The sequence below is a fragment of the Leucoraja erinacea genome, chromosome 30 (assembly GCF_028641065.1).
Source record: "Leucoraja erinacea ecotype New England chromosome 30, Leri_hhj_1, whole genome shotgun sequence".
NCBI classification, from domain to species: domain Eukaryota; kingdom Metazoa; phylum Chordata; class Chondrichthyes; order Rajiformes; family Rajidae; genus Leucoraja; species Leucoraja erinaceus.
This window is the reverse complement of record NC_073406.1, coordinates 11,744,088-11,802,488: the sequence shown is the minus strand read 5'-3', so window position 1 is coordinate 11,802,488 and position 58,401 is coordinate 11,744,088. Positions and strand designations below refer to the sequence as shown.

At 44.6% G+C, this 58,401-nt stretch overlaps 1 protein-coding gene across 3 annotated transcripts; it reads right to left on the bottom strand.

Annotated features, from left to right (window-relative positions):
• Window positions 1-2,239: 2,239 nt before the first annotated feature.
• LOC129711641 (guanylin-like) lies at window positions 2,240-49,178 on the bottom strand. Of its 3 annotated transcripts, XR_008725883.1 has the most exons (4): window positions 48,482-49,178; window positions 36,535-36,693; window positions 7,753-7,939; window positions 2,240-4,531 (listed from the first exon to the last, which is right to left on the bottom strand). XR_008725883.1 is itself a non-coding variant. In XM_055659439.1 (3 exons), the coding sequence occupies exons 1-3, from the start codon at window positions 34,587-34,589 to the stop codon at window positions 4,446-4,448; spliced, it is 327 nt and encodes a 108-aa protein (XP_055515414.1). In that variant the 5' UTR covers window positions 34,590-34,703; the 3' UTR covers window positions 2,241-4,445. The 3 variants fall into 3 exon arrangements, 1 of the variants encoding a protein (XP_055515414.1); XM_055659439.1 differs by lacking the exons at window positions 36,535-36,693; window positions 48,482-49,178 and adding an exon at window positions 34,536-34,703 and having other exon boundaries at window positions 2,241-4,531; XR_008725882.1 differs by lacking the exon at window positions 36,535-36,693 and having other exon boundaries at window positions 2,242-4,531; window positions 48,482-49,164.
• Window positions 49,179-58,401: the final 9,223 nt, after the last annotated feature.

Genomic DNA, 58,401 nt, shown 5'->3' with positions numbered 1-58,401 from the left:
TTGGTCAGCGGACCAGCTATTTGGAAGTATAACCAGGAATACAAATAAACAAAAGCTCTCTCTCATTCGCATTGACTAGTTCTTTTTCTTCCTTTATTGGAATCTCTATCTATATTGATGTGGGTTTGTATTAATTATTTGCCTCCAATTTTCTAGCAGAGTCATAGAGAGAGAGATACAGCAAGTCCTTGGTGACATAGAAACATAGAAATTAGGTGCAGGAGTAGGCCATTCGGCCCTTCGAGCCTGCACCGCCATTCAATATGATCATGGCTGATCATCCAACTCAGTATCCCGTACCTGCCAGTATCCCGTACCTATCCCGTACATGTTTATATCCCTGTTCATATTCTGCTTGGGCAGCTTACAGCCCAACGGTATGAATATTTAATTCTCCAATCTTAAGTTAGAAAAGCTATAGCAAGTAAGTTAAGGTCAATCATGAGAGGAATAGATCGGGTAGATGTACTGAGTCTCTTGCCCAGAGCAAGGGAATTGAGTCCCAGAGGATTTAGGTTTAAGGTGAAGGCGGAAAGATTTAGGAGGAATCTGAGGGGAAGCTTTTACACACAAAGGGTGATGGGTAATGCAATGAACTGCCAGAAGAGGTAGCTGTGGCAGGGAATATTGCAACATTTAAGAAACAGTTTGGTACATGGATAGGACTGGTTTGGAGGGATATGGACCAAACACAGGCAGATGGGATGTATAGATGGGACATGTTGGTTGGTGTGGCCAAGTTGAGCCGTAGGGCCTATTTACATGCTGTTTGACTCTGTGACTATAACCTCCCTTCACCCTCTCTCTTTGCTTGCTCCCTCACTCTCGCCACCTCACTGTGCACCCAACTCTTTGGGCATATCGCTGGGTGAGGCCTGTATGGTCGTGAGTAGTCGCCCAAAGAGTTGTACAGGTGCACAACCTTTTATCCGGAGTTCCGGAAACCGAAAAACTCCGAAAACCGGCCATTTTTCCCAGGATGTCGTCTGCACACCAAAGCTCGCGTTTGGCGCCAAACTTGACCCGAAACGACCCACGGTCAACCCAGGTCTGTACTACTGTAGCGGCTGCCTCCTCCCCGGAGACCGGGGAGACACTTAAACTTCTATAAATTATTGCTTAAATGTTAGTCAGTTAGTTTGGAGAGCTTTTATGTGAAGGGGTAAACTTTAATTCTTAGTCCCCTACCTGGTTGGAGAGGCGGGGAGCGGTCAATGCCTTACCGGGTCGCCGTGCAGTAAGCTCCGCATCGCTGTGGCCGCCAACTCCCAGCTGGGGCTGCGGGTGTCCGGCCGCGGGCGGCGCCAGTTGTAGCTCCGACCCCGGCAACTCTATCCCTGGCTGCGAGGCGCTCCAAATCCACCGCCACCCGCGGCTGGACGCCCGCAGCCCCAGCTCCGCGAATGTTGGGAGTCGGCGGCGTCGCAGCGCTGGGATACCAGCGGGGAGCGGGCAATGCCTTACTGGGTTGCCGTGCGGTAAGCTCCGGAGCGCTATGGCCGCCGACTCACAACATTTGCGGAGCTGGGGCTGCGGGCGTCCGGCCGCGGGCGGCGCTGGATTTGGAGCGCCTCGCAGCCAGGGGTAGAGTTGCCGGGGTCGGAGCTCCAACCGGCGCTGCGCGCGGCCGGACGGAGCCCCCAGCTCCGTGATGTTGGGAGTCGCCGACCAGGTAGGGGACTAAGAATTAAAGTTTCCCCCTTCACCCACCCATCCCACCACCACCACCACCACCACATAAAATCCCTCCAAACTAACTGACTAACATTTATGCAATGATTTACAATGATTCCCCGGTCTCCGGGGAGGAGGCAGCCGCTCCAGACTTTTCAAGCCGCCCGCGCTACCTACCTAATCTACGCTAAAAATCTTCCATTCGGAAATCCCAAAATTTCCGAAATCCGACAAGTGTCTGGTCCCAAAGCTTTCGGATAAAAGGTTGTGCACCTGTACCTTGTTCTGGTCGCCGCTGGATTTTCAACATGTTCAACATTTCCGGCGACCAGCTGCGATTATGACGGGTGCCGGCAAGTCGCCGAAAAAAAAATCGCACCATTTTCTGCCTGTTCCAAAATGTTAGTCTTTCCTTTAATTATTGTCAATGATGTTTTGTAATTATTACATCAAACCGAGATATTCTCATGGAATTTCCTTGATAAGGCAGACTAAGATTCAAGTCAAAATTCAGTTTAATTTTTATACTCATTTTATCAATAGTAACGTGCACTGGAACTGTAGCCCAATAGGAAACCTAGTATAAAATCACGTAGTTGCAATTTGAGCATGAGAAAGGCACAGACCAAAGACATTTCATCATTCTTAAACATTCTTTATTTTGTCGCCCATATAAAAACATCATTCCCACAGTCTCCAAGTACTTGTACAGGTATACACCTTAAGGGCCACTTGGGTGTTATCACAACATCATTTACACGACATCATTTACGCATCACGACGCGCACGTCATGACGCACACGTGGTGCGCGCATGGTGCGTATTACGCGCGCATGGTGCGTGGTGACCTAGGCAGTCACGCGCTGTCACGCGAGGCGCCCCAGGATTTTGGGATGTACAAAATCTTTGCACGCCATCTGCGTGATGCGCAAAAGACGCCCAAGTGGGACAGGTCCTTAACACAGTACATTCCAGACTATGCCATAGGGCAGCTTTTCTCTTTTATTGTATTAATCAGCTATACATCCACTAGATAAAGAAAACCTACAGGATTTTCTGGTGTCGTTTAATATTGTCATTGATCGGGCGAGGTGAGATCTAGAGTCAACAGTCAAGAGCGTTTTATTGAAATTCTTAATTTGCAGCAGTTCTTGTCAATTAAGAGACAAAAGGTGTGAGGAGCTTTCCCTCATAAACTGAGTCATCGGAAACACTGCATGCCACAGTCTGTCTACTAATCCACTACATCATACGAAAGGTGGATGATATTTCAATTAATTTTTAGTTGTACTGAGCTCTTCCACTGAGGCATTGTAATGACATAAAAGAGAGAGTGCACACAATGTTTTGACAATAGAGAAGATAATCTCATTGATTAACAAGATTGAGACGGAGGGAAATATGAGGGTTACCCCATTCTATACTTTGAAAATAATTTATTATTAATAATTGCTTAGATTTATTGGTAGCAAATAAATGCCTCCTTCATATTCAGAGGATATCAATGATTATTTTGTTGTATTGTGAATTGACTTCAGTAAAATCAGAGATTCACAAAACCCAGGAACAGGCCCTTCAGCCCAAATCGTCCATACCAGAGAAGATCTATCCAAGCTAGTCCCATTCACCTGGGCTTGGTCCATATCCCTCTAAACCTTGTCCATCCATGTACCTATCCAAACATCTTTTAGACATTGTAATTGTACCCACCTCTGCAGCTTCCCCTAGCAGTTCATCCCACATATTCACCATACCCTGTGTGAAAAGCTTGCTCCTCGTGTCCCTTTTATCTATGCACGTACACATGGGATTCTTGCCACCCTAGCCAGAGTGCCGACTGTAAGAGCGGGTGGGTTATGGTCAACTTATGAAAGATTGGTTTGGGCACAGCTGGTGTACGGTGAACAGTTCCTGGGAGTTTTATAGGAAAGGATGCAGCGAAGATTCAGCAGGATATTGTCAGGGATGGGACATCTCAGTTATGGGGAAAGACTGGATAGAATGGGATTGTTTTCCTTGGAGCAGAGAGGCTGAGGGGTTCCTGATTGGGAACAATTCACAATGCGATAATGTAGATAGTAAGAAATGCGTTCCCATAGCAATGCAATCTAAAGGCAATGATTTAGAGTAAGGGTAAGAGGTTTGGAAGGGATGCGAGAAAGAACTTCTTCCAGAAGTTGGGTGGACGGTGACATTCACTGCTGAAGTGTGTGGAGGAGGTAGGTACTCTCATAAGATCTAAAAACTATCTAGATGAGCACTTGAATTCCCAAGGCATAGGAGGTATTGGATAATGTGCTAGTAAATGGCACTTTGAGAATAAGCTAGTAAATGTAGATTGGTACTCGATGGACAAAGTGGAAGATGTGCTTCTGTGCTGTGCATTTAAATGTTTTATGTTCTAACCTGCTTCAGCACTGTATGACTCCATGACTCTACAATTACAAACTGTGGTTAGCAATTAGACCCCCATTACATTTTTGAAAATATACAGGGACAAGATTATATTCCTCCAACAATAACTTCCATAAGTTCGTGGAGGTTAAAAATAGAATGGTGCTCTATTGTTACTGGGTCCTTAAAGGGATGCTTTTGCTTGTGCAATGTTGATCTGGTCTTAGTCAATGTGGACCAGGTATCATTCACACACTGCTGATGACAATTCATAGCTCTAAGTACATCTAGTGACAAAACTGGCTCATTAAAGAATTTAAGACAAGATGCTTTTCCGGTTAATGTCCTGTTGGTTACGTGCCGATATTGAAGCTGCATTACACCTTCGGGCCCGAAGAAGTGCAGCCAACGCAGGAAGAAAATGCGCAGATTTCACAAGAGTACGGGTTCGCAGCAATCTGTTCTGGAAAGCAAAAATTATAATAACGTTAGTTAATTATTAATTAATTTTAATTATTAATTAGTTAGTTATAAATTATAATTTTAGTTTAGTTCAGAGATACAGCGCGGAAACAAGCCCTTCGGCCCACCGAGTCCGCGCCGACCAGCAATCCCCGTACACCAGCACTGTCCGTCGCACACTAGGGACAATTTACAATCTTTTCCAAAGCCAATTAAACCTTACAGACCTGTACATCATTGGAGTGTGGGAGGAAACTGTAGCACCCGGGGAAAATCCACGTGGTCACGGGGAGAGCGTACAGACAGCATCCGTATTCAGGATCGAACCCGGGTGTCTGGCGCTGTAAGGCAGCAACTCTACCACTGCGCCACTGTGCTGCCCCATAAGTAGTCAAAATTGCTTTACAAACCACACCTACTGAGTTCCATTCAAAACGACTTATTAACATTTCCTGAGATATCTCAAAGAAAATGGTGGAATTGTTTGTTACGCAGCATCTGTGGAGAGAGAAACTGAATCAATGTTTCACATTAAAGACTTTAGAGGAGAATTTTTCGCTCCTCCTCTGTTCTAGTGAAACATTTTCTATCTGATGTGGGGTTAGCTCTGCGTAACTGCCATTTAGCCTTCTGTTCCCAGAGTTTTTTTTCACATTTTCAGCATCTGAGGTTGTTCATTTATGTTCATCTCATTCCTTGGAATGAGTGGCAGAAATCACAGGAAACTAGCACGGTCAAAAAGATCCAAGAATTGATTAATGTTAGACACATCCTAATCCAATTTAAAATCTTACATAGACTATACTAATCAAAAACCAAACTGAATAAAATGTTTCCAAATGCCTCCCCCATCTGTGATAAATGTCTATCTCAAGAAGCAACCATAGCACACTCCTTCGTATCTTGTATAAAACTCCATAAATCTTGGAAAGAAATCTTTGAAATCTTCTCAAAACTATTTAAAATAAAATTGGACCCTAACACAGAATTGATTATTTTCGGAACAATGGAAGGCTGCTCTGAGCTAACTTCATTTCAAAATTGTTTCCTTAACTATGGTTTGATAACGGCAAAAAAAGCCTATACTCAAATTTTGGAAAAATGCACCGACCCCAACACTCAAAATGTGGATCACAAACATGTCTGAAATGTTACATCTCGAAGATATGAGATTCGTTCTAGCAGGAAAATCAGAATAATTCTTAAAGATATGGTCTCCTTTCATCGATTTATTATGTGTAATATGGTGCAACATAACTCTGGTAATTAACCGTTTCAGAACTAGGTGTGGGGTGTGGAAAGATATGAAGTAGGTATATCCCTTTTCTTTTCTGTTCTGTTTTCTCTCTTCTTTTTTTTTCTTCTTTTCTCTCCTTTTTTTTATTTTTATATATTTCTTTTGTTTACTCTTTTTTTTGCTCTTGCTTTTCTGGGCTTCTCTTTTTTTCTACCTCGCTGTGGGCTCTTTCTCTCTATCTATCCACAAGTTACCAATTGTTAACTTTTGGGGCCTACACATCACTACTTTCCTTAATCCTTTCCTTTCTTCTTTCTTGCGTCTATTATTTTTATATTGTTAAATTTAAAACAAGAAGTTGTACACGGAATGTATTATGTTACATGCCATGGTTTATACGACTGTACATTGCTTCTAATAAAAATAAAATTAAAAAACGTTTAACATTTTTTTTTAAATCCGAGAAGAGCAATGGAAACAAAATCTACAAACAATAAACGTGATAAAATAGAAACCTTTCACCCTGTGGTGCAGTTGGGGAAAAAAGAGTGCACCAGCTGGATATTAATGATGTACACTTTCCATAACCTTGAGCATTCGATCAATCGATTGATTGATTGACACTTAACTATCACATGTGACATATCACAGCGAAATTCGTTGATTTGCATACCATACACAAGGTATGCAAAGAGTCTCCATGTATAGGGCGCTGACAAGGTTACAAAGTGTTCATTACGGTCCTCGATGGTCCCTTAAAGTAGATATGAGGGATGATAAATAGATTTGTGATTAGTACAGGTGTCAGAGGTTATGGGGAGAAGGCAGGAGAATGGGGTTAGAAGGGAGAGATGGATCAACCATGATTGCATGGCAGAGTAGACTTGATGGGCCAAAAGGCCTAATTCCACTACTATTCCTTATGACATTATGACCTTGAGCAGGACAAGGTTACGCAAAGAGTGGTGGGTGTCGAAAGCATGCTGCCAGGGATAGGGATGGAGGCAGATACGATAATGGTGTCTTAGAGGCTTGTAGATAGGCACATGAATGTTCAAGGAATGGAGGGATGTAGTTCATGTGCAAGCAGGTGAAATTAGTTCAGCATGGACATTATATCCCTATGCTGTACTTTTCTATGTTCTATATTCTACCTCCTCCCCTCTTAAACTATTAAGACAATTGGAGGGGCAGTAGGAGAAGCAGGAGGTACTTAATAAGAAGTGCTAATGGAGTATCAATATGTTGTCAGGCGATGGTATCCAAGATTATGGAACTATTTGGGTATATGGAGCTAAGATACTGTACAAACCAATTGTCATACAATTGTCTGTACCTTCTCCCCATGACCTGCATGGGTTTTCTCCGAGATCTTTGGTTTCCTCCCACACTCCAAAAACACACAGGGTTGGAAGTTAATGACTTGGTATAGAATATAAAATTGTCCCCAGTGTGTGTAGGGTGGTGTTAATGTGCAGGGATCACAGGTCGGAGCGGACTCGGTGGGCTGAAGGGCCAGTTTCTGAACTGTATCTCTGAACTAAACTAAAACTAGAAACTAATTGAAAACAAACATGAACTCTTTCAATGGGAGGTCAAACCCATTTCCCATCTTGTTTTCTTCCTGAGATACTAAACTTAGCTCTTGCTCCACCCTGGGAAGCTCTGGCTAAAATATAAACAAGAAAATCCCTGGAGATCTTTCCCCAGAAAGAGGGCTACTGAGTGCGCACTCAGACTGTGCCCTCACTGCCTGAGAAGGTAGGTGCTTGCACAAGGTGCTAACATGCATGCAAGACTATGGACCAAGTGCTAGTAGTAGATGGCATGAGGTTAAATGCCTACTTGTTGGTCAACGTAGACATGGCTGGCCAAGATGCCTCCTTATGCGTCTCATATCCCTACAGCGCTCCCCATAAATAACCCGTATATAATTGTTAAAATCACAAAATATCCGGTTGTCTACTTATCCTGGGATTACTTACTCAGCAAGAGAAAGACATAAGGAGCATCGGTCTTGGAACAAACGGATCTGAAGGAGTCGAGGAGGGATGGATTGTTGCACAAATCAGTGATGGCGGAGAAGGAGAAGCGAGAGTTTTTATACATGTCATCGTCCATCAGCCCCTTCAGTTGAGTAACATCGCTCAGTTGGAACTGGTAATCTCCCAACTTCGTAGGGGAAAAAAAACAACAGCGTTTAGCTACAGATCTGCAAGTTCATTTACAATCCACATTTTAATTTAGTTTGGTTTAGAGATACAGCGTGGAAACAGGCCCTTCGGCCCATCGAAACTGTGCCGACCAGTGATCCCCGCACAGTGACACTATCCTACACACACTAGCGACAATTTACAATTTTACCAAAGCCAATTAACTTACAAACTTGTACGTCTTTTGAATGTGGGGGAAACCGGAGCAGATGGAGAAAACCCACATTGTCACAGGGAGAACGTACAAACTCCGTACAGACAGCACTCGTAGTTGAGATCAAACCCCGGTCCCTGGCGCTGTAATGCAGCAACTCTACCGTGCAGCCCTATGTTCATCTGGACTTTTCAACATCTTCCTCCATTTAATTCCATTTCTCCTTTTCCTTCATTGTGGTTCAGCAGGTGATGCCGCTGCCTCCCGCTCCTGTGACCCAGGTTCAATCCAGACTTGGGCTGCTGGCTGTGCTGAGTTTGCACATTCTCCCTGTGACTGCAAGGGTTCCCTTCACATACTCCAGTTTCCTCCCACATCCCTAGGGTGTGCTGGAAGAGGAATTGGCCACTGTAAATTGTCTCAGTGATAGTTTTAGTTAAGTTTGGTTTAGAGATACAGCTTGTAAACAGGCCTTTCGGCCCACTGAGACCAGACCGACCAGCGATCCCTGCATACTAACACTATCCTTACACACTAGGGACAATGTACAATTACACCTAGCCAATTAGCCTACAAACCTGTATGTCTTTTTAGTGTGGGAGGAAACCAGAGATCCCGGAGAAAACCCGAGCAGGTCTCGGGGAGAACGTACAAATACTGTACTGACAACACCCGAGGTCAGGATCGAACCCAGATCTCTGGCGCTGTAAGGCAGCAACCCTAGCACTGAACCACCGTGCCGGAAGGTGGGAGGAAGAGAGTAACTTTCAAGGAAACACATTGGGATTAGGATTAATCGTATTGCACTAAAATGTGCTCAATGGTCTGCTAACTCATAATGGTTTCAATTGCTTGCATATACAGCATATCTTGCCATTTGATATACGTTGAATGGCTTGCAATAGAACATAGTGGTTGAGAGATCAAAGCAGCAGAGTCAGAGGTGCTGCCTTTCAGATGAGACATGTATCTAAAGCTCTATCTATCATCTGCCGTAGATATAACAATATTTATGACATACGTTCTTCAATAGTTAATCTTCTGCAGCTATCCCTAGAACAAATACAACATTTTACGGATGTTGGAATCCCTGAAAGGCAGGTGATCTAATCGTTCCTTGATCTCCCGATTGCCAAACACTTTAACTCCCCTTCCCCTTTCTGTCCTGGACCTCCTCCACTGTCAGAGTGAGGCCAAACAAAAATTGGAGAAAGAGCACCTCACATTTCACTAGGCAGCTTCCAGTAGTATGAATATTGACTTTGCTAACTTCAAGTAACCCTACAACTCTCTCTCCATCCCTCCTCCACCTTAGCAATCATGCTAGTTTCACTGTCGTTCACTGTTTGTATTACTCGTTATCACCTTCTCCACAGCCAACAATGGACCATTGTGGGCTCCACCTTTCCTTGATCATTATTTCTGGCTTTGATTTATCCTTTTGCATGTCTTTCATTCATTTGGTCTCTGTACCTTTTCATACTTCTCTTTTCCCTCTCCCCTGACTCTCAGTCTGAAGAAGGGTCTCGACCCAAAACGTCACCTATTCCTTTTCTCCAGAGCTTTTTTGTGTCTATCTTTGATCTAGTCCTTGCTGAGTGGCATTGTGTTGAGCCTTGATGTCCTTGTACATCAGTTGCTGAAATTAAGCATGCAGGTACAGCAGGCAGTGAAGAAAGCTAATGGCATGTTGGCCTTCATAACGAGAGGAGTTGAGTATAGGAGCAAAGAGGTATTTCTGCAGTTGTACAGTGCCTTGGTGAGACTTGCGTAGGTTCACGAGGTTAATTCCCGGGTTGGCGGGACTGTCATATAATGAAAGAATGGAACGACTGGGCTTGTATTCACTGGGAATTTAGAAGAATGAGCGGAAATCTTATAGAAACATAAAAAATTATCAAGGAATTGGACACGCCGGAGTCAGGAAACTTGTTCCTGATGTTGGGAGAGTCCAGAACCAGGGGCCACAGTTTAAGAATAAGGGGTAAGCCATTTCGAACTGAGATGAGGAAAAACTTTTTCACCCAGAGTTGTAAATTTGTGGAATTCACTGCCTCAGAAGGCACTGGATGCATTCAAAAGAAGTTTAGATAGAGCTCTTAGGGCTAGCGGAATCAAGGGGTATGAGGAGAAGGCAGCAACGGAGCACTGATTGTGGATGATCAGCTATGATCACATTGAATGGCGGTGCTGGCTCGAACTGCCGAATGGTCTACTCCTGCACCTATTGTTCAGCTATCCATGCATCTATGATGCAGGTTGCTGCATCTCCTGCAATAGTGACTACATTACCGCATAACACACAAGTGACTGTAAAACACATTGTGTAGTCACCATCAGTGTAATGCTTAGGAAGGAACTGCAGATGCCGGTGAAATGTTATTTTTCACCATCCCTTCTCTTCAGAGATGCTGCCTGTCCCGCTGAGTTACTCCAGCTTTTTGTGTCTATCTGATGTTTTTTTTATTGCCTCACACTGCGTATACAAACCTACAACACAGCGATAATATAAAGCACGATAAAGCACATTGCAAATGTTAAGAGAGAATTGTGCTCACCCGAATCGAAACAGCAGCGGAGACACCACACAGAGAGGCAAAGAACAGTGCCAAAGCTACAAACATCCTCATGGTCGCTGACCTCTGGAGTTCAATGCTAACTGGCAGTAGGTGAGTTGCAGTGGCTTCTGTACTGCCAGAAGCTCCGAAGGTCTTTTAAAGTCTTGGTTAATGTTTATCAGTCTGAGGCAGTTCCAACAGTGTCACAGAACGAATTAAATCCAAAAAGAGTCTATAATTATCAGCCGCTCTCTCATGGGCAGTAGAGCTTCTCCAATAGCCTTCAACCAAGGAGCTGGGTTTTACAGGATAAAGATGGCAAATGTACGGCAAAATGTGCATCGTACATATGTATTATGTACGCATGTAAAACATGCATGCGTGCAGAAACCATTCACAATACATGCACATATACATGTGTACACTGCAGCAATAAATTGCCATTGACTCACACACTTGGATCTTGGCTGTTGCTGGACTGGCAAATTGCTATTAATACCTTGTCTTTCAAGGTAGATGCACAGAGTCTCTTGCCCTGTGTAGGTGAATCGAGGACCAGAAGACATGGGTTTACGGTGAAGGGGAAAAGATTTAATAGGAATCTGAGGGGTAACTTTTTCCACACAAAGGGTGGTGGGTGTTATGGTACAAGCTGCCAGATGAAGTGGTTGAGGCAGGGACTTTTAACATTTAAAGAACAGTTAGACAGGTACATGAAGAAGGATTTTGGTCCGAAACGTTGCCTATTTCCTTTGCTCCATAGATGCTGCTGCACCCGCTGAGTTTCTCCAGCTTTTCTGTGTACCTTCGATTTTCTAGCATCTGCAGTTCCTTCTTATACACATGGATAGGACAGGTTTGCAGGGATGTGGGCCAAACGTGGGTAGGTGGGACTAGTGTAGCTCGAACATGTTGGCCCATGTGGGCAAGTTGGGTCGAGGGGCCTGTTTCCATGCTGTGTCAGTATATGGCTCAATGACGCTATAACTTTCAGGTGAATTGAGAGAGCAGGAACCAGAGCTAAGATGAATGGAAGGGAAGTGAAGCAAACATTGTCTGTGGATCCACATACCAAACCAGTGAGATTTCTGAATATGTAAAAAGGAACTGCAGATGCTGGTTTAAATCAAGATAGACACAAAAAGTTGGAGTTACTCAGCAGATCAGGCAACATCTCTGGAGGAAATGAATATTTTGGGTCGAGACCCTATCTTAGAAGCAGTTTTCGACACGAAAGGTCGCCTATTCCTTTTTTCCAGAGATGCTGTTTGACCCGCCGAGTTGCTCCAGTTTTTTGTGTCTATCTCAATAGTCGGACAGTAGAGTATTGGAGGTTTCACTGTGTACGTTAAATGAATGCACTAAGTGTGTAAATTGGTTTTAAGTAGCAGAGGGAACGATCGGACAAAATATTTAACTCTGATATAATGAGGTCTGCGTAGGCAGAGAGGGAGCAGGTGATGCAGTAATTTGGTTGATAGGTTACGAGGGAAATTAGGAAGAAACAACACAAACAAAGACATTTAAATCTGTGATGGAGGATGATTAAAAGGAAAGCATAAAATATTGAGAACAGTGCCGTTTTCACGAATCCCCTCTGTCACCCGGACAGTTTAAAACTGGCTTGTCATCTCTGTCTGAGTTCACTTTAAACTGAAACCTTGACTCCTATAAAATAATTTTCCCTGAAGCTTGAGAGGTGATCTTATAAAAGTATATAAAACCACAAGGGACATAGGGCAGTAGTGTGGTGCAGGGCAGCATTGTATTGTAGCGGTAGAGCGCCAGAGACACAGGTTCGATTCTGACTACGGGTGTTTGTCTGTACAGAGTTTGTACTGTGATCTGTGTGGGTTTTCTCCAGGAAGCTCCTGGAGTTTCCTCCCACACTCCAACGACGTACAGGTTTGTAAGCTAGTTGGCTTGGTATAAATGTAAATTGACCTGATGTATGTAGTGCGTAGCATTAGTGTGTGGGGATCGCTGGCTGGTGCGGACTCGGTGGGCTGAAGGGCCTGTTTCCGAGCTGTATCTCTCATACTAAAAATACATAAAAACTGAACATAGATGAGGTGAGTAGCCACAGTCTTTTTCCCCCAAGGTCGAGAGGCATAAAACTAGAGGGCATAGGTTTAAGATGAGAGGGCAAAGATTTACAGGGACATGAGGGGCAAGTTTTCACACAGAGGGTGGTGGGTATATAGAACAAGCTGCCAGAGGAAGTGGGGGAGGCGAGGTACAATTACAAGATTTAAAATCAATGTTGCTCAGGTTCATGGATAGTAAAGGTTTAGAGGAAGACACAAACTGCTGGAGTCAAAACCATTCTTCAGACTGGTCTGGGGAAGGGTTTCGGCCCGAGACGTCGCCAATTTCCTTCGCTCCATAGATGCTGCTGCACCCGCTGAGTTTCTCGAGCAATTTTGTGACCCTTCTTCAGACTGATGTTTAGAGGGATATGGGATAAATTCAGGCAAATGGAACGCTCAGGAAGACCACTTGGTCAGCATGGTCAAGTAGGGCCGAAGGGCCTGATTATGTGCCCTATAAGTTTATGACTCATCACCAGTCATCTGGCACAAATTCCTTTACACATGTGATCTTACATCATAGTTCTCCTTCACTTCACCTCCTTTTGGTAAATGTGGACATATATCCAGGAGATTCATCCTTATTCAATTGGGATAGATTGGCAATTCCTTTCTGAGATGCTCTTCTGTCCTCTTTATTCTTCGGATATCTCCCCACTAACCCCGTGTCTCTCTGGTGGAGAGATCACTCCAGTGGATCGTGTGTGTCTGACCCCACCTGGTGGATCAAGAAGGAAAGAGAGTTACGGGAAAACGCATTGGCTCCCTCTGTCCAAGTCCACTGCTGCCCCCTCCTGGAGTCGGTGAGAGCTGCACTGTCCAACACACCGGTGTGGAAGAAGCTGGCTAGCGGAAAGAAACATTTTCAAAAGCTGAAGTGATGGGAAGCGAGGGCAATGTGGAATTGGGGGAGTTACTTGGTACTGGGTTTTCTCCGGGTGCTCCGGATTCATCCCACATTCCAAAGATGCACAGGTTTGTAAGTTGATTGGCTTCAGTAAAAAAAAATTGTAAATTGCCTTTGTAGGATGGTGCTAGTGTACGTGGATCACTAGTCGGCGCGGACTTGGGGATCACTAGTCGGCTGGCCCTTTGAGCCAGCATCGCCATTCACTGTGATCATGGCTGATCAACCACTATCAGTACCCCGTTCATGCCTTCTCCCCATATCCCTTGACTCAGCTATCTTTAAGAGCTCTATCTAACTCTCTCTTGAAAGCCTCCAAAGAATTGGCCTCCACCGCCTTCTGAGGCAGAGAATTCCACAGATTCACAACTCTCTGAATGAAAAAAAAATTCCGCTTCTCTGTTCTAAATGGCTTACCCTTTATTCTTAAACTGTGGCCCCTGGTTCTGGACTCTCCCAACATCAGGAACATGTTTCCTGCCTCGAGCGTGCCCAAACCCTTAATAATCTTAAGGGTTACGCCGCATCTGTTCCCAGGATGAGACATTCCATACCAGGGCATCGGAAATGTCCTTGTTCTTCAGGGAACGGGGATTCCCCTCCACCACCATAGATGAGGCTCGCACCAGGGTCTCATCCATACCACACAACACTGCTCTCTCTCCCCATCCCCGCACTCGCAAAAAGGGCAGAGTCCCCCTAGTCCTCACCTTTCACCCCACCAGCCGGCAAATACAACACATAATCCTCCGCCATTTCTGCCACCTCCAACGTGACCCCACCACTCGCCACATCTTCCCATCTCCCCCCATGTCTGCCTTCCGCAAAGACCGCTCCCTCCGCAACTCCCTTGTCAATTCTTCCCTTCCCTCCCGTACCACCCCCTCCCCGGGCACTTTCCGTTGCAACCGCAAGAAATGCAACACCTGTCCCTTCACCTCCCCCCTCGACTACATTCAAGGACCCAAGCAGTCGTTCCAGGTGCGACAAAGGTGCACCTGTATCTCCTCCAACCTCATCTACTGCATCCGCTGCTCAAGATGTCAGCTGATTTACATCGGGGAGACTAAGCGGAGGTTGGGCAATCGTTTCGCCGAACACCTCCCCTCAGTCCGCAATAACCTACCTGAACTCCCGGTGGCTCAGCACTTCAACTCCCCCTCCCATTCCCAATTCGACCTCTCTGTCCTGGGTCTCCTCCATTGCCAGAGTGAGCAACACCAGAAATTGGAGGAACAGCACCTCATATTCCGCCTGGGTAGCTTGCGTCCGGCTGGCATGAACATTGAATTCTCCCAATTTTGCTAGCCCTTGCCTCTGTTATTCTTAACCCAAAGCTGTCTCCTCCCATCCCCCCCGCCCCCGGGCTCCTTCTGGACTCCTCCCAACATCAGTCTGAAGAAGGGTTTTGGCCTTTGCCTATTTCCTTCGCTCCCTAGATGCTGCTGTGCACCCCTGAGTTCTCCAGCAATTTTGTGTACCTTAATAATCTTATATGTTTCAACAAGATATCCTCTCATCCTTCTAAATTCCAAAGTTTACAAGTCCAGCCGCTCCATTCTCTCAGCGTATGACAGTCCCGCCACCCCGGGAATTAACCTTGTAAGAACCTAGCAAGAATGACCTTCCTCAAATTAGGGGACCAAAACTGCACACAATACTCCGTGTGGTCTCACTAGGGCCCTGTACAACTGCAGAAGGACCTCTTTGCTCCTCTACTCAATTCCTCTTGTTATGAAGGCCAACATGCCAATCGCTTTCTTCACTGCCTGCTGTACCTGCATGCTTAAAGATTCATCTTTATTAAATTGGGCTAGATTAGCAATTCTCTGTTTTTTTGTCTGAGATGTTGCCCTTTTTAATCACCCCTGATTTGTTGGCGGGTGGAAATATCAAAGACTAGAGATCACAGCTTTAAGGTGACGGGGACAATATTTAAAGGAGATGTTGTAGTAAATGTGAGACTGATGTTTTGATTTTGTGATTTATTTGATCTTTGTAATTTCAGTTGCACAAAAAAAAAATCTTAAATTCCTTTTGCTGTCTTCCCGAGACGATCGACAATAATCCAGCAGATGGCAGTCTAACCCACTCTTGGGGACCGAGGTTAACGCTCTCGCTCTATCAAGAGATCCAGCAGATGGCAGCATAACCCACACATGAGGTGTCTGTCAAAAGCTGAGCTCAATGCTTTCTTCACTCAGGACCACAGAGCCTGGAGAGCAAAAATGTTTTAACTTTTTCCCTTGTAAAAAATTACTTATACAATTATTTAAACAATGAACAATGACAATGAAGGACATTCCTTCAGGAATCTAGATGAGGAGGAATTTCTTTGGTCAGAGGGTGGTTATAAGATCATAAGATCTTATAAGAAAAGATTCCAAAGGCGCTGGTCAGGCCGCGTTTGGAATATTGTGAACAGTTTTGGGCACCATATCTGAGGAAGGATGTGCTGGCTCTGGAGAGGGTGCAGAGTAGGTTTACAAGAATGATGCCAGGAATGAGTAGGTTAACATGGTGAGCGTTTGACAGCACATGGCCTGTACTTGCTGGAGTTTAGAAGAATGAGGGGAGGACCTCATTAAAATGTACAGAATAGTGAAAGGCTTGGATAGAATGGATGTGGAGAGGATGTTTCCACTAATGGGAGAGTCTAGGACTAGAGGTCAGAGCATCAGAATTAAAGGACGTTCTTTTAGGAAGGAGATGAGGAGGAATTTCTTTAGTCAGAGGGTGGTGAATCTGTGGAATTCTTTGCCACAGAAGACTGTGGAGGCCAATTCAGTGGATATATTTAAGGCAGAGATAGATAGATTCTTGATTAGTACAGGTGTCAGCGGTAATGGGGAATGGGGATAGGAGGGAGAATGTACGTGTATGGAAGGAGATTTTGAGGAGGATTTAAATGAATTCGAGAGATACACAAGGGAGTAATGCTGAGGGTTTGTGCAGATATAAAACAGGAAAAGATTGATAGACTATTGGAAAACCATTGGTGGTGAGGGTCAGGCAGTGGGCAGAGGGCATTGTCCAGGTTTGGATTCCCAAGTGTGGAGAACTAGGAGCAGTAGATCGAGGGCAGCTGGAGGACATAATTGAGATAAGGAGTGAGAGCTCAGTGATTAAATCAGTTAAAGCTCCCATTTGTTACCAGAAATCAAAACATGACCTGGGTCAGTTCCTGAACTCTGGCAAGGAACAGTTCCAACATCAGCTGGGTTCCACGACAATGCTTCTCCTTAATTCCATCTGTAGTTTTGGAGAGTTTCGCTAGACTGGCTGACTCTGTGGGCGTCTGGTATTAAACCACACCACCCAAACCCGGATTGTATTGCCCGGCTGCGGAAGGCAATCGGCACCGAGGTTGCCCTTCTAAAGGCTCAGCTCAGATTCTACGTACATGACATAGGTATCCATTCATTATTCAACTGTTTGTTTGCTACCTCGGGAGAATGTAGTGGGTTTGTATTGTGAGCAACTGCAGGGTCGCTGGCAGACGTGGGTCAGGGAGCCTGTGTGGGGAGGAACTGCAGATGTTGGTTTAAACCGAACATAGTCCCAAAAAACTGGAGTAACTCAGTGGGACAGGCAGCATCTCTGGAGAGAAGGAATTGGTGACATTTCAGGTCGACCTAGTCTGAAGAAGAAGCCACACACACCTTCTTTACCAACCTTTCCCACTACTTATCCCATTTTCTGGGATCTATGGAATTACACCTCAAGATCCGCATATTTCGCTTGGGTAGCTTACACCCCAGCGGTATGAACATTGACTTGTCTAACTTCAAGTAGCCCTTGCTTTCCTTCTCTCCCTATCCCCTCCCCCTTCCCAGTTCTCCGACCAGTCTTACTGTCTCCGACTACATTTTAGCTCTGCACCGCCCACTTCCCTGACATCAGTCTGAAGAAGGGTCCCGACCTGAAAAGTCACCCATTCCTTCTCTCCTGAGATGCTGCCTGTCCAGCCGAGTTACTGCCCAGCTTTTTGTGTCTATCTTCGGACCAGGGGGCCTGGCTGTTTCTCCATCTCAAAATCAATAGCAGAGATGGACAATGACTGACTTTGTCTGATCGCTGTGGGAGAATAGGGAGGCAGTTGGTAAAGTGTATCATCCAAAAGCATCAGGGAAAATGGTATCAAGTATAAAACTCATGATCGGACTTCTCACATGCTAGTGGTGAACTACCCGATCTTCCAACCTACCCCGTTGTGGCCCAGTGGACAAGGTTCTTTTCTCTCTCTGTATCCCATCGTATTCCTCCCCGCATGAGTATCCTATCTAGTTAGTAGCCAACCTCTCCATGCCAGATGGTTGAGGTTGAATATTTTTTAGAGTCATGTGTTTGGATCATTTTCTTTTTCCGTTGTCCCATTAAAGTTTAGAAGAGCACAGCTCAGGAACAAACCCTAAGACCCACAACATGAGCACTGAACAGCGTGTCCAATTAAACATATCTCCTCCGTCTGCACATGATACATATCCCTCTATTCCACCCATATTGATGTGCTATCCAAAAGCCTCTTGAATGCCATGATCATATCTTCCTCTACCACCACCTCTGGCAGTGTGTTCCTGGCACCCACCACCCTCTGTGTAAAAAACCTGTCCCCCACTCCATCCATCCATCCATCCTTCCATCCATCCACCCATCCATCTTTCCTTCCTTCCTTCCTTCCTTCCTTGTTTGTTTGTTTGTTCCCAAAACTCCAGAAAATCATTACATGATAGCACGACAATTTTAGGGCCACCTTTACTCACATTGTCCTATGATGTGCAATAGCATGTTTCGTTCAAATTGATGTTATATTTTAAAAGTTATTGCCTTTTTAAACTTTAATAAACCTGGCAGTCGCACTCCCACTTACCAGCCGTGCCTGCGCAGTTGGGGGAGGGTTGCCATGCCCCGTATCCACGTGTGCGCAGTTGGGGTAGGGTTTCCGGGCCTGCCGCCATTTTGACATCGCCATTTTGACGCCTCACAACGGGAACCCGTCAACCATGCCTGCGCAGTGGGGGGGATATGGGTGAGTGGTGGAATATTGTGTTGGGAGGGGGACCCAGCAGGTCCGTGCTTGGTCTAGACTCCTTTAAACTTTGCCCCTCACACCTTAAAGCTATTCCCTCTGGCCTTTGACATTTCCATCCTGAGGAAAAGGTTTTGACTATCTACCCTATCCCCACCTCTCATCATTTTATAAATGTATATCAAGTCTCCCCGCAGCTACCGATGCTCCAGAGAAAACAATCCAGCTTCTCCCAATAGCTCTCTTTGCTTTATACTTCCATAAACTAGTTACAGAAAACAAGTGTAAATATGCAGAAAGGACAAAAATTTAGCACGAACCTGGCTCAATATGTGATGAAGAAATCCACGGACAGGAAGCAGACCCCACAAAATGGCTGCTGACTGAGCTCCATCGGTCTGTGAGATGGGCTTTACTCATTTAGTTTAGTTTAGTTTAGAGATACAGCGCGGAAACAGGCCCTTCGGCCCACCGAGCCCGCACCAACGATCCACGCACATTAACACTATCACACACGCATTAGGGACAATTTTACATCTATACCAAGCCAATTAACCTACAAACCTGTACATCTTTGAAGTGTGGGAGAAAACCGAAGATCTCAGAGAAAGCCCACGCATGTCATGGGGAGAACGTACAAACTCCGTACAGACAGCACCCGTGGCCGGGATCGAACCCGGGTCTCCGGAGCTGTAAGCGCTGTAAGGCAGCAACTCTACCACTGCGCCACCATACCTCCCCATTTGAACGAGGAATGTCTAAGATAAGACTGAAGAGATTCTCAGAACCACAAATTCGGGATCCACAAATGTGTGAGCCAGTGCTTTCCCGGATCAGCCTGGTGCCAGTCCAGAGCACTCTCCCTGCATCTCCTCCCTGTTTAAAAACAAGCTTGGCGTTATTTTTAACAGTAATTATTGTTTATATGGCAGGTCTTGATTGGCATTGGATTTCTTCTGCTGTCAGACTCGGGAGAAGCGTATTTGAAACTTTCTGCTGTCGGGTAATAATTGATACTCCTGGACGCCAGGAAATACTGAGCAGAAATGGATCATCACCACATTCTCAGGGCAGACCCAGTTGGCTTCAGTTTAATCAATGTTGCATGGCTTTCGATACCATCCTTGGACTGGGCTCTCTCCCACTGACCAAGTCCAAGCCAACACAGTGGAGACGCCCTGTACAAATATGTTTGTAAACAGAGTGATCGGGGCATTTCATATGTTTGATGAAACTTCAAAGCGTTTTCCATTTCGACAACGTAAAAGGAGGCTTTTTGTACACTTGAGTTTATTCCAACTCACAGTGCAATCCCATTCCCCACTAATTTTCCTTGCGATCTATTCTCCCCACCCCCCCCCCCCCCCCCCCCCCCCCCCCCCCCCCACCCCAAGTTCCAGCATTGCCTGTACCCCAAAGGAAACCCAGAGAGAATGTGCAGTCCAACATAATTGCAGTAAAACATCTTTTGTACTCAAATCCTTTTGTCAATACACGACCTGTCTGAAGAAGTTGTCTCAACCCAAAGCGTCATCTATCCGTGCTCTCCAGAGATGCTGCTTGATCTGCTCCAGCACCTTCTGTCCTCATGTCAATACACTGTCTTCCTTCCTAACAGTCTGCTGTACATATAACATAGAACTGTACAATGCAGGAACAGGGCCATTCGGCCCATCAAGTCTACTCCTCCATTCAATCATGGCTGATCTATCTTTCCCACTCAACCCCAATCTCTTGCTTTATCCGCTTACATAATTCCTGACACCCATACTAATCAAGAATCCATCAATCTCCACTAAAAATATCCACTGACGGCCTCCACTGCCTTCTGCGGCAATGAATTCCACAGATTCACCACCCTCTGACTAAAGTAATCCCTCCTCATCTCCTTTCTTTCTGTATGTCTTTTTATTCTGAGGCTATGACTTATTGGCCGAGACTCGCCCACTACTGCGAGCATCCTCTCCACATCCCCTCTATCTGGGCCTTTCACTATTCGGTAAGTTTCAATGAGGTTCCCCCTCTCATCCATCTAAACTCCAGCGAGTTCAGGCCCAGTGCCATCAAACACTTATCATATGTTAACCCAATCATTCCTGGGATCATTCTCGTAAACCTTCATCTGGCCCCTCTCCAATGCCAGCACATCCATCCTCAGATATGGGGCCCAAAACCGCTCACAATACTCCAAATGATGTCTGACCAGTGCTTTATAAAGCCTCAACATTACATTCCAGTTTTATATTCTAGGCCCCTTGAAATAAGCTTTGAGTTGCTGCTGTCAATAGAAAGACTTGTGCCTCACATGAACGCAAAGGAGAAGTGTGAAGCATTTCTCACAGACGTGGCCCGTAGACCACGTATCAAGGCAAGGCTCGGGACATTTAATTAGTTTGTTTTCACAGTTGCCTGGGTGTGCCTCACTTCTGTGCAGGAACTTTCAAAAGAGGCAACGGCTGGCCGATGGGGTGGCAAAACCAACAACAGAGAGATCACAGAAGCACAGCAAACATCTGATTACAATCTTGGGGACGGGTGTCATTTATAGCTCGTGAGCTGAAAGCACAGACAAAAGCTCTTGTGGTTCATTTCCAAACCATGTGGCCGACTCTTCCACTAGGGTGACCTGAAGTTGCAACTGAAATGAGGCAGCGTCTGAGCCACATGAAGAGTCACGACAATCATTGATTAAGGCTGTGAACCCACGCCAACAAGCTTGACTGCTTTGGTAGAGATTGGGCCACAAACTACAAGGAAGAGGGCTTGGACTGCACTTGTTCTTGCTGCTGGCATTTGCCTCAAGGGAGAGTTAGTGGCTACTTAGACAGAGAAATTCTTCAGGCGGCTGCCTGACCCGGGGTCTTGGACCTCATGTCGGAGAGCATGATCTTCCAGCATATTAACACACCGGTTGTCTGTCTGGGTCAAAAGCACTCACAAGCTTATGTGCTCATCCACTGGATTACCAGGAGAGGCAAGCTGCAAATTATTTGAAGGGTCCCAGAGAAGATGACAGTTCCTGGACTCGCAAAATTGGTCTGGGCCATTGTCATCGATAGGCATCTCCCCATCATGACCCCAATCAAGTTAATTGGTGATAGGAGCAGGATTCGGTCATTCGGCCCATCATGTCTACTCTGCCATTCATTCATGGTTGATCTATCTCTCCCTCTCAACCCCATTCTCCTGCCTTCTCCCCACAACCCCCAACACCCATTACCACAACCCCTCTCACCTTGCAATCGTGACCCCTCACTCTATAATGGAGATTTTGGCAACCCTGCATTGAAACATTACCCTGCCCCCTCAGTGATCGGGAAACTCTGTCAGCTCCTGCAAATGTGACCACCCACCAGCAGCCCATCCCCAATACCCAACGCCGGTGAACTCCACCATCACCACGACCCACTGGTCTGAAGAAGGTTCCCGGCCCAAATCCGAAACGCCGCCTGGCCTCATCCTCCACAGATGCTGCCTGAGCTGTCGGTTTCTTCCTAGCACTTTGTGTTTTGCTCAAAATTCCAGCATCTGCAGCCTCTTGTGTCACTCTAACTATACTCTTGTGTCTTCATAGCTTCAGAAGGTTGTCTTCTCCCAAGTCCAACTATCAGTATCAGGGGACGTGAGGACAAGGTTGGTGGAGGCCAGTGGGGTAGTGGAGGGGGGGGAGGAAATGTTACAATCACAGATCGTTGTGAGATGATGTAGTGGGTTGGAAGTATCAGACCCACAGAGTTAGAGTCATAGGGTTGGTGGTCGCTCTAATGGAGGAGTGAGGTCTCAAACCATGGTGACCACCAGGTAAGATGGGACCTGGCATGGGAATGGGGCAGAAGGGGGCAGCGGAGGGCTAAAGGGTGGTGTGAGGAGGGGCAGTGAAGGTGCAGTGGAGGGATACACGCTCAGCTTCTAGAAGAAGTGATGACCCACAAATCTAAAGTTGACCTCTGAGCAGAAAACTGCCCAAATACATTTCCTCCCAGAGAGCAAACATGTGCAGTGTGTACAGTAACCTGATCACCTGGCCAGACTAAATAGCTCATTCCCAAAGAAAATTGTTTCGAAAATAACTGAGCGTGATTGATGTTCAGACTGTGTGTGTGTGTGTGTGTGTGTGTGTAGCCTGAAGATAACTTCAGCAATGAATGACTCCTCTTTCTTTGGATTATGAGTACGTGCGTTGAAAAAAAAAGGGGTTCTAAGTACCAAATACGTGTTTGAATTGAATTCTGTCTTTAATTTGTGTACTAGTCATGTCTCTAATATTTATTTCATTCCATTTATTACATGTTTTTCCTCTACTTGCTACATTTTTGCAAGGTGTCCTTGAGACTCTTGAAAGGCGCCCATAAATAAAAGTTATTATTATTATTATTATTAAATACGTACATAACTGGGAATTAGTGGTTTTAAGGGAAGACAGACAGTTGAATGGCCGTTGTGAGCAAACCATCACTATCGGGCAGAGTGAGTCTGTGACCTACCTCTCTTCAGCCCCAGTCTGGCTCTGGTCAATGGAGCTTACTCTTGGGGAAAGGCACCTCTACTCCACCAAGGCTGCATGCTCTCCTCATGACATTACAGTAGGCAATTAATCTACCCACTCACCTGCCTTTGGGGTAAGGGAGGAAACGAGAGCACCCTGAAGAAATCCACCTAATCACATACTCAGGGAGAAAGTGCAAACTCCACACAGTCAGCACCAGGGGTCAGGATTGAACCCAAGTCACTGGAACTGTGGGACAGCAGAACCACTACGCCTACTTTAACTTTGAAATTTTTTTGCAAAAGGGTCAGTGACTGGAAAGTTTAACTCTGTTAATCTCCCTCCACTGATGATATCTGGCCTGCTGAATATTTCTTGTATTTTCTGCTCTTATCCCTTAAAGTTGACAAACCCTGGGTCTAGATATCCATGGAAAACGGCTCTCGGTTCCTTGGATGTGGAGGTGTTATGGGGTGAGGTCTTCCCATCTCAGCTCCCTCAATGCAGCTCTGTAATCTTCCATAGTCCAAGTTTCAGCGGTCCGATGGTTCAATGGTTTCTTTAGTACCACTGAAGTACTACTACCACCATGGGGTGGTCACGGTGGCACAGCAGTAGAGTTGCTGCCTTACAGCGAATGCATCGCCGGAGACCCGTGTTTGATCCCAACTACGGGTGCTGTCTGTACGTTGTACGTGCTCCCCGTGACCAGCGTGGGTTTTCTCCAAGATCTTCGGTTTCCTCCCACAATTCAATGACACTCCAGGTTTGTAGGTTAATTGGCTTGGCAAATGTAATAATTAGCCCTGGTGGGTGTAGGATAATGCTAATGTGCGGGGATCGTTGGACGGTGCGGACCCGGTGGGCCGAAGGGCCTGCTTCCGCACTGTATATCTAACCTAAACCAAACTCTTGTCCGTGGCTAGAGTGCATTTGGCCCCATGAAAGAGATGCCATCCGATAGCCTGAACCTGAGCAGTCTGAGATCTAGATGTCCAGGTCAGCCTCAATGTGCGTCCACTTCGAACTCAAGGTCTTCTGCAGACATGAATTAGTTTGTCCACAAAATGTGGTGATAGCCAAGTACTGTTGCCCAAAAGTGACAAGGATCTGCTTTCACGCCCACATTCAGCTGTTAGATAGTCTTCGATGCCTTATGCCAATATTGGTGTCATATTCGCACCCATGATGAAGTTGACCATGGGAGAGGCTCGGACATTTTATCATTCAAGTTCAAGGCCAAATTGAGAACTAGGTAAGATATAAAAGTCTACTCATGAGGATAAACCATGTTAGTCAAACCATTCCCCAGGTAGACATCGAAAATAAGCGTACGCCACAACTACTCATGCTGTAAGTATAGATAGAGCAATAAGCAGAGAAGCTGAAATAATAACATCATCACTGTGTATTTATGCACCGTGAATCTGACAGTGTCCTTGCTAGACTTGTCTTCATAACCTGCCATGTGGAGCATTTTTGGCATCGTTCAGGCTGTGATGAAAAGGCAATTGACAAGGCATGAGCACTCTCTTTTCAATATTTATTGGGACTTTTCACACTAATGTTCAGAATCAGCAAGTTCTCTCTCACAGATAGACACAACGTGCTGGAGTAACTCAACGGGCCGGGCAGCATCTCTGGAGAAAATAGATCGGTGACGTCTCGAGTCAGAACTCTTCTCCAGATTTCCTCCGGGATCTGAAGAAGGGTCGCAACCCAACATCACCAATCCATTTTCTCCAGAGGTTCTGCCAGATCCATTGAGTTGCTCCAGCATTTTGGGTCTATCTTTGGAAAGGGTAAGGAGGTTTACCAGAGTGATGCCTGTATTAGGGGTTATTAACTATAGGATGAGGTTGGACTGATTTGGATTATTTTCTCTGGAACTCCGGAGACGGAGCGGTGACCTGATAGAAGTATATAAGATTGTGACTGGCATAGATAGGGCAGACAGTCAGAACATTGTTCCCAGGATGGGAATATCACTAGAGGGCATAGCTTTAAGATGAGTGGGGCAATGTTCAAAAGGGATGTTTTTTACACAGGGGAACATGCTGCTGGGGGTGGTGGTAGAGGTAGTAGAACCATTTCAAAGGAGATTTGGAGATCCCCCTCATTCATCATCACTCATAGTTTTTCAGACAGATGAATGCCAGTGAGATCTTGTGTCTTATACATTCTATCAGTGACTACATCCATTCATCTTTGCTTTGAGTCAGTTTAGGGTTTTCAAAGGTTCTAGAGAAGATGAATCTGTGGTGTGGGCTTGGACAACCAACCACACATGTAGGAAATTGTAAAAGGAAGCAGATAATGCTGGACACAGTCAGTAGGTCAGGCAGCATCTGCGGAGAGAGGTGATCTCATGCCTCAACGACTGCCATCCAGTGGCCTTGACATCCACCATCATAAAATGTTTTGAGAGGCTAGTTATGGAACACGTTAAATCCAGTCTACCCAGCGGCCTTGACCCACTGCAGTTCACCTACCGCCACAACAGGTCCACGGATGATGCCATCACCCTGGCCCTACACTCGTGTGCAGGATAGTGCTAGTGAATGGGGATCGCTGGTCGGCAGGCATGGAAATCGCTATCACAAAATGGGGGGCGGGGGGGCCACAATTTCTTGGTGGCTGCCCGCGCACATGCACACACGCGAGGCTTTGGCCGTGGGCCCTGTGGTTGATAACATCGGGAGCTGACCTGGTTGGTGACCGACTCCGAACTCCAGCATCAGCAGCTTCATCCGCCCCGAATCGTGGGGTTTGAATCGGCCCTTCACGGGGGCTTTCATTGGCTGGCGGGAGCCTCGATGCCTCGATGCAGCAGTTTGATTTTAAGGCCCTGTGAATGGGCCGATTCAGCCCTTAGAAACCGTCTGATAAAGCCCGGATTACAAAACATGGGGGGGGGGGGGAACTGTTCCCCACTATCAAAGCAGGGAGGGGACGTACCACCCACCCCCCCCCCAGGATTTCCGCCTCTGCTGGTCGGCGTGGACTCGGTGAGCCGAAGGGCCTGTTTCCACACTACCTCTAAACTAAACTAGTCTGAAGAAGAGTCTCGGCCCGAAACGTCACCCATTCCTTCTCTTCAGAGATGCTGCCTGTCCCACTGAGCTACTCCATCATTTTGTGTCTACCTTCTAAATTAAACTAAACATGCTCACTCCTTGGACCCATAGTTACATACTGGCTTTTGAGTCAACATGTTGTGGCTTTAAGAGTCATTCCTGGGATCTGTGTTGATAATTTAAAACCGAATGTCTGTCCTAAAAGAAAAATTCCCATGGCACAGTATTAAAGAACCTTACAGTTCCATACATATCCTGACCAACATTTAATCATCGACCAACATTAATGGAACAGATTATAGCTGTTCTCGTCATTATTGTGTGTTGGATCTTGCTTAGCACGAGTTTGGTGAAGCCTGTGTTTCCTACATTATCTTGGTGACGACACTGCAAAACTATTTAACTGGTTATGGGACATCCCGAGGTCAAAAAAGCCGCAAAGTGCTGGACTAACTCAGCGGGTCAGGCAGCATCTCTGGAGAAAAAGGATAGGTGACGTTTCAGGTTGGAAACCTTCTTCAGACCCACGACAGAAGAGGGAGGAGTTGTACAGTTTGATAGCCACAGGGAATAAAGGATCCCCTGTGGCATTATGTCCTGCATCTTGGTGGAACCAGTCTGCTGCTGAAGGTTCTGCTCAGGTTGATCAGTGTGTCATGGAGGGGGTGAGCTGTTGGAGAAGGTCAGGGAGGGAAATCTGTACTATAGGAACCAGACATCAGAAGGTGTGGTTGCTGGTGGTGGAGAAATGTGGCGAGCAGAATTGGAGGAGTGCCGGAGTTTGCAGTGCTGGGTGAGAAACAGAACTAGTGCTTCAAGGCAATGACCTTTCTGCCTTTGTGTAGGAAGGAACTGCAGATGCTGGTTTACACAGAACATAGACACAAAATGCTGGAGTAAACTCAGTGGGACAGGCAGCATCTCTGGAGAGAAGGAATGGGTGATTTTTTTGGGTCGAGACCCTTCTTCATTCAGACTGAAGGGTCTCGACCCAAAACATCACCCATTCCTTCTCTCCAGATGCTGCCCGTCCCGCTGAGTTACTCCAGTATCTTGTGTACATCTTTCTGCCTTTGATTTGGAGACCCGCTTTGCATGGAGTTGAAATGTGTAGGAAGGAACTGCAGATGCTGGATAAAACCGAAGATAGACACAAAATGCTGGAGTAACTCAGCGGGACAGGCAGCATGACTAGAAGGGTCTCGACCCGAAGCGTCACCCATTCCTTCTCCCCAGAGATGCTGCCAGCCCAGCCGAGTTACTCCATTATATTGTGTCTATCTACATGGAGTTGAATACTGACAACCTGCATTCTACATAATTTTGGAATGAAGAGATGCTGACATGATTATTATAATGTACTTGACTAATTTATACGTGTCAATCTGTTGTGATTCAAGCTGAGACAAATTGAATAATGTCTTTGATGTATTTTGATGGATCCTCTCTACATGCTCTCTACTGTCTTATGGCAAGAATAATTAGTCTCACATCTGCTTGAAGGAGAGCATAAGTAAATGTACACTCTCAACCTTAATTACTGCTTAAGTCACTAAGAAGCCAAACTGCATTTTTTCAAGCTTGTATCACACTCTGTAGTTCTTTCAGTTTGCCTTCTGCTGTGTTTGTGTTTGCCCCTTTGTCTATTTTGTACATGTCTTCCACTTCCTGCCTATTTCATTGTGATGAAATGTGTCAATTGACCATTCTCAGTTTGTTCATCAAAAGGTGCCTCCAAAATGGTTGTTCCAGTTTAATTTAGTTTTCGAGATATAGCGCGTTAACAGGCCCTTCTCCCCCCCCCCCCCCCCCCCCCCCCCGGAGTCTGCACCGACCAATGATTCCCGTTCTCTAGCACCAACCTACACACTGGTGATATTACATTTTGTTTTACCAAAGCCAATTAACCTGCAGACCTGTATATCTTTGGAGTGTGGGGAGAAACTGGAGCACACGGAGAAAACTCACGCAGGTCACGGCGAGAATGTACAAACTCTCTGCAGACAGCACCCGTAGTCAGGATCGAACACGGGCCTCTGGCGCAATAAGGCAGCAACTCTACCGCTGCCCCACCGTGCCTCCCTATTGTGGGGCACCCTTTCACTTATTATATTTCTGTAACTTGCGCAAATCAGTTCACTGTCCATTGTTAGTATATTGGAACAGGGCTAAGGACTCCTACACTGCACAATGCAGCCTGAGTTTTCACCTGCCTTGCGATAATGTTATTGATTTATCTAGGTTGCTCCTTTACAGGAAAGATGTGGGGAGTTTATGGTGCAGACAAGGTTTACCAGAATGCTACCTGGATTAGACGGTGTCAGTTACAGGGCAAGGTTGGACAGACTTGGATTGTTTTTCTGGAATGTCAGAGTTTGAAGGGAGACTTGATAGCAGTATATAAAATTATGAGAGGCGCAAAAAGATAGACTAGACGGCATAGCTATAGGTGAGAGGGAGAAAGTTTAATGGGGATGTGCAGGGAACGTTTTTTTCACACGGGGAGTAGCAGGGACTGGGGACGCATTGCTAAAGGTGGTGGTGGAGGCAGATACGATAGTGGCATTTGTGAGGTTTTCAGATAGGCACATGGAGGTGGAGGGAATAGAGGGATATGGCAGATGGGATCAGTTGAACTTGGCATCATGTTCAGCACCAACATCATGGGCCGAAGGGCCTGTTCCTGCGCTGGACTGGTCTATGTTCTATGATTAGTTGGAAAATTGGGTCGATGGAATCAAATCCTGATAAGTGTGAGGTGTGCATTACGATGCCTGGGAGGAGAGTCTGTACCATGAGTGCTGAACAGAAGGAAGCTGGTGTATAAGTCTAAAGTTTGGCTTGTCACAGTGAAACTGATCTCATCTGCCATATCCCTCTTGGCTTGCCACAGTATAGGAAGGGTGTGGAAAAGGTTATCTAGCATGTTGCCTGTAATGGATTGTTACGACCTGACTGTTAAGGGTCAGACTGGATAACCTGGATAACCTGGGTTTCTTTGCCTTGGCTGAGGGGGGGGGAACGATATGAGGTTTACAGATTTGTGGGAGGCAGAGGTAAATGTTCCCCATGGCAGAGGCCAAAGGCCATAGGGCATAGAACTTTTTCACCCAGGTGATGGCCAACAACTGGACCACAGAGTGTGGTAGAGGCAGATACCCTCACGAGATTTAAGATGAGCACTGGTGTTCCCACAAAGCAAGTGCTGGTAGCTGGAATTGGTATGGATGGATAGATGATGGTCTTATCAATATGGTGATCCTCAGCGGCTGTGTCTATGCTGCATAATTCATCATTATACGTTCCTCCAGCAAACTGAGACCACCAGCACGGAGATAAATTGGAAACGTCTAAGCTGTAACCACAGTAGCGTCTGGCTTCCTCAAGTGAGAGCCTATTAATGAGCTGAAAGACTACAGGACAAAGTCTCTCTTTGCCCAGCATCTTGGAGAGTAAAGGAGTCCTGCCACCCAGTAGTCACCTGGAAGCCCTTTTCAAAGAGTTAGTCGACTTTCAAACAGAAACATCTGTGATCAGGCCCTGGCACTTACCATTTACACCGAGGTCAGATTTCAATGCAAGTGAAACAAACAAGTACAGCATTTATAGACCTCTCCTCTGCTTACGGAACTTGTTGGGGAAAAAACGACTCTTGTTAAAGTTAGTGATTGTTGTCCTATCCTGACCAACTCTTGCCCTTGTGAACCTGCTCCCATTAAACTGTAAGTGCCAAACGTATCTCAGTGAGGATTTTGTGGAGTGTTTATAGACTCTGTGTAGGAAGGAACTGCAAATGCTGGTTTAAACCGAAGATAGACACAAAATGCTGGAGTAACTCAGCGGGACTGGCAGCATCTCTGGAGAGAAGGAATGGGTGATGTTTCAGGTCGGGACATCTAGAAAAAGGTCCCGACCCAAAACGTCACCCATTCCTTCTCTCCAGAGATGCTGCCTGTCCTGCTGGGTTACTCCAGCATTTTGTGTCTATCTCTGGTTATGGACCCCAGTGGACTCTACTTCCTCACATTCTTTCTAAACTTCAGCCTGTATTCTCTCATGCACTTACGATGATAATATTATATTGGAAGAAGGAAAAATCTTTACATCGTTTTTGAAATCCCATTTCTTCTCTCTGCAAGAACTACCTGTACATTTGGCTGGAGTCGTCCCCCAATCTCTCTAGGGAGATACTTATACAGAGCCCGAGTTCCCTCTGTCTCTTCTTTATGATAGAAACCTTGCAAGATTCTCTCCCCGGATGTGTGCAGTCCTTCATAGAGTCACACAGCATAGAAACAGACCCTTCAGCCCAACTCATCAATGTCAACCAAGATGCCCCATCTAAGCTAGTCCCATTCGCCAGCATTTGTCCCATATCCCTCTCAACCTATCCTCTCCATGTACTATTCAGGTGTATTTTCAACGTGCCTTCAGGAAATTCTCAAGTCATTTTGTTTTTAGGGATTGAAAATGAAAAAAAAAACATGTGAGAAACTTGAAATGAAAAGAGTGCTGAAAATACTCAGTGGGTCGGGCTGTGTCTATGGAGACGGAAACAGAGACAATTCACGAACTGAAAAGTGAGAAAACAAACATGTTTTAAGTTGCAGAAATGGGGAGGGCTGGAATGAACAGAGACCAAAGTTGTCCAGATGCTAGATGGGACACAAAAATGCTGGAGAAACTCAGCGGGTGAGGCAGCATCTATGGAGCGAAGGAAATAGGCAACGTTTCGGGTCGAAACCCTTCTTCAGACTGAGGGTGCCCGCTGCCTGGATTGGGGGGATTAGCTGCAAGGAGACCTTGGCTTGTTTTCACTGGAGCGTCAAAGGTTGAGGGGAGACCTGATAGAAGCATATAAAATTATGTCAGAGTAGACTAGTGTCAGGACGGGCCGAAGGGTCTCCTACTGTGCTACACTGTTCTATGTTCTGTAACATAGTACACTGGGTGCTATGCAATTGTCAGATGGATGAGGGTAACTGGAAACAAAATAATTAAAAAACACAGGCTGAAACTTTGTGAACGCAGCAAATACAGGAATTCTTAAACAAAATAGAAAACCAGTCTAGAAAATCAGTCTGAAGAAGGGTTTCGGCCCGAAACGTTGCCTATTTCCTTTGCTCCATAGATGCTGCTGCACCCACTGAGTTTCCCCAGCACTTTTGTCTACCTTAGAAAATCAGAAATGCCCAGCTGGTCAGGAAGCCTCTGAGGAGAGAGAAAAAAAGTGAGTCAATATTACTGGTGGATGTTCTTACATCATAACTGGCCTGTTACGACACAATCACGCAAGACTGGTTATCTGAATTTGATCAATTCAACTTTGAATCCCGTCAATATAAATATGTTTCACGTTTGCGGTCTGGGCAAGAGTCAAGTGTATTTACTTGTCAAATGCAGCAGATATGATTTGGAGTAATAAACTTCCTAGTGTGCCTGTTAAATAATGTAATTGTTCCAGTTCAAAGCCAGTGCATAGGAGGAATAACTTGACTCCTATCCCTCTTGACTCTTGCACGGATAGAAGACGAGGTGGCATTCATCAAGCTTACATAAAGTTTAGTTGAGTTTAGTTTAGAGATACAGTGCGGAAACAAGCCCTTCGGCCCACCGGGTCCGCGCCGACCAGCGATCCCCGCATATTAACACTATCCTACACCCACTAGGGACAATTTTTACATTTACCAAGCCAATTAACCTACAAACCTGTACGTCTTTGCAGTGTGGGAGGAAACCGAAGATCTCGGAGAAAATCCACACAGGTCACGGGGAGAACGTACAAACTCTGTACAGATAGCGCCTGCAGTCGGGATCGAACCAGGGTCTCCGGCGCTGCATTCGCTATAAGGCAACAACTTACCGCTGTGCCACCGTGCCTCCTCAGGGGAATTAGGGCTGAAGAGGGCCGTGCAAGGAGAGAGATGATGGTTCAAGGGACGACTGGAATGCAGGAGACGGCTGCACATAGACTCAGTGTACATTCCGTGTACCAACCTGGGGATTGTGCCTATGTATAGTGATAGTCTTGCTGATCTGAAACAAGTATTTCACAGTACCTTGGTAGACATGATAATTAAAAAAAAAGCATTGAAATATCACATTAGTTCTTCACCACAATCCTAAACACTGAAACTGTAGCAGATTAAATAAAATTATTTTAGCACAGTGAGTGGTCAGCATTAATTAGTTAATTCATTGCTTGTGTCCATTTAGATTAAGTGCCGACATTAAGTGCATCACGCTGGTTGTTAAATGAATTCTAAATTTTGTTGGATGCTTTGGGTGTCACTTCCTATCGCCTGGTGTATCTGGGACAGGTGTGTGAATTCAATCAGATTAAATCGCCATTCTGTAACTTGCAATTGATGCAGACAGCAGTGTGGGGAGGAATTTGCAGTGAGCGTGTTGTGCTGGATTTAGTTGGTCCAGGCCCTTGTCTCACCTTTCAACCCCCCCCCCCCCCCCCCCCCTACTCCCCCCCCCCCCCCCCCCCCCCCTCCCATGATCTAATAAGCCCTCCCTTCCTGAGGTCCTTGCTGAAGACAGAGGGAACAGTCAGCAGAAACTGGGACAAAGGTAGCACGAAGCAAGACCCGGTCACAGTTGTGACTTAAAGCCTACAGAAGCACATCTGGAATCACACAGAAATATCAGCTGGAATTGTACTGGAGCACAGCTGGAAGCTTTCTGGACGTCTTCTTAGACCATACTCAGACACATCGGGAACCATGTGCAGGAAGGAACTGCAGATGCTGGTTCAAACCGAAGATAGACACAAAATGCTGGAGTAACTCAGCGGGTCAGACAGCATCCCTGGAGAAAAGGAATAGGTGAGGTTTCGGGTCGAGACCCTTCTTCATTCAGACTGTGAGTCAGGGGAAAGGGAGACGAGAGATCCTTTCCCCCTGACCCTCATACATCAGGAATCACATTGCATTAGACCTGGGCCATCTCCGCTGCATGGTGGTCCAGCAGTTAATGCTGCTGCCTCGTGGTCTCAGGTTCGATCCTGTGCTCAGCTGCTGTCTATGTGGAGTTTGTGACCAAGAGGCTTTGCATCAACTCATTGAGAGGACTGCTGACATTTTGATCCAGCGTTGAAGTCGGTTCTTCCAGCAGATCTAATGTAATCGGATAAAACTGGCTATGTTGTCTTTGGGAGCAAGTTGTGGGATGATGGCTAATTGGAAGCAGAAAACCCCCCCTGAGAAGGACATAAACACTCCAAGCCGGCCCCCAATCCCTGCGGTTAGAAGCGTCTGCTTTTGGAATTCCCACAAATAGCACAAGGTTTAAGTCAACATTTTAAAACCATTTTGAACAACATAGGTTACAATACAGTAAAGGATTATGTTTAACCCAATCTCACTGGGCGCTAGTGTTGTAGCATTAGGGAAATAAATGTTACAACGTGCTGCGTCTCTGGTCAGTACAAATATCTCAGAAGTAAAGCAGCATTTATTTGAAAATGAGACATATTTATACAGATTATTCCTGAAATATTTGAGGTTTATTTATTTGTAGACTGTTTCTGCTCGGGAAGATACGCCAGTGAAATGGCTCTGGCTAAAATCAACACTTCACACATTAATAATAAGAGTCAAAAGCAAGTTACAGCAGATACTGAAAATCTGAAAAAGATAGAGAAAAGAGTAGAAAATGCTTCACAACTCAGGCTTCACAGAGAGTGAGTCACGCACGCACGCACAGACACGGGTCAACGTTAACTAAATCTCAAAAGAACTACAGATGTTGGAAATCTGAAATAAAACAGAAAGGGCTGGAATCACTGAGCAGGTCAGTGGAGAGAGAGAGAGAAACGGAGTTAATGTGGAAGATCGATGATTCTCCTTCAGAATGGGTCTGCCTTTGTCACATATCCCTTAATATTCTTTGTTTACAATGATCTCCCACGGAAGGGATCTGTAGGTGACACAGCATCACAAAGACAACCATCATCCGCAAAGACCCACACCATCATGGCAAACACTCTCATTTCATTCCTTTCATCAAGAAGGTGTAGGAGTCTGAATACCACGACTTCCAGATTCAAGAACAACATAGAAACATAGAAACATAGAAAATAGGTGCAGGAGTAGGCCATTCGGCCCTTCGAGCCTGCACCGCCATTCAATATGACCATGGCTGACCAAGCTCCTAAACTTTACAAAACACAAACTAAACTATTTTTAAAAATCCTACACCCGAGGGACAATTGACAATCTTTACCGAAGCCAATTAACCAACAAACCTGTACGTCATTGGAGCGTGGCATGAAACCGGAGCACCCGGGGAAAACACACATGGTCACGGGGAGAGCGTGCAAACCCCATACAGGGAGCACCCGTGGTCAGGATCGAACCCAGGTCTCCGGCGCTGAAAGGCAGCAGCTCGAACCACTGCGCCACCGTGCTGCCCCTCTCCTGGAGCAAGGTTGAGGGAACATTTTAAAACAAGAACCCACCCACATGCTGACACTTGCTTTTGAATTAACCTAATTGGTATTCACCACACAGGGTATCATTATAATTGGTTCATTAAGATTAATCATCCTTGTTATTGCATTTTTGTAAATTACATTTTCCGGCAGCTGAAATGCTGCCTCCCACGACCCACACTTCCTTTCCACCCAGGAATTCTCTCTCTCAGAACATATGAGACAGGGACTGAGCTCGAGCAAATATTTACTTTAAAAGAATCATTAATCATTAAATGCAATTAAGTTTTTTTGTGTTTTTTTGATATAAACACCAAGGTTACACGATTGAGTGGGATGTACTGTGAGTTGTAATGTTAGCCTCATTGTTCGAGGATAATCTCCAAGTACATCCATTCTGACAACGAAAAATAAAAAGAGGCTGAAATAAGAAGGCTAGTAAAATTCAGTAGGTCAAGCAGCATCTGTGGAAAGAGAAACAGTGTTTCAGGTCTACGATCCTGATCAGATCAAGGGTGGCATGGTGGTGCAGCGGTAGAGTTATTGCTTTACAGCGCTGGCTTGTGGCACTGGAGACCCGGGTTTGATCCCGTCTACGGGTGTTGGAGTTCGTACGTTCTCCCCGTGACCGCGTGGGTTTTCTCCAAGAACTTCGGTTTCCTCCCACACTGCAAAGACGTACAGGTTTGTAGGTTAATTGGCTTGGTATAAGTGTAAATTTTTCCCTAGTGTGTGTAGGGTAACGTTAGTGTGCGGGGATCACTGGTCGGTGGAGACTTGGTGGGCCGAAGGGCCTGTTTCCATGTTGTATCTCTAAACTAATCCAAACTAAATTATTGTAGCCCCAACGGATCTGTGATTCTTCTCAGTTCTGGATTAGAGGGATATGGGCCAAATATGGGCGTGGGACTAGCGTAGATGGGATATCTTAGTCAGCATGGGCAAGTTGGGCCGAAGGGCCTGTTTCCATGTTGTAATGACTCTATGACTCACCATGTGGCTGAACTCGATTTGAAGTTGCTGAACCCAGATTTATTCCAAGTGCTATTACCTGCAGCAGACTCTGGGTGGTGACATTGCACCTACTCGGTTCCTAAGAGCATACAGTTAGGGTGTTCCAGGGAATTAGCCACTTACAAATATAACCCAATGCAGTCACATGATTTAGAGGATTGTCCTATTTTAATTAAAGCTAGGAAAATAAATCAAAGTCTTTTGCAGAAATTCTAAATCAAAATCTTGTGGTACGAGAGAGGGTGATCCACATTCAGAGGCTTGTTTGCAAAGCCAGATTCTGTAAATGCCTGGCTTCATTATCCCAATAAATCTGTCCTCAATATGTTGCTGTTCATGTAACGGATCGGGTTTTTTATTGGATTTTGTAAAGGTTCAATTCAAAAGTGAGGCCATCATTTTAATCCGGGTGCTGGCTGATGGCCTCATGTCCCTGTTGAGTCTTTCCTTTCTCTACGTTATATTTATGTCTGCAAAATAACAAAGCCATCCCACCTCCCACCGCCAAGCCTCTTCAGTTAGGCTCTGCCTGATTTATACCTTGAAGCCGACTCAAATGCTGCCTTATCTTGGTTACATTGCTGTCCTTTATTGAGAAGCAAATATTGAAAAGGCAGGTACATGGATAGGAAAGGTTTAGAAGGACATGGGCCAGGTGGGTCTAGCATAGATGGGGCATCGTGGACAGCGTGGACAAGTTGGGCCGAAGGGCTTGTTTCCATGTTGAACGACTCTACGACTGAGTAAAGAACTTGCCCCGCTCTTGATCAGACATTCAACAATTCAGCTAAGTACTTACGGAGGCTGTGACATGAGAGGAGGGTGAACTAGTCGGGTCACGGGATTACAGTGACTTTTCTCGTGCGGCTCAGCTTCGGGAGTGCGGCCAATTCTTCAATCCCCTACGAGTACGTGGAGCTGAGGCAGACCCAGCTGCTCCCCTGGGCTCGCTGCCCACCTGAAATGGCATGGTCTTGTAAACAGAGGGTGGGAGAAAGTCTTCTTGCACCCACGAGGCATCAGGCAAGGTGGGCTAATACTCCACTATCAGACAGCAGCTGAGGTTAGTATTGAACCTTGGACCCTGGCATCGTGAGGCAACAGCTCCCCAAGCTTTACCATTGTGCTGACCTTACAGTTAGTGTTGTGCAATAAGAAGGGATTACAAGATACAAGATACAAGATACAAGATACATTTAATTGTCATTTGGACCCCTTGAGGTCCAAACGAAATGCCGTTTCTGCAGCCATACATTACAAACAAATAGACCCCAGACACAAAAATTTACATAAACATCCATCACATTGCTTGATGGAAGGCCAAATAAACTTATCTCTCCACTGCACTCTCCCCCCCCCCCCCCCCCCCCCCCTGTCAGAGTCAAAGTCAAAGCCCTCGGTGGCGATGGCGATTGTCCCGCGGCCATTAAAGCCATTAACTAACATATCCTTGTTGTACAGATGTCCCTGGGGAAAAAAGTTACAATAATTTGATAGAATTGCACTTTAGCTATTGTTCAATAAGAAACCAGGATTTTCAATGTTAATAAAGGAAACTCTGAGAGGTGTTTGACTGTGATGTATTAGGACATTACACTAAATGCCAGTGAACAGGCAATGATCAGCATTTAAAGATATAAGATATAACTGTACAAAACTGTACATTCCTTTAATGCCCAATGAAACAACGGGAAAAGAGGTGTAACCATGGACATTGGGAGAAATTGAAGTTAAGGAAAAGGCTTATACTGTTGCCAGAAAAAGCAGCAATGTTGCAAGTTGCAGAATTCTGCAAAGGATGATGTAGAAAATGGTAAACAAATGGAAGAACATGAATCAGTGAGATAACTAACTAGAAAGAAGAAACTAGAGTGTAAACCCTTCCATAGATTTGTGAATAGCAAATATCTGGCAGGAGTAAGTGTGTTCTCCCATAAATAAAAACCAGATCATTTATAATGAGGAATAAGGAAATGGCAGAGGAATTAAATAAATACTTTGTGTTTGGCTGCAGAGAACACACAGAAATCTCCAAGGAATACTGGAGAACCAAGGGTCAAGTGTAAACGATGGAGTAAAAGATATAAGCATCAGCGAAATAACTCAACTGTTCTAGATAGGTTAATGAGTTTGGAAACCGATACACTCCAAGTATCCGATGATCCACATCTCAGAATATTGATAGCTATGTCTATAGAGGTAATGAATGGTATCATCTTCCATAGATACGGGAATGGTTCCTCTGGGTTGGAAGGTAGCAAATGTGGTTCCTGTTGAAATAGTTGACCTTGTTGGATGGAAGTGTCTTCCAACATGTGCTTTGGAGGTTATCTCAACCTTGTCCACTGATGGTGGAAGAGACCACAGTGAGCCAGCAGCCACTTTTACTGCTTTCCTTTTTTGTTATCTCATTGACATTATCGGCAGAGATCCCATGAGATGCGAGGACCATTGAGTTGTTTGCCTTCTCGGGTGGGTGGAAAAGATACCACAACCACCACTTTCAAAATGGGCAAGAGTGATGCCCCATGATGTCTGATTGCAAAGGACGTCAGCTTTCAATAACAATGCTTTGAGCTGGTCTTATCACAGCAGCTCATCATCAGAGCAGTGCTGAACTACCATCTACCTCTTTGATGTCCCTCGGACCATCCTTGACCCGACTCTGCTGGTTTTGCCTTGCACTAAACGTTATTCCCTTGTGAATCTATGCACTGTAAATGGATTGATTGTGATCATGAATTGTCTTTCTCCTAACTGGTTAGCACGCAACACCAAGCTTTTCACTGTACCTCGGTACACGTGACAATAAACTCAACTGAGCTGACGTAAACCGGTTTGCAACAAAGGATACTATCCATGCAAGCCGGCTGGGGCCCGGCTGGATCGCACGCCGCTCCAAGAGTCGAGCGAGCGGACCAGATTCAACTTGCAATCGCACGGAGCGGTGGAGCAGCGGTGGGCGACACCAGTGGCTACGCTTGGCCAGTCCAACCCTCCAACGCCGCCAGGTCAACAGGCCTTCAAGGCCAAGTTAAGAACTCTGCACTCACTGCAACTGGGGCTTAAAAATGGCACTAACTCCTGCTGTCCCATCGAGCACTTAAGAACTTTTTTCACACAGAGAGTGGTGAACTTCTGCTGAACTCTCTGCCACAGAGGGTAGTCGAGGCCATTTCATTGGCACAGATATATTTACCAGTAGGGAGTTAGATGTGGCCCTTGTGGCTAAGGGGATGACAAGGGGTTCTATGGAGAGAAGGCAGGTACGGGTTACTGAGTTGGATGATCAGCCATGATCATATTGAATGGCGTTGCAGGCTCGAAGGGCCGAATGGCCTACTCCTGCACCTAATTTCTATGTTTCTATGTTTCTATGGGCCAAGTTAAGAACTCTGCACTCACAGCAACTGGGGCTTAAAAATGGCACTAACTCTTGTCTGCTGTCCCAGTGTACAGTTCCTATACACTTGCACTTAATCTAACTTGTGCTTATGTATGGTAATACTTCTGCTGAACTGTTTGCAAAAAAATAATTTCACTTTATTTAATATACCACAGATATAGTACCATTATCCTTGTCAACATATATATCCCCACCCATCTTCTTCTTCTTCTTGCGTATGACGTGCACAGCCTAAAGTTGTATGACAACTTGTTCTATTTGATTGTGCACGCCAGGTTGATTGCATTGGTTGAAACAGGGCGGACCACGTGAAGGTTGCAATCTCTCACCCCCCCCCCCCCCCCCCCCCCCCCTCCCCTGCACCATCTTCATTGGTGCAGATTCTATAGGTGACTTCATGCTACCGATTTTATGGATCTTGCTGTGCACATGTTGATTGTGTTACTTTCTGCTGTACTTCAATAGTATTTCAATGGCTGCTGAGGGATTTGGTATGTCCTGAAGTATTGATGGGCACTAGAGAAAAGTAATATTGTTTTGTTTTTAGACGGATAGCTTCATTGGGGGGGGTTAACATTGTGTGAGAATTTAGATGGGGAAGAAATATGTTATTGCATCTCAAAATTGATTAGTTTGCATGCAGTTCTTAAATTAAAAATAAGTCTGCATTACCCCGCAGTTTAAAATGTACAAAGGAATACAGATTAGATTTCCATTAGGCTTTCAAAACTCACGGTCCTCAACTGTTTTTCTCATGTTTCCATAGAATTGCCAATTTTCTCACAGGCTGCAATCTTTTCCCAGACCTCTTGAGAATCAAGGGCACAGCTATCTCAGGCACAGTGCTTTAAAGAATGGCGTTATCGTTCTTAACAGCTGGACTTCAAGGAGATAAAAAATGAAAATATCCATACATTGCAGCAAATTAGCAGCTTCAATGAATCCATTGTGACGGCTCCTTTTAAACAACGATGACTGAACACAGGGATAAGTCTTGTGGTGGATTCAGAACTCCATACATTATCAGGGCTGTAAGCAATTTAACATCCAGGAGCTTTGTCAGTAGTTAAAATACTGGAGTAACCTAGCTGGTCGGGCAGTATCGCTGGAGAGAAGGTATAGCTGATGTTTCGGGTCTGCCTGAAGAAGGGTCCCGATCCGAAACATCACCTAGTCCTTTTCTACAGAGATGCTGCGCACCCGCTGAGTTACTCCAGCATTTTGTGTCTAACCTGGTTAAAGTTTATATAATTAAAAAATATTTGTTGACTTCTGCAATCTTCCGAGTTAGACGTGTTACTTTGAGCTCCTTGGAAGGAAGAAGATTGGGCCAGGGATAGACCAGTTTGTTTGCCAACCCTCTAGCTTGATGGGTGGACACCGGAACTGAAGAGTTCCACTCCATAGTAGTGGAATAGTAGACCAAAGGAGAAATCCCCACAACATATGGTGATGGGATCTTCTCTTCCACCTGTGGGGAAATACACCTGAAGTTTCAACATCTTAGCTGAAGGACAACCTATGGCAGTGCATTTCTGTGTCGTTCAGAACTGCCTTACAATGCCAACTGGGTTTCTGCAGGCACGTCCTAATGGTGTAACTGGATCTCCCTCAGATCTGAGACTTCTTAGACTGAAGATAGACACAAAATGCTGGTGTAACTCAGTGGGTCAGGCAGCATCTGCTGAGATACTCCAGCATTTTTGCCTATTCTCAGTGTCATCCAACATCTGCAGTTCCTTGTTACGCTGCTTGGGCTGAGTTACACCCAACACCATGTGCTCGTAAAGGCACCTGTTTTATATTGTAGTGTGGGATCTATTGCTTTGTTTGTATATGCATAATCTTTTGCTTTTGTTTATTTAAGCACAGCACCAGGTTTTCTGTCTCTTTAGAAGCTCGTCGACGATAAGGGAAGGTTTCCGTTTTCCTGGGTTGCAAAGAACGTGGACTCTGCGGCCAAGGTCATGCATGGATCAGACTTAGTGACTGGGTCCAAAGAATTGCAGGCAATTATACATTGCATGGAACGCTCATGAGAGGAATAAATCGGGTAGATGCACAGAGTTTCTTCCCCAGAGTAGGGGAATCGAGGACCAGAGGGCATGGGTTCAAGGTGAAGGGGAGAAGATTTAATAAGAATCTGAGGGGTAACTTTATGAATGATCGCGAGGGCTGATGACTGCTGTTTAGATTGTTCTTTGCTTCTGGGGTTTTCCTTTGTTATGTCTGGGTCTATTGTGGGCTAATTAGAAACATAGACATAGAAACATAGAAAATAGGTGCAGGAGGAGGCCATTCAGCCCTTTGAGCCAGCACCGCCATTCATTGTGATCATGGCTGATCTTCCCCTATCAATAACCCGTGCCTGCCTTCTCCCCATATCCCTTGACTCCACTAGCCCCTAGAGCTCTATCTAACTCTCTCTTAAATCCATCCAGTGACTTGGCCTCCACTGCCCTCTGTGGCAGGGAATTCGATAAATTCACAACTGTCTGGGTGAAAAAGTTTTTTTCTCACCTCAGTCTTAAATGACCTCCCATTGTTGGGAACTGTTGGGGATAGATTGCGATGATTAGTCTGCAACTGGATGATCATTGAATCATGCAAGTCTCATGGAGCTTGAAATTAAACCAACCAGATCATTGACTTCCCGCAGCCAGTAACTTCTACACAGGAGGGCGACACTGGTAGATGATGGACCATTGTATCCATACAGCTCTTCTGTAGATACTTGGTCATTGGGACATTAGGTTGTGGTTTAGGGTTATTATTCTAATGTGTAGTAAGGTACAGTGAAAATCTTTTGTTTGCATTTTTTCCAATCAAATCAGAGAACACTAGATATGAATACAATAATGCCAAACTCAAGCACAAAGTTAGAGCAATTAGTAAGATACAGAGTTCAGAATATAGTCTTCTTGCTGCAGTTCCGGAGAAAAAGTCCAATGTCCGCAATGAGGCAGGCCGGAGAATTGGGATGGGAATCTCAGTTCAACTTATCTATGCTAACCATGATGCCTATCTACTCTATTCCCATGTGTCTGCATTAGGCAACGCTCCCTCAATTCCTTTACTATCCAAATACCTATCCAAGTACCAAATAGACATTGTAATTGTAACTACCCTGACCACTTCTTCTGGCAGCTTATTCCAGATATTCACCATCCTCTGTGTCAAAACCTACCCCACAGAACTCCTTCAAAATTCTCTCCTCTCACCCTTGTGTTTTAGACACCCCAACCTAAGGAACGAGATTCTATCAACCATATCTCTGCCCCTCATAATAATTATATAAATCTCTATAGAGTTACCCCTCAACTTCTTAAGTTTCAGTGAGAATAATCCCAATGTATCCAATCTCTACTTGTGAGTAGAGCACTCCATTCCAGACAACATCCTGGTGAATCTTTTCTGTACTCATTCTAATGCTATCAGAACGACCAAAATTGTACACAATAGATACAGCAGAGCAGAAGATACAGAGTGCAGAGTATGTTTCTCAGCATTGTAGCGTACTTTAACTGATCAGTTCCTAATACAAAGTCCAATGTATGTGGAGAGAGGGATCAAGAGGGTGCCGACAGTCATTGGAATCTATGGCCAGGGAATATAATGAATTGAAATGAGAATTTACATGAGACAGGGGCCAAAGGAAGAAAGTGGTAAAGATATCTTAGGGAGAGTTCAGATGTGGGCTCATATAGATGGGGGAATGTGTAGGGTAAATGTGAAGCAAGAGCGGGGTGACACAATTCAATGCTTGTCTAATTACCTGCACATTGTGAGGATTATCTGCACATTTTCCAGTGCACTTTCTGCCACTATTCTGGCAGCCCAAAGGGTACAGTAAAACCTGAAGAATGCAACCACACTAACTGCTGGGCCAAAGCAGTTCAATTATTAAATGCGATCAAATGGATTGTGCTTTTTGGAAACCAAAATTGGGCAATGCATTCAAAATGTCCAACGTCAACTATTAATCCCATCACTGTTTCGTACAAGTCCATTCCCAGCAAGGCTGTCTGACTCAGCTAACAATTAGCTGACCTTTACGAGTAATCATGGAAATACTCGAACAAACCCTTCAGTTGTTCAATTTATTAAAAAGCTCATCTCTTTGTCCCAGTGGCTCTTACATTTCATCCAGTGACGGTCAACATCAGGCAAATGACGTTACATCTAGCCGCTGTGCCTAGAACATTGCCGAATGGACAAACCACATAAAACATGCATTGACACTCGATAGATTGAATGTGGTACGTATTTAAACACAGACTACTATGGACTAAAATGTTGCAATTTTGGCTTTCCACATGTAAGCTGTTCAGCCGAGTTACATTTTGCTGCCAGGAATCGTCGACCTTAATGCAATTCTTTAGGAAACAGATGTTAACACAGAAGGAGTGCCAGTGCAAGTGTCTGCCATTTCATTTCTTCACAAAACCAATGCCAAGTTTATTTTTAACATTTCAAAAAAAATTATTCAGAGCATATGGAGTAGTGATGTACTGTATGGAGTAGCATTGTAGAGCAGCGAGTATAGAATGTAGCAATCTCCCTCAGGATGTTACAATGGGCAGCTCGATATAACGGGGAAATGGTCATGCAAAAGGATGTTCATGAGTTCTAGGGGCAGAATAGGGCCATTCGGCCCATCAAGTCTGCTCCGTCATTCAATCGTGGCTGATGTATTTACCCGAGCCTGTTCCACCGTTTATTGACATCATGGCTGATCATTTGCTTCAAGGGCATTTTCCCACCCAATCCCACTATGATTCAGGTCCAAAACCATGAATCAGAGGTTGCAAACTTTATATATCATTGCTCCGTATGCGACGTGCATGCAGAGAATGATAGTCATTCACAAGCTTTTGGTTTAGGTTTAGGTTTCTTATTGTCTCCGTAAGAAGAGTCTCGACACAAAGTGTAGCCCAGTCCTTCTCTCCAGAGATGCTGCCTGTCCCGCTGAGTTACTCCAGCATTTTGTGTCTATCTTTGGTTTAACCCAGCATCTGCAGTTCCTTTCCACACAGAGGAAAACCTTTGCTATCCAATCAAATCAGATAATGTTATACATGAGTACAATCAACACAAACTCAATTACAAAAGATCAAGCCAAAATAGAGGGAGAGATGCAGAGTACAGAATATAGGTCTCGGCATTATAACATGTAACAGTTCAAGAGATTTATGAACATCTTCGACTGGATTGAGCAGCTTGTGCGTGGAATGAGATCCTTTTTCCCTGCTGTACAACTGTACAACTGTACAAACTGTACAACTCATCCCCCTTCTGTTGTGGGGTAGGCTGAGACCCCTCCCCCCTTTCCCCCTTCCCCTCTTCCCCCTTCTCCAATATTTGCACATCCCCAATCCTGGACTTTCCATTCATCACTTTAATTCCATGTTTCATGTACCTTGTGTGTTTATATGACTATTGGCAGACCAATTTCCCTCATGGGATAAATGAAGCTCTATCATAGAAACATAGGAAACATAGAAATTAGGTGCAGGAGTAGGCCATTCGGCCCTTCGAGCCTGCACCGCCATTCAATATGATCATGGCTGGTCATCCAACTCAGTATCCCGTACCTGCCTTCTCTCCATACCCTCTGATCCCCTTGGCCACATCTAACTCCCTCTTAAATATAGCCAATTTACTGGCCTCAACTACCCTCTGTGGCAGAGAGTTCCAGAGATTCACCACTCTCTGTGTGAAAAAAGTTCTCCTCATCTCGGTTTTAAAGGATTTCCCCCTTATCCTTAAGCTGTGACCCCTTGTCCTGGACTTCCCCAACATCAGGAACAATCTTCCTGCATCTAGCCTGTCCAACCCCTTAAGAATTTTGTAAGTTTCTATAAGATCCCCCCTCAATCTCCTGAATTCTAGAGAGTATAAACCAAGTCTATCCAGTCTTTCTTCATAAGACAGTCCTGACATCCCAGGAATCAGTCTGGTATCGTATTGTATAGTAATACCAGGAACTACACTGAGGATCTGGAGCCCCCCACTGGCACTTGCTGTGTACCCCTTTACTCCTTATAAGTAGTCACATCGAGTTATAGCAAATTAACAGCCAGAAGGGGGCGTGTTTGGTTCTCTATGTCTTTATCCAGTCAATGGGCAGCATGGTGGCACAGCGGTAGAGTTGTTTCCATACAGCGCCAGAGCCCTGGGTTCGATCCTGACTACGGGCACTGTGTGTATGGAGTTTGTACGTTCTCCCGTGACATGCGTGGGCTTATCTAGGAGCTCCAGTTTGCTCCCACACTCCAACGACCTAGAGGTTTGTAGATAAATTGACTTGGTAAACTTGTAAATTGCCCCTTGTCTGTGTAGAATAGTATTAATGTGCGGGGATCGCTGATTGGCGCCGACTCGGTGGGCCGAAGCGCCTGTTTCCACGCTGTATCTCTAAACTAGATTAAATGAACCCAACTTCCAGCTCTTAATGTGTAACCCTGCAGGTCATGACTCTTCAAGTGCACATCCAAGTACTGTTTAAATGTGACGAGGTTTTCTCTCTCTACTGCCTAAGGCAGTGAAAAAAGTGTTTCCTCGTCTCTCTTCTGATCCTTCCAGCAATTACTTAAATCCATGCCCCTGATTACTGACTGCTGCAAAGGGCAACATTTCCTCCCTTTTATTCTATTTGAGCCGCAAAGTTTTAGACACCTCGGTTAAGTTTCCCCACAGCACCCTCTGTTTCAAAGAAAACAACTCTAGCTGATCCAATCTCTCCCCATAGCCTGACCTCCAGTTTTAGCAAAATCCTTGTCCCATGCACCCACTCCATTAGAGGCATGTGTTTCTTGCAATGCACGTAATACCCAAGCTTTACTTAATGTGTGTGTGTACTCTGTGTCGCTTTTCTATTCATATGTTCTATACATCGACTAATAAAGGAAAGCATATTTCTCTCTGGGCAGTGGGCAGGTGCTATAGACCTGCACGTGAAGGTAGGCGCTCCCGCCCCCACGAGTCTCGGGCAGATGGGGCTCGTCAGCCTGGGAAGGTGGTCCATCTAGGAGAGGGAAAACTCTGATTTAAAACCTCCACTGCTTTGTGGCCATATCCAGTCATGGAAAAGGCTCCAGGAGTAAACCTCAAGAAAATACGGAGTTGGAGCCCCTAAGGCAGTTCGTCGTTGTCTACAACCTCGCTCTGGCAGCTCCTGCGACGGTGCTGGTGCCAAACTGTAACGGCCCTGCTGTTCCTTTGGATCGATCAGCGACGTGGAGAGGGGGGGACGTGCTGCATGGGCAACAGCCTGTCCTCCATATGACATCGCCCAGGCTTGCATCCGACCAGGATGCATCACCCATGGTCAGTCATGCCTTCTACTATTTCTCTCTAACCAACTTATCGACTAGTCCTGCTACCTTTAGGAATCGATTGGCATGCCTTTCAAAGTCCTTCTGTTCCTCCAGAGTCCTCAATGTCCTCTCATTTATAGCACATTCCCTTTCCCCACTAAATCTTGCTAAATGCATTTCCTCACAGGGTGGAAGTTACACTGATTTGGTTCATTCCCACCTCCTTATTTGAACACCCAGCGACCCCCTGACCCACTCTTGGAGCCAGAGAGGAATGATAAACTCCAGCCAGGGCTCTGCAGCTTCCTGCCTTGCTTCCTTTAGCAGCCTGGGACATATTTCACCCTGGCCTGGTGATGATTTGTTTTCAAAGATGCTAACTCCTATAACACTCTCTCGATTATTCTAGCCAATATTTCACACTTGATCTTGATAACGACAACAGTGGCAACATTCCCTCTTTTGTGACGGCCGTCTCTGAAATATTTGCAATGGATCTCACTCATTTTGTCTGCCTCCACATACAGTGACCGCTTTACCTTCTAATAAGCCCTACCTACTCTTTATGTAAATATATTTTTGCTTCTCAAATACTTATAAAAGATTGTTGAATTCTCTTCAAGTACATTTGCCTGTTTCTTTGTTCCTACCGCTCTTTCATTTCCTAATTTAGCTTTATATTTTATTCCTACTCATTCTATACTTGTCCAGAATATCTGGTACATTAGGATCTTGTTTTTTTTTTTCACATAATCTTCTTTTTACCTAAATTTCTATCTAGGAGCTTGAAGTTTGGCAGGACTACTCTTTCACTTCTCAAGAGGGTATAAGTCCCCACATATACAGCAGCCAAGGTTGGTATTGAACCAGCATATCTGGAGCTGTGAGGCAGCAACTCTACCAGATACACCATTGTACCTCTACCAATGACACCTCACTGCCATTCAAGCTTAATCTAGATGCACAATTTTCCTGTTCTTTACAGCTCATCGCTGAATTTCCATTCCATCCTGACCTGAAATATTGTCCACCTTCTGCATTCAGCTTGATAAACATTAACCCTATCATATCCAAGATGCCTGATTCATTGAATGACTTTGTCGTTACCCGACATCTTGTCCAAAGACTCTCAAGGCTTTGGGGGAAATGCCACCCATCTCCGCAGAGCTCGCAAAACGTAGCTGGGTCTCTGTTCTCCACTAGGTTCACTCTGCGGTAACAATTCATTTAATTGACTCCTACCTTAGCCTGATGAAGCGACCTTCTGCAGTCTCACTTCCTCACACATACAGAAGCTCCCTGGTTGCGGATAACCTGACTTACGGAAATGCGACTGCATGCAAATTCTCCCATACATTTTCAAAGCGTTTAGTTTTCACGAGAGCAGTAAAATAATAATGAAAATATAAAGTTTCAGGGCATTTATTAATGACTGGATACAGTATGCATTCTAATAGCTAGTTTAATTATGGGGTGTGCCAGGGTGAATATTTTAACCAATGCAACAATTACAGCAAGTGCACGTGGAACAATACGACCTGGGTAGCTATAGAAAATCAACATTTCTGAAATCAGTTTTCTCAACATCTCTCAGGAATGGAGCCCATCTGTAAACCAGAGGCTGTGTGTATCTAGGCCTCCTCTGATAACATCTACATTTACTTCACACTTATTTAATTATTCTTCCATCCATTTTCTTGCACCACTCTGGAACTCTTCGCTATAAATACCCCCATCACCTGCCATGCCCACCCAGTCTTTGGGCAGGACGCTGAATCCATTCTCTGTCTGTCTACTGCGCTGTTCTTCATTGCACCTCTTCCATCCGTGTTTGTGTATGTTCTACGAATGTTTCTCGTTGACTGAGTGACAGCACAGAAAATGCAGCTGTCGCCGTTTAGTTTAGCGCGGAAACAGGCCCACAGACTCCGCAAGACCAGCAATACCCGCACATTCACACTATCTTGCACACACACTAGGGACAATTCACACACATACACCAGGCCAATTAACCTACAAACCTGTACGTCTTTGGAGTGTGGTGGAAACCGACGATCCTGGAGTAAACCCACGCGGTAACGGGGAGAACGTACAAACTCCATACAGACAGCGCCCTTGGTCGAGATTGAACCCTGGTGCTGCAAGGCAGCAACTCTACCACTGCGCCATCGTGTCGCAGAAAGGCATTTGCCACAATAAAGTCCAAAGCTTGATTATTCAGCCTCGGTAGCCGGCTAGAGTTCCATAGGATTTTCTTACTCCAGCCCACCATGTCTGTTTGTATTGCATAATTGAAACCGTCAACTTGCATCCTTTCGTGTGAGGAAAAGCTTGTTCTGCATCTGGGGAGGGCCTTCCAGACCTGACATTCCCAATTGGGAAAATAAAACATCATCCGGTGAATCGGTAACTCTTTGCTATTTCATGCATTGCAGGGAAAGCTGCGTTTAAATCGCCTCATTTCTTGACAAATGCATATGGTTGCATTAAGCCAGTGAAAACAAGGTAAATGATTGCAGTTCCTCATTTAGGGGTTTTGATTTGATTTTCACTTCCTGTTTGCTGATAGACTCCATGTGGAAACAACAATCCCCTGTTTTGCTTGCTTTAGGTCTCAGCTAATTGCATTTCCTTTGTAATGAGCCAGGAAGAGACGTGTGTGAATCGAGTTCTGGTTTCTGTTAACAGAGACAGACTATACCACATGTGGTTTGACCTCTCTCACATCTGCAATGATGTCACCACAGCTGGACTGTATTATCTGGTCCCCATGCTTTATCTTTCAGGCTGGTGGAAAAACAACTGTTCATCAGCACTGGGCTACACCAATGGCTAAAAGCTATTTCCTTTTAGAATTAAGAAGTTATTCTCCAGGTGACCCAATGATGCCTTTTGCTTCATCCATTAAAGCCATTCGTTCAATAGACCCAGAATCAGCTTCTTTCTCCTTCTGAATGGTCGCATGAAATATTAAATTCTCAGACCAAACGTTTTATATAGAAATATGAAGGAAGGAACTGCAGATGCTGGTTTACACCAATGACAGACACAAAATGCTGGAGTAACTCAACGGAACAGGCAGCATCTATGGAGTGAGGGAATGGCGGCGTTTTGGTTCAAAACACCATCAGACTGAGACTGAGACTGAGACTGGGACTGGGATAGGTGACGTTTTGGGTGGTAACCCTTCTTCCGTCTAATCAGTCTGAAGAAGGGTCACAACCCGAAATGTTACCTATTCATTTTCTCCAGAGATGCTGCCTGTCCTGCTGAGTTACTCCAGGATTTCATGTTGCGTAGAAAGGCACACAGCCATAGTCATGTACATGTACATAAATACATTTATACAAAGACTAGTCCACAGAGATACAGTCACATCAATAATTTCCTAAATAAAAGGAAAAATGCAGTTAACACACAATAATCCAGACAGCACCTGTGCAGTATAAAACTTTCATCAGAAAGCCATTGACGAAATGTCAATTCTATTTTTCTCTCCATATTTCCAACATTGTTTGCTATTACTTGATCAGTTTTTTATTTGGCTTTTACATGAAAAATTCCTTCATGTGTTCAACTATTTAAAAATTCTGTTCAGTCCTGTGAGAAGCTCTGGCCATTAAACATTAGGAACAATGCATTGGCCTTGAGGAGAGAGCACCAGTGCCATCTGAAGTCTGAGGACTCACTGATGAGAAGAGAGATTGAAGAAACTAGTTCTTGAATTAGAAGATTGAACGGTGATTTGATTGTTGTTTACTCAGTGTTAATGACAAGTAACAGGCACAATGGAGACAAACTGCTTTCACTGTGAGAAGAGACTAGGATGAGTAGCTGAGATTAAAAATTAAAACCAAATCCGGTCGAGAGTGAAGTGAAGGAAGAGACACTGCACAAAAGGAGTGGGAAATGTAATTAATTTTATTCTGGTGAGATTGATTTGCTTTTGTTAACAAAGGTATTGAGGGATGGATGAATGATAAATGGAGTTAGATCACAGTTCTCATTGTGCATTGGAACAAGCTAACTCAATTGCTCATATGCGAATGTTTAATGTGTCAAGAATATAGAACGTAGGACAGTATAGCCCTTCAGCCCGCTATGTCTGTGCCGACCAGGATGCTATTGTGAATCTTGATGCTAGTTATAAATTAGAGGTCATAAGCATAAGGGAAAGATTTATTTAAGCAAATAAGATACTTAGAGGGATAGATGGGGTAACTGCTGAGCGAAGGTTTCCTCTCATGGAAGTCTAAATGCAGAGCATGGTCCCAGATGAAAGGGATTGCCCATGTAGAAGAATTTATTTTCTCGGTGAGTTGGAGACTCCTTGCCAGAGAGAGTTGTGAGGGCAAGGTCCTTTGGTTTTATTAGATTGAGGTAGATCGATTTCTAATCGATAAGACTATCCGGGGTTATGGGAAAAGGGCAGGAAAGTAGTACGAGGAATGTTGGATTAACTATGATCGTACTACCTTGTGTGGTGAACCTGAGGGGCTGAATGTCTGACTGCTGTTCATAACCCCTGTAGAATATAGAATATAGACACAAAATGCCAGAGTGAATCAGTGGGACAGACAGATATATTTAGCTTTTGGAATGAGTCATAAGAGAAGTTTATTTAACATTGTAAACAAGACTTAGCAATACTGATCTTGCTAAATATCTACCAACGTTAGATCATCAATAAGTCTAGTGAATCACATTTCAATGGGCCAATAGGAGGGGGAGGGGTCACCCACACAAATTTATTCAATTTTTTTTTAAAGTCCCTAAGTTGTTTATGTAATACCAAGTGGGATGCTATTGATCCATTGTTAGAGCAGGGTGAAATCTCTTTATGTAATGGTGCTGTATAAGTTGAAGTTGAAGTGTATATATTCAGCTGCTCCTGGAAGTACCGAGGTCTAAGCGGAAGCTCAGAGGGGATAGAGCCTTTTCTGTTGCTGCTCTGGCGCTATGGAACACTCTGCCATTGCACATCAGACAGGCCCCCTCACTGTCCATCTTCAAAACCAGTATTAAAACACATTTATATTCCTTGGCTTTTGACCCTGCTTGAGACTTTGCTCCTGTTTTAGTGCTTTTAATGTTTTAATTTTATTGTTTGTACTCTCTCTTTTAATGTTTTTATTGTCATGTAATAATTTTTTGTCCATGATTAGTCATGTACAGCACTTTGTTGCAAAAGTGGTTGTTTTTAAAGTGCTCTATAAATAAAGTTATTATATTATTTATTATTTTGGCACGTTGGCCTGGCTCGCCTCAACGGAGCCGCAGGTCTAAAAGACATACGACAGAACAAGAAGGTTTATATATTAAGAAATTTCTTGTTGGGTACTATAGTCATTTTTTTAAGGGTGCTGTTTTATACTCCGTTTTTTTTGGGCATGTCAACAATCCAGTGGCAATCAGCCTGATTGTAAAGAAATAATGAAACCAATATCACCGGTGCTTATTCCGTGAAACCACAGCAACCTTGTACAATTGTGGCTTAATTTATAGAAACTTACAAAATTCTTAAGGGGTTGGACAGGCTAGATGCAGGTAGATTGTTCCCGATGTTGGGGAAGTCCAGAACAAGGGGTCACAGTTTAAGGATAAAGGGGAAATCTTTTAGGACTGAGATGAGAAAAACATTTTTTACACAGAGAGTGGTGAATCTCTGGAATTCTCTGCCACAGAATGTAGTTGAGGCCAGTTCATTGGCTATATTTAAGAGGGAGTTAGATGTGGCCCTTGTGGCTAAAGGGATCAAGGGGTGTGGAGAGAAAGCAGGTACAGGATACTGAGTTGGATGATCAGCCATGATCATATTGAATGGCAGTGCAGACTCGAAGGGCTGAATGGCCTACTCCTGTACCTATTTTCTATGTTTCTATGTTTCTATGTTTCTAATTTGGAAATCCCAAAGTTGTTGTCAGCGATCCAACATGCCTGCGTTGCTTACGGTCTTTCCCATTACAATTACAGTACATTAGAAGCACTTGAACTGGCATTAATTTCAGGCATTCACAAATAGCCTAACTCCCGAATATCTTGTAAGTTTTATGCTTAGTTGTAGAGGTTCAGTTAAATTCTCTAATGATGTACTAAACTGTAATTACTTCCCTGCACTAAATCTGCCTCTAAATAGACTGTTTATATGAGTGCATTGTTCATTCTTTGTTGGAGCATTTTACAATATAGGTAATCAGAATCATTGTGAGATGCAGCATGGAAACTGGCCCTATGATCCTCTGATTTTATGTCAACCATCACCCACTCATTTACATTAACCCCAGTTTTTTTTTAATTCTCTCCCACTTTCTCATCAACTCCCCCAAGATTTTAACACTCACCCACGCACATGGCCAGTTAACCTACCAACACCCTCGCACTTTTGTGATGTGGGAGGAAACCGGAGCATCCAAAGGATGGGAGGAAACCGGAGCATCCAGAGGATAGCTGGTCAGTTTCAGGTAAAATGTACAAACTCAACATAGATATTACCAGCGTTCTGGATTGAACCCGGGTCTCTGGCACATGAAACAGCGACTCTGCAAGCGTCACCATTGTGCTGCCCACAATATAAACGCTTATCTGAATTACAATGGTTCTCTAGTTTAACCTCGTATACATGCTCCGATTTCGATACGGCATTCTGTGCGATACTTAGAAAGACAATTGACCATTGTGGCCTGGTTTTGTGTCTGTGACAATTCTTTAGTGTCAGCTCAAAGATGCCACAGTTGTCGACGAGACACAACACTCCAGAAACGGCTGCATGACTGTGGTAGCATTGAAAAATAAGACATTCTTGTGCCAGTATTGGAGGGAGCATTGTCACTGCCACTGATTGAACATTCTCATTTTATCATAGGACAGCTTTGTTTTATCCAGACCATTGATTAGATCATTTTATTCCAGTCTGTATCCTGTTGGAGCTCATAAGGTGGGAGAATGGTTTCATTCTAACCATGCACTGGAGTGTAAGGTGGATGAGAACAAATTAGCATGGCAGGTTTACATCTCTCGCTGTTTTTATTTCTATTGAACACATTAATTTTAAACTACCAGATAGTCCAAACACCATGATTTCATTTCTATCCAGTCAAGTCAAGCTGAAGATGTAGAAACAAAGAACAGCAGATGCGGGTTTGCAAAATATTGACACAAAGTGCTGGAGTAACGCAGCAGGTCTGGCAGCATCCCCAGAGAACATGGATAGGCAATGTTTCGGATCGAGACCCTTCTTCAGACTGAAGTGTCCCAACCCAAAACGCCACCTATCGACGTTCTCCAGGATGCTGCCTGACCCGTTGAGTTAGTCCAGCACATTAGGTCTACTTATTCCAAGTTAAGCTGAGTTTGTTGCCTTCTGCACAAGCACGGTGAAGTACAGGTACAATGAATAACTTGCTTGCAGCAGCATCACACAGACAAGGCACAAAACATGCATTATATATAGATTATAGAAGGCAGTGAAAAGATAAAAGGTCCTATTGCCAAAGTGGGATTGGGTTTGGGTAGGTGGGTTCAAGAACCTGATGGTTGTAGGGGAGAAGCTGTTCCTAAAACCGGTGGTGTAGGACTTTGAACTTCAGACCCAGATGGCAGGGGGTTTGTGATGATAGATGCGGTCTTCTTGAAACTAACAAATATATCGACTTCAAACCTTCTATGCACTTGTTCACCCTTTATGTTTGTGCCATTTGATTTATATCTCCTCCCTTCATTCAAATGAGGTGCATTACTTTACACCACTAGATCTCTTCTCATCCTCCTACACTGACAGTCTGAATACATCGTCCCAAAGCCTGGTCCCTGCTCATAGCTTCCTTGCAATTCTGGATAATTAAAAGAAAAAGTTTTCAAAGGATATTACTGCGGACAAAAATAATGTTTCAGGTTGAAGGTACACAAAAATTCTGGCTAAACTCAACTGGTAAGGCAGCATCTATGGAGCGAAAGAATAGGCGATGTTTTGGGTCGAGACTCTTCTTCAGACTGGTTGAAGGCTGTTGTTTTTCTTTCCACAGATACTGCCCAAACCAGCTGAGTGTGTAAGGGATGTTGTCTTTCATTTTCAAATTTCCACCACCTGTGTTTTTTTCATTTTCAATTTACCGCATTTCATTTAGCGTGGATGATGGCCATTTGGTCCATTGAATTCATACTGGCTCACTGCAAAGCAAAGCAAAGCGATCCAACTGATCCCATGTCTCTGCTCTCTCCCTCTAGTCCTGCGTATTTTTTGTTTTCAGACACTTTCCAGCTTTATCTTGAACACTTTCAAACTGTCCCTAGAAGTGGACCCTTTTAGTAAGAAATCTCATTGACTTGGAAACATATCGGGGGCCTTGTGCTCAGGTGACCTGGACAGTGTTGAGGCAAAACAGGGTTACTTCAGTGGCCGACTATCAGCATTATTATCCTCGGAGTGTTCTTTAAACACAAATTAAAGCTGTCTATAGGCTCAGCAGTAATTACATGTGCATGACTGTGGTGAGTTCCTTAGCCCACCTTTGATGAAAGGGTCCACTTGTTTGTTGTGGTGTGTTGGCACACTATGTTCTATGGCCTCAAAAAATGTGGTGGAGCTGAAGGGTTTGGTTCGTGCTACATTTAAAGCCAACCTCATGTGCCGTCTGTCTCACCAACCATGTTTACTGGAATCCCCAGTATTTTGGTCTGCCTAAACACATATGAATGCGGTTCTAAGTTGGTTGCATCTCTATACATAAACAGAATATAAATCATGCCATTTCCATCGCATGTCTGATGAACATCTTGAGAACACCGCAGCAAACACATTAAAATGTTGTGCATTTTTTTTAGTCCCTTTCACAACCTCGCGACCTCTGCCTCTTAGCCAACTGGTCTGAAATAACTGCAGCCACCAATTTGGTCGTCAATTTTAGTGCAACAATCTCCCACAGAGTGTAGTGTGATAAAGGTGATTAGTTGCAAATCAATGTAGAGGGAAAATTCACCTGCAAGATATAGCCATGGTTCACCTCACGCCCATCTGAGGAGAAATACGTTGCAATCCAATGATGTATCCGAGAGAGAGATCTCTGATAGCGCCCTCTATGTTGGCTGGAGTAAAGCGCCACTTCAGGATTCTTGAGTGGGACTTGGTCTCACAAACTTCTGCATCGGAGGTCATAGTGCAAAGTGTAAATATTCTGACCTTATCAAACAAGAGGGTGGTGGGCATATGGAACGAGCTGCCAAAAATGTAGTTGAGGCAGGTACTATAACAACATTTAAAAGGCGTTTGGATAGAGGCATGGATAGGACATGGATAGGTAAGATTTAGAGGGATATGGGCTGAATGTGGGCTGGTAGGACGAGTGTAGATGGGACATCTCAGTCAGCATGGGCAAGCTGGGCCGAAGGGCCTGTTTCCGTGCTGTATGAGTCGTTGAAGTTATGGCTCTTAGGAGCACAGAGATTCTTGGAATGGTATTCATCGTGAGCTTTGTCTGAATGCAGATAACTGAGTGTTACCTCTAATGTTGTGTCTTCTTTGTCCTTCCCTTTGCCTGTCCCACATTAATATGGCTGATTACCTTGAAAAGTTTCCGAGGTTCATTCAAATCTTATAATGAATACCATTTAAGAATTCTCAGTAATCCTTGTTTGCAGAGGAAAGAAATCTTCGTCTTTGTTGAGTCCTATCAAGACATTCCGTGTATATTTGCAATTGAAGTACATTTTTAACATATATTTTATGAGGATGTTACCAGGAATAGAAGGTCTGAGGTATAGTAAGAGGTTGAGTAGGCTGGGACTCTATTCCTTGGAGCGCAGAAGGATGAGGGGTGGTCTTATAGAGGTGTATAAAATCATGAGAGGAGTAGATCGGGTAGATGCACAGAGTTTCTTGCCCAGAGTAGTTGGATCAAGAACCAGGGGACATAGGTTTAAGGTGAAGGGGAAAAGATTTCACAGGAATCTGAGCGGTGAGTGTATGGAACAAGCTGCCAGAGGAGTTAGCTCAGACAGGGACAATCCCAACATTTAAGAAACAGTTAGACAGATTCATGGATAGGACAGGTTTGGAAGGATATGGGCCAAATGCGGGCAGGTGGGACTAGTGTAGCTGGGACATGTTGGCCGCTGTGGGCAAGTTAGGCCAACGGGCCTGTTTCCACACTGTATCACTCTATGATTCTATCTGAAAAAGGGTCCCAGCCCGAAATGTCACTATCCATGTTCTCCAGAGATGCTGCCTGATCCACTGAGTTACTCCAGCACTTTCAGTCTTTTTTTGTAAATCAGCATTTGCTGTTCCTTGTTTCTATATTATATATAGAGCCTGATTCACTTTGCTCCTTTGTTGTTAGATTTTCTTCAACAATAATTGATATCTTTTCATTCTGGCTCTGTTCATACACCACTCCTTCCATATTTCCAAAGACCACATAAACCCTCACTAAATTCCATGTGCTGAGGGTACATCAATGCATAATCTCCTGATTCCTACAATGGTGTGGGATTCATTATCTATCTAATAAAACATGACAAAATGCACTCTTTTAATTTGTTTCTTTTCTGCTTCAATTGCTGTTTTTCTAATGCCAGCATTGCCTTGACAATCTTTAATGCCTTACCCCAGGCATTTCCTTTGTACTTTCCACCCTTCATCTCCCTGTAACTTATGCTTGATGTAATGTTGCTGTATAAACATAAATTGTTCTTACATTTATTTTTGCAAGCTAGCGTTTAGTAAATTCCTTTCTATTCCAGAAACAAAATTTGCTGATCAAGGGTTATGGGGAAAAAGCAGGAACGGGTTACTGATTTTAGATAATCGGCCATGATCATATTGAATGGCGGTGCTGGCTCGAAGGTGCTGGCCTACTCCTGTACCTATTTTTGTATGTTTCTGTGTTTCCTTGTTTCTATGAGCAAATGCTTGGTCATAAAAACAGATTTTAAGGCAGATCTAAATGGAGTCAAGACAAGTGGAGAGGTCAGGAGGACAATTATAGAGGACAGGGTCTTGGCAGCTCAAGACATGACCACCAGCGATGATTAAAGCTCAAGTAGCACTAAGTTCTTGGAGAACTGCCGTCTGGCAGTAGTTGGGAGGGCCAGTGAAGAAGGCCTTGAAAAGTTTGTTTCACTTCAACCCAGTAATGAAGCCCATTCCAAACCAGTCTCTGTGCTCCTTGATTCAAGGAGGCAGAAGTCTCTTTTGTTTGGACCAGTGCTGGGATGATAGGACAGGAATGGTTAAAATGACAAAAGGATGGAAAATGTTACAGAGAGGCAGAGAGTTTCCTGGCAAGCAAGGCACCAGGAGAGAAGCAAGACATTGCCTCTATCTTAAGCCTGAACGGCTGTGCTTTGGGTAAAACTAGTCAAAGCTCACAGGGTAGCACAACCCATAACTCATTTAAAAAGCTTTTTATGATTCACTAAATGCTATAATAAAATAATATTTATACAAGCAATAGTACATTGCACAAAAACTATCAGGGATTATCTGATATAAAGCTATACAAAGTGCAGCACACTCAACTGACAAGTGAGGTGTATTCTAACAACCATAAGCAGATTTAACACTTAAGTAACTTCAGTACACATAGAAACATAGAAAAATAGGTGCAGGAGTAGGCCATTCAGCCCTTCAAGCCAGCACCGCCATTCAATATGATCATGGTTGATTAAACTAAAATCAGTACCCCATTCTTGTTTTTTCCCCTTATCCCCTGATTGCTTTAGCCCTATGAGCTAAATCCAACTCTCTCTTGAAAACATCTTGTGAATTGGCCTCCGGTGCCCTCTGTGGCAGATAATTCCACAGATTCACAACTCTCTGGGTGAAAAAGTTTTTCCTCATCTCAGTCCAAAATGACCAACCCCTTATACTTAAACTGTGACCCCTGGTTCTGAACTCTCCCAACATGGGGAACATTTTTCCTGCATCTAGCCTGTCCAATCCTTT

What these genes read in the sequence shown, in the direction of transcription:
- LOC129711641 (XM_055659439.1), bottom strand. Translation starts at nt 34,589, where the DNA reads ATGTGTGTTTTCCCCGGGTGCTCCGGTTTCATGCCACGCTCCAATGAC. An exon ending in CACGCTCCAATGACGTACAG is followed by an intron (nt 7,940 to 34,535) that starts GTTTGTTGGTTA and finishes TCCCCTACGAAG; the next exon opens with TTGGGAGATTACCAGTTCCA. An exon ending in TTATGTCTTTCTCTTGCTGA is followed by an intron (nt 4,532 to 7,752) that starts GTAAGTAATCCC and finishes TTTGCTTTCCAG; the next exon opens with AACAGATTGCTGCGAACCCG.